This window comes from Echiichthys vipera (genome assembly GCF_963691815.1).
Source record: "Echiichthys vipera genome assembly, chromosome: 18".
Taxonomy (NCBI): Eukaryota; Metazoa; Chordata; class Actinopteri; order Perciformes; family Trachinidae; genus Echiichthys; species Echiichthys vipera.
Window position 1 is genome coordinate 24,547,756 of NC_139843.1, and position 68,301 is coordinate 24,616,056.

The 68,301-nt window shown below is 41.4% G+C and overlaps 3 protein-coding genes across 3 annotated transcripts in view; 2 read left to right on the forward strand and 1 right to left on the reverse strand.

Moving 5' to 3' along the window:
• LOC310960591 (signal transducer and activator of transcription 5B-like) overlaps window positions 1–5,882 on the forward strand; it is a 37,208-nt gene extending 31,326 nt beyond the window's left edge. The window contains exon 19 of the mRNA XM_083932319.1: window positions 1–5,882. This exon is cut by the window's left edge and continues 1,265 nt beyond it. The gene's annotated coding sequence lies outside the window, so the exon portion shown is untranslated.
• A 6,727-nt stretch (window positions 5,883–12,609) lies between these two features.
• Window positions 12,610–26,446, forward strand: naglu (N-acetylglucosaminidase, alpha; the record flags this gene model as incomplete). The annotated part of the gene is made up of 6 exons (XM_083933416.1): window positions 12,610–13,025; window positions 19,346–19,493; window positions 20,017–20,163; window positions 21,552–21,637; window positions 23,139–23,395; window positions 23,600–26,446. 6 exons carry the CDS (start codon window positions 12,610–12,612, stop codon window positions 24,802–24,804), a joined length of 2,259 nt encoding a protein of 752 aa, XP_083789542.1. The 3' UTR covers window positions 24,805–26,446.
• A 9,376-nt stretch (window positions 26,447–35,822) lies between these two features.
• Window positions 35,823–60,600, reverse strand: ipmkb (inositol polyphosphate multikinase b). The gene is made up of 6 exons (XM_083932242.1): window positions 59,522–60,600; window positions 53,435–53,520; window positions 49,397–49,493; window positions 46,890–47,062; window positions 38,832–38,913; window positions 35,823–38,174 (listed from the first exon to the last, which is right to left on the reverse strand). The coding sequence occupies exons 1-6, from the start codon at window positions 59,757–59,759 to the stop codon at window positions 37,357–37,359; spliced, it is 1,494 nt and encodes a 497-aa protein (XP_083788368.1). The 5' UTR covers window positions 59,760–60,600; the 3' UTR covers window positions 35,823–37,356.
• Between the last annotated feature and the right edge of the window lie 7,701 nt (window positions 60,601–68,301).

Genomic DNA, 68,301 nt, shown 5'->3' on the forward strand with positions numbered 1-68,301 from the left:
TCTAGTTTGGCTGCAGTGGAACAACCCGCTCTACGCTTCCCCATTGAAGTCAGTAGAAGCTGAGCGTCCAACTGTTTAAAGAGCTGTGGTGCTGTGGGGATGAATGAGAAGGAAGCTCCCCGGTTACCTGTGATAAGTAGCTGATTCTGAACAAAAGAACGAGGCTTTCTAGCGCGTATTTAGTCAATGAAATGTACACACAGCAGTACGTATTTCACCACTTTTTAGGGGAAGCTGAGCTTCCCTTGCAGTCTTAGAGCAATCGGCCCTGATAGAAACACACTAATGTACCGGCAATGGCATGAAAGAAGAAGACTGCTTGCATGCTAGCAAGTGAACATGCAACATGAAACATGTGAACGGTGCAAGTTTGGTTAAAAAGAAATGGGCTATGGGGCAGTCAGTGGCCCCATGTAAAGAGGCTGAAGATCCTAGAGGCAGTGGCCGCGGGTTTGACTCCGACCTACGGCTCTTTGCTGCATGCCCCCCACCCCCCACCCCACCCCCCACCCCATTTTCTGTCAGTCTTATGTAATAAAGGAAAAATTGCCAAAAAAATCAATCTTAAAAAAAAGAAAGAAATGGGCTTTGCAAATGTTTTAGAAAAATTTGTTTACATTCAAAAACAGAAAATGCACAGTAATATGTTATTTTGTGACAATCAGAACTGCAGCTAGACTGATAAAACAGAGTATCCTGTTTCAGTGGTGTTTCTGAATTCTCCACTCAGCAGTTAGGGCGCACTCACACTGTCCATTCGTACTGTGCCCCTGTGCTTTAGCATGATTGTCCCCCCTCCTTCTTCCCCCGTGGCTCTGGCCCGCTTGTACTCACATTACTTGAAATGATCTGGGCAGCGGCTCGAATGCGTATTGCTTATACGTCATCACCCCTCAGAGATTTAGTTTTGTCTGACTGTTTTTGAACGTTTCATCTGTCCAAATCTGCAGTAAACACTTCACCTCTGCATCAGGCCACCACGAACACTTCAGCGGCATCTTTTGAAATGTCCTTTGGGAAACAGTCTTATATAAATAGTCTCACGACCAACGTCAATGCTCGTGCTCCTACTTGTGCAATCATGCTTTACTGAATTCCATCTCTCCGCGGCCAGGAAGTGCGCTCCGCTTATGCACTGAACAGTTGCACTCACACTGAACAAACTAGACTTTAGCCGTGAATCGCGCTTGGGCCCGGTAAGAAAGGTAAGTGTGCGTAGACCCTTAGAGAACCAAACTGAGGCTCAACTGTAAGATCATTTTCTCAGAAAAATGATCGTCTTAATCATCATAATTTTGACACCACAATCAGGTTCAATTGAGCACACAGCTGTGTTTTAAACTTCCAACAAATTCTAGTCTGGCTGAACCTCTTCCAAACCACAGCTAAGCTAGCCAGATGCTAAGTGACAAAGCAGCAGCCTCGGGGTGTTTACTTTTACGATAAAACCACCAGCATGTTTTCTGTAACATGCTGAGACATAGTGTAACATTAGAGTTTGTACAGTAGAGTTTGTTACCATTGGTCACCATAAGCCACAGGTCACACTAGAATAAGACTTTAACAGCAAACCCATGGAGTGTGTTGAACCGAGTTTTATGACTTCTGATTTCAACTTCTTATAAAATGATTTGTTTTATTCTTTGGAATGTTACGTTGTCTGATTTCAAGTGCTGAAAAGGGAATTTTAAATCTGTCACCGCTTTTGTATAATATTTTATATTACAGCCATTCTCTGATGTGTTTGTCCTTCTGTACACTGCCTTAAAGCAAAATGTTCTAATGGTCATAGAAGCCATAATTTGCCTCATGAAGTCAATAACTGCTTATTGATTTTAACACTTTCACAAGTCAGATATTCTTTTGTTTTCTATTTTTCACCAGATTAAGTTTTAAATACAAATCTTGGTATGATTATGATTTTAAGTGATACTTTATCACTATTTTTACCTTACATAATATAATAATAATATCCATTTGTTCATCAAAGTACATAGACATTCATTTGGTTTCTGTTTCTGTTTCTTTCATAACCCCTTTGTATAGATCAAGATCCCAAAACAGTGATAATGTCTTTTAAACACCACACCTCCAGTCAATTCTAAATGAGGCCTCAAAGAGTTTACTGAAGTCCCTTCTGAGGTTTGCCTCCTCCAGAGCCACAGAAGACTTAATAAGATGTTCTCAGGCTGTACACACGAGAAATATACTCGTGGTAATGCATGGACACAGATTCCCTAACCAAACGGGGGGAGCTTTTTTTACCTGCTGGGAAGAATATTTGGGAGATTGCTCAGTCAAGGTTCAACAATAAAACTACTGCCCTTCAGAATAAAAGGGGGGTGGGCGTACTGTAGTGTTTAGGCAGTGTAATGTGTGATTTATACCCACCACACAATAATGGAACAGTTTAATTATCTCTGTCTGAAAAGTAGAATATTGTAACACCTGGCCTCCTTTGTGCCGCACATTATCCGGCTGTTAAGTCGTGAAGTAACACCCTTTCAAAATATGATTTCCGGGTCCAAGGCGCTCAGAGCCTCATATTTCTACAACACCGCAGAGCCGGGTTCCCCGTTGTTTGAACAGATCTGACTTTTTACAAAACAGCGTAATTCCCATTTTACCTCTTTCTTATTGAAGAAAAAGATGTCAAACTGACGAAATAAGTGATTGTAATAGGTCACATGTTCGGTCGTTGTTGTCTGTTTTGTTTCAACAGAGTGTTTGGACCCGGAAATATATATATTTTGAAAGGGTGTGACATCAGACTGAACAGCCGGATAGTGTGACCATCAACCAGAGTCACTGTGCAAATCCTGTTAGATTTTTATTTGCCTGTGATGGAGTTCATGTTGGGGATCTAACAACAATCAAAGAGGAATTGTACAAAGTGCTGGGTCTCACCTGTTTTAATTGAATTCAGTTTTATTTATTGTGTCAAATCATAACAAAAGTTATCTCAGGATACTTTGTTCACACAGACCAAATTCTCTGATTCCCAGAGACCCAACAATTCCCCCATGAGCAAAGTCATAGCCAGGAGGTGACAGGAGACTGGAGGCTAATCACAGGTCATTTCAGAGAGAGGGAGCATTCCTATTGGCTCAGCACAGATGGGAGAATTCAATTTCTGGCATCTGTCGTTTTTGTTTGTTTATATGTTACACACTGCTGCTTAGGGATTATTTCCCTATTTTTATTCCGATTATCAAAACTAACCTCTAAACATAAACAAACAGTAACTAAGCATATTAGGGTTTACAAATCTGGGTGGACAGTTGATTAAGACGCTCACTCACTCACTCACTCACTCACTCGCTCCCCCTGTGATTCTATTCTGATTCTGAATCCATCAAGCGGAGTTGACTGCACTGGGACCAGTGGAGAGCCATGGTGTTTTGGAACCCAGTGGCAGTGTTTACACGACTACACTCTCACTGTACGTCATTGGTTAGTTATCATGATGTACCCGAGTTGAAGTGACCATTGTGTAGTTTCACTACTCCAGTCCAATGTATTAGCTGCCTGACACATTTCTGTCCAAACCCAGAGTAAGCTTGTCATTTAACCTTTGGGATTCTAAACTTGACTACAACCTAAAACAGTTTCATATTTTCAATAGACTAATGAGTGCAGTCACACAGACCCAGAAAGGTTTTTCTAAGAGTCAACTCCAACATCCGAGATTGCTTTGTGGAAGTCAGACTGTGACGGTCACAGGGATATGACTATGACATGTTCATAGAGAATCGTATTCCATGTGTGAATAAATGCCAAAATGGAACATTAAGTCATTTATGTGTGCGGTCTTACAAGCTAAGCTGAGTTATCTGTCAGCGGATTCCCTGCTTCAACCTCAGACTTTGTAATACTTCTTTCAGTCACAAGTGTTTGTTGACCATGTATTCACCGCTTCTGAAAGTGCTTGAGTACAATCATTGTGTCAGATCTGCACCTTCATCATGAATCCGCCTCTTCATATGAGGCCCTGTTTAGACGAAGACGATCTAGAAAGGAAATGTAAAAGTGGCGTTGCATTCTCACTTTTTATTCCGCGTTTAGACGAGCGTCTTTGGGGAAACTCTGCGTGCACACGGTGACACAAAAGTATGATATTGGATGTAGTGTCCACATCAGGTGTGTAGGTGGACAACAGCACCCAGAGCTGGTGCATGCGTAGAAACGTCCTTCTTCTTCCCTCCCTAGCATCGGAGAAGCAGGACGCCGTACAGTGTGACAGGGATCTGCAGCACGGTCTGCAGCCTCCCACTGCCTCGGCTCCAGCCAGGACACTTGAATGTCCCACTGATGGAATTAAGATGATTTGAATTAAGTGCAGAAGCGTTACACCCCCAAATATTCCATTAGTACTGGTTATAAAAGCCCCCCGATTCAAAGCATCAAAGTATTATGTATAATAACTATAGACTAGAGAGGTCTTCAACAGGTGGTCATCAGGTTTACTGCAGGGGTGGCTACAAGTTATTGTTTGATTATTGCTTTTTTTCTCCAAAAACTTTTAATATGTCTGAAAATATACCTTCATGAAAATCCAACATAGCCTATTGGATGAGAGACTTACTGGGCTATAGGACCACAGATCCAGGATTCCCTGGGACTTACATATGTTTTTTTTTTATGAACAACAGCCATTGCACAACAACACAACCTGCCAAAACGATGGTAGGTGAAGTACAATAATAACATAATAAATAGAGGTGGGGCACATCACTCTGGTTGCATCTTTCGTCACTGTCCATTAGGTCTGCTGAGTATTTGACTCGTCTTTTCTCATGCACACAATCCATTTACGCCACCGTTGGTCCAAGATCCCTGCTTTCATCCTGAAACAGTAAGTCAGTCTTTCTATGGAGTACATTTCCTCCACTATGGGACGACCAGTAGCACAGTGGTTAGAGCAGTGGTCCCATGTCTGCAGCATCCCACCGCCTCGGCTCCACCCAGGAACCTTTGAATGCTCCACTGATGGAGACAGTCCCACATGTTTGTTGTTGTTTACCTGAACTCTGCACACGTACGCCACGTGAGCCAGCGTGAGCAGATCAGAGCACACTTTAGTGTTTTTTACCCCTTTAGACTGAAACAAAAGGTGGAGCATTTTTAAGATTTACACTCTGGAGGGGGGTTTCACTTTTTTGGCGTTTTTAAGCACCAAAGCATCACCGTCTAAATGAAGGGCACCTCTGATCCACCATTTTTTTATCGTTTTCACCCACGAGCGTTGTCGTGTAAACAGGGCCTAAAACTTGATTCTAGATGCTCAGTAATAACCTCTAGGACATGTTTCTTTTCTGTGAAGCTTTTGTGTGGATGAAGGCTCAGTAGATCGATCTGTGCCTTGTGGCTCGTTGAGGGACACCCCTGTCCGTACAGGACATTTTAAAGCCAGTAATGCTGCACTGCTATCAGCCTCAACTGAGGAATGTCTAATCCATTTAAGAAAACACAACCCGACCAGAATGAAAGTTAACCCAGTAAACCTCAAGAAAACTCACTATGAAATACATGTCCAATCACATAAACCAAATAATACCTGCTTTTCTTACTGGCGTGCTTCTTTTGCCTCTTGTGCTTTATGTTAGATTGTTAAATAAAAGCAGAAACACAAACCTTGAACCTGTACTTACTCAGCATAAGCGAACAGGCACCAGCAGTTATTTGATGTTAATGCTAATGCAGTACTCATGTTCTCCTGCTCGTCTTTGGATGGACTTCATGTGCGTCCGTCTTCAGTGTAATTCCTTTTTCAAACTCTGCTGCTGTGTGTTCGCTGGCTTCTGTGCAGCCTGTGGCTTGTTTGAGAACGTTGTATTTACTTCCACATTGTGCCACATTGTGCTGGAAGTTTGATGATGGGATTAGGGATTTGAAAATAAAGGTTTTTGTAATGACTCATATCCAACTGTGGTTTATTGTTGTCTGATCAGGCGCTTATTTCATTTTTTGGCTACATTACACAGATAGCCACCACTCTGCATGTACTGTATATTTTGAACCTGTGTGGGAGGAAGTCCTCTACAGCGGTGGAACTCATTCAATACATTTATTTAACATTCATTTTTCTAATGATTACTCCAAGCTAATCCAATTCTAAATAACTTAATTTTCAGACTATTTCAGAACATAAACCTGCATTCACCTGACCCCAGGTCTGTTTACTTAAAAGAGTTGAATGAATGTAGAGCTTAGCGTTGACTCAAGTTTCTAAACCCACATGATCAGCAGACTTGAATGCATTGTTGGCGAGACACGTATGAAGGAAACTTGCTGTGTAAACATGCAAAGCTTTTTTCATAATGAACACAACCTGCTTCAAACTGGGCCATCACCAAGGAAAGACTTAATCCCAGTACTTGTAAAAAGTGGAATATTTGAAACATCCTTTAAGAGATAAGATATTCCTTTAGTGGTCCCACGAAGGGGGACATTTCCTTATTACAGCAGCAAAGTGGATAGCAAACATAGAAGAAGCATTATAAAGAAATAACAAATTGTAGAAAAATATGAACAATATAAACACAGGTAAATATAAAATATAAGACCAACAGGAACAATATTTACAATATTTTTTAAATGTTTCAAATTGACACCACTAAGGCACAGAGGAAAATATCAGTATTGCACATTGAGATTGAAATTCACCTGAGCAAAGTATTTCACACTGAAGTGAACATCCATCCATCTTCAACCTCTTTCCCTATCGGGGTCGTGGTGGGTTGGAGCCAGACATCGGGCGTGAGGCGGGGTCCACCCTGTACAGGACGCCAGTCTATCACAGGGCACATAGAGACAAACAGAGACAGACAACCATTCACACCTACGGGCAATTTAGAGTCATCAATGAACCTAATACCTGCACGTCTTTGGACTGTGGGAGGAAGCTGGAGAACCCGGAGAAAACCCACGGGGAGAACATGCAAACTCCACACAGAAGGGCCCCAGCCGGGATTTAAACCTTGAACCCTCTTGCTGTGAGGCGACAGTGCTAGCCACCACTCCACCGTGCCAACCAGTTGGTGAACATTATATACAAATTAAATGTCAACGCTGAATCAGTTAGGAGTGTTGATGAGTATTCAGATCTTCAGACTTAGATATATATATTTATAGTAGATATAACAGGATGTAAAGATACTCCATTAGCCGTACAGGTCCCGCATTCATATTCTGAATTAAGTGCAGAAGCGTTACACCCCCAAATATTCCAGAAGTACTGGTTATAAAAGCCCCCCTTCAGAGCATCAAAGTAGTATGTATAATAACTATAGACTAGAGAGGTTTTCAACAGGGGGTCATCAGGGTTACTTTGGGGGTGGCCAAGTTATTGTTTGATCATTTTTTTAAAGGCTTTTTTTCTCTCCAAAAACTTTTAATATGTCTGAAAATATACCTTCATGAAAATCCAAAATTAGCCTTTTGGATGAGAGACTTACTGGGCTAGAGGACCACAGGTCCAGGATTCCCTGGGACTTACATATGTTTTGTTTTTTTTACTTTTTATTTATTTTCCTTTTTTGTTTTACATGAACAACAGCCATTGCACAACAATGCAAACTGGCAAAACGATGGTAGGTAAGTACAATAATAACATAATCAATAGAGGTGGGGCACATCACTCTGGTTGCATCTTTCGTCACTGTCCATTAGGTCTGCTGAGTATTTGACTCGTCTTTTCTCATGCACACAATCCCTTTACGCCACCGTTGGTCCAAGAGCCCTGCTTTCATCCTGAGACAGTAAGTCAGTCTTTCCATGAAGTACATTTCCTCCACTATGGGGTGGCCGGTGGCACAGTGGTTGGAGCGTTCGCCCCATGTAAAGAGGCTGAAGGTCCTCGAGGCACAAATGCTACGGCAAGGGGGAACAAGGATGTGAGGTCAGAGGAGGGGATGAAACACAGAACAGAGATTGGGTACAGTCCCAATGGAACCAATAATGCTGAGCGAGGCAGCGACTGACCTGAAAAACAGCATCATGGCGAGAATGAGCACAAGGCAACTCCGACACCAATTACAACGGCTGAGTGAAGTACCACCTGAAAGTGTGAATGCAGCGGTGAACCACAACGATCACAGAGACCAATGAGCTGGTTTACGCTTCAGCAGCAGTGATCCTAGAGATGCTGGGCTATAAGAGCAACCATGGGAGCCATGAGAAACAATACCTGCCATGGAAAAGACGATTGGAGGCTAAGATCAAGGCAACTCGGACAGAAGTGAGCCAATTGACAGCGGCCCTGAAAGGTGGAATGAACAAACCAGTACCAAACAGGTACAGCCAGATGCCCATACCTGAAGCACTCGAAACTGCCAAACAAAGGCTGCAAGCCCTGGCCAGCCGCCTACAGAGGTACACGAAGGAGAATGAAGCCAGACGAATAAACAGGGAGAAATATGGGAGAAGGAGACAGCACATAACAACAGTGCACAATGGCTGGTCTCTCTGAGAGAGGAGCGCAGCAACCTCCCTGAACAGAACCCAGAGACCATCACAGAGGCAGACATCCAAGAACGAGTCTCAGGTATGAAAAACTGGACAGCACCCGGCCCAGACATGATCCATGCCTACTGGCTAGGGAGACTTACAGCACTCCATGAGCCCCTTGCAGCACAAATGAACCAGCTGCTGAGAGACAGGACTCACCCAGAATGGCTAACCGAAGGGCGAACAGTCCTGATCATGAAGGACCCCCTGCAGTCCCCTCAAACTATTGGCCAATAACCTGTCTCTCCACAAAATGGAAGCTCATGTCCGGCATCATTTCGGCTAAGATAGGTGGGCACATGGACCAATACATGAGCCAAACACAGAAGGGCATTGGTAGAGACACCAGAGGAGCCAAACACCAGCTCCTGGTTGACAGGACAGTCGCCCATGACTGCAAGTCCAGACACACCAATCTGTGCACAGTCTGGATTGATTACCAGAAAGCCTACGATTCAATGCCACACACATGGATCACGGAATGCTTGAAGTTGTACAACATCAACAGGACTCTAAGGGCCTCCGTTGCACACTCAATGGGGATGTGGAAAACCACATTCGAGGCCAATGGTAAGCCAACTGCACAAGTATCCATCAAATGTGGAATCTACCAAGGAGATGCTCTGTCCCCACTGCTGTTCTGCATATCCTGAACCCCCTAAGCCAAATAATCAACAAGACTGGCTATGGATACCGCCTCAAGAATGGAGCTACGATCAGTCACCTCCTCTGCATGGATGACATCAAGCTGTACGCTAAGACCAAACGGGACATCGATTCCCTTATCCACACCACCAGGATCTACAGCAATGACATTGGGATATCATTCAGGCTCGAGAAATGTAGTAGGATGGTGACACGGAGAGGCAAGGTAGTCCACACCGAAGAGGTCCCACTCCCAGGAGGAACAATAGCAGACGTGGAGGACAGTTACAAGTATCTTGGAATACCACAGGCACATGGCAACCTCGAACAGCAACCGCGACCAGGCAACGAGGAAAGCAGCAACTGCCAAATACCTCCACTGAATAAGACAAGTCCTAAGAAGCCAGCTCAATGGCAAGAACAAGTCTCAGGCTATAAACAGCTACGCCCTGCCAGTGATCAGATACCCTGCGGGAATAATCAGGTGGCCAAAGGACAAGATACAGACCACAGATGTTAAGACCCGGAAGCTCCTCACCATGCATGGCGAGTTCCATCCCAAATCCAGCACCCTGAGACTGTACGCAAGCCGTAAGGAAGGAGGCCGTGGACTAGTGAGCGTGAAACCCCAAGATCCAAACGGGAAACTCCTCCAAAGGTGGTGGAGAATGAGCAAGCAAAGTTCCTGTCCAGATACAGACTGACAGGATGGTAATGGCAAACCAACCAGATATCGTGGTGGTGGATAAAGGACAAAGAAAAGCCGTGGTGGTGGATGTGGCGATACCAAGCGATGGGAACATCCGCAAAAAGGAACACAAGCAACTTGAAAAATACCTAGGCCTCAGAGAGGAGCTGGGGAGAGCCTGGAAGGTAAAGGTGACAGTAGTGCCCGTGGCGATCGGAGCACTAGGGGCAGTGATCCCCAAACTGGAGGAGTGGTTACAACAGATTCCCGGAACAACCTCGTACATCTCGGTCCAGAAAAGAACAGCAAAGATACTGCACAGAACCCTTAACCCTTAATATATATACACACATATATATATATATATATATGGTTGTGTATATATATATATATATATATATATATACAAGGTTGTATATATATATATATATATATATATATATATACAAGGTTGTATATATATATATATATATATATATATATGTGTGTGTGTGTGTGTGTGTGTGTGTGTGTGTGTGTGTGAATAAATAAGATTTCTAAAAGCTTTGTGTTGTAGTCACCATGAGAAGATATCTATAGTCTCTACACCGCCCTACATGTTTTCGTAGGGCCGGTTTCATGTGCGACTCAGATTGAAACCACATCTGTAGTAGAGGATCCCTGCTCCGTTTCTCTTTCAGCTAACAGCTCCTTGGCCCAAAAAACATTTAACACCCTCGATCTAATGTAATGTGTATTTTAAAACAATGCTGTTATACTGTATCGTTTTGTGTAGAATCTTAAAGTAACTATTAATATTAGTTGCTGAATAAAGGGTAGAAGTCCTACCAGTCTTGCAAATGTACATTGTTACATTCCACCACAGGTTAACCATTAACACTGGCTCTGTAGATACATAGTGTCTTCCAAGTCTGTGACCTCGGTAAAGTCCTTTAAAGTGGCTGTTGAGTCAGTTTTGCACCCTGCTGTTTCATTTTGTGTTATCAGCTGTTTTGTCAGCCCTGTCACTTGATGCAGTGTTTTGTGCTTATTGAACAAAAAGTTTATACGTGCACTTTTGAGCCACAATTTTGGACCACAAGTTGGGACATTAGGCAACAAGTCCATAAACCACACAGTGTCAACAGCTATGGTCAACAGTAGCTAATTAGTCCAATCATTTTAAGACAAAACAGGGGTCGACGCTGAACAAATTGCAACAAAAGCAAACTCAACTGATTTTGTTTCCTCAGTATGTCCTGAGTAAGAAAAAAAGCCTGAAGAATTCAAGTAGGGGAAAGTTTCTAAAAAGACCCAAATATACATTATGCATTTAACTATTCGTTATTTTTATCACATGGATAGGGGAAAAAACTTCAGATATCACCATGAAAATTACAGAGTGAGTGCATTACTTACATCAAGACAAACAGAAATGTGTCAGTCCAGTTTTTGATGAATAAACTAATGTTTCATATGTGCTTGTCAGCCTGGTAAAGTAACTAGTTACTGAAGTAGTCAGATAAATGCAGTGGAGTAAAAAGTAGAATATTTCACTGATTTGTAGAGGAGTAGAAGTATAAAGTAGCATGTAAATAAAATACTCAAGTAAAGGAGAAGAACCTCAAACTTTACTTTAGTCCAATAATTGAGTGAAAACCTCTGGTTCACAGGTTTGTTCATTTAACAAGGATTGTTTTTGACAAGCTTGTTGCACTTTGAGGCCTATTGCTACTATTTACATTGATAAAATAAAGACATTATATGTGCTCCTATGTCGCTGCATTGTTTTACAATAACCATTAATGTGATGCTCAGATTTTTACAGCCCCTCATTTTGGATCATTTTCATCAACCGGCCCCTATTCCAAATGAATTGAAGAGTCCTGGTATAGACCTTTTTAATGGAATTCATTGCTAGGCAACAGCCTTGGTCCTTGTTAACTTCCTGTCAGCTGATGTCGTTCATATTCACTGCAACAGGAAATAAACTAGGAGACATTTAGAATGTTTACACCTTTGAAAAGGTCTATATTTGGGTCTTTTTCTAAACTTTCCCCTATTGTGATTCTTCAGGCTTTTTTCTTACTCACGACGTACTGAGGAAACAAAATCAGTTGAGTTTGCTTCTGTTCATATTTGTTCAGCGTCGACCCCTGTTTTGTCTTAAAATGACTGGACAAGTTAGCTACTGTTGACCATAGCTGTTGACACTGTGAGGTTTATGGACTTGGTGCCTAATGTCCCAACTTCTAATGTGGTCCAAAATTCCATTGCGGCTCAAAAGTGTAGGTATAAACTTTTTGTTCAATAAGCACAAAACACTGCATCTTTCATAAAATGACTGGACTATTTCAGAAGAGCCTGTTTCTAATGTTGTACAGTGGGCCCAGCCACCTGTGGGCCTGCAGGCTTTATGTGTCATTAGTAACCGTAGCATTCGATGATCCACCCAGTGCAAAGGATTCCACACCTTGTGCTTTTACAGCTTTTTATGACATGATCATATGACAGCAGGCTAGTGTCTGAAATCAGACCACTTCTGTAATATTACCATCATAAGACAGAATGATCACATGACAAACAGTGGCTTCTCATAGGAACTGGGTTTATGGGAACTGCGTCCTCTGATTGGCTGCGAGTTATAACCGAGGCAGCAGCTCTCTCTCTGATTGGCCGGCAGCACCTGAGTAAACCAATGCTTCCTGGTTATCTGCAAATGGAGAAATACAGTTGTTTTTAAACCCGTGCTGCGGTGGGAAACTGGCTTCCTTGGACAGGGGATCAAAATGTCGCCCCCCCGGAGCGGCTGGAGCCTGCTTCTGATCGTCGTGTTCGGTCTTTTTGTAAACGCCTGCTGTAAGTTTCCTACCCTAGACCACATTAAACCGAAATCCAGCGACAAGGCGCAGGGGCGAGCAGTGATCGAGCTGCTGAAGCGCCTGCTCGGACCCCGATCCACGGAGTTCATAGTGTCAGTCAACGGGAGCCTTTCCAACGACAGCCTGGATGTGTGTGAGCTCAGGTCCACTAAGAACAATAAGATAGTGGCCACGGGCAGCACCGGGGTGGCCGTGGCTTCCGGCATTTACAACTACATGAAGTATTTCTGTAACTGCCATGTTTCTTGGTCCGGGGACCAGCTGGGTCTGCCTCGTCCCCTGCCAAAGCTCACCGGCGTCCTGCGCATCAACACCCCGCACAGGTCAGTGAGCCCTGCTGCTATTACTGTTAATACTACTGTTACTACTACTGTTACTGTTGCTACTGTAAATATTACTATTACTGCTGCTACTGTTAATACTACTACTACTACTACCGTTAATACTACTGTTAATATTACTACTGCTACTACCGTTACTACTACTGCTACTGCTGCTACTGTAAATATTACTATTACTGCTGCTACTGTTAATACTACTACTACTACTACTACTACTACCGTTAATACTACTGTTAATATTACTACTACTACTACTACCGTAACTACTACTGCTACTGCTGCTACTGTTAATATTACTATTACTGCTGCTACTGTTAATAGTACTACTACTACTACTACTACTACTACTGTTAATACTACTGTTAATACTACTACTACTACTGTTAATACTACTGTTACTACTACTGTTACTACTACTGCTACGGCTGCTACTGTTAATACTACTGTTAATACTACTGTTACTACTACTGTTACTACAACTGCTACTGCTGCTACTGTTAAAATTACTATTACTGCTGCTACTGTTAATAGTACTACTACTACTACTACTACTGTTAATACTACTGTTAATAATAATACTACTACTGTTAATACTACTGTTAATACTACTACTACTACTACTTTTAATACTACTGTTAATAATAATACTACTACTGTTAATACTACTGTTAATACTACTACTACTACTACTGTTAATACTACTACTACTACTATTACTTTTAATACTACTGTTACTACTACTGCTGCTACTGTTAATACTACTACTACTACTACTACTGTTAATACTACTGATAATATTACTATTACTGCTGCTACTGTTAATATTACTACTACAACTACTGTTAATACTACTACACTACTACTACTACTACTACTGTTAATACTACTGTTAATACTACTACTACTACTACTGTTAATACTACTGTTAATACTACTACTGCTGTTAATACTTCTGTTGATACTACTACTACTGTTAATACTACTACTACTACTGTTAATACTACTGTTAATACTACTATTACTACTTCTGTTAATACTACTACTACTACTACTGTTAATACTACTACTACTACTGTTAATACTACTACTACTACTACTGTTAATACTACTACTACTACTGTTAATACTACTACTACTACTACTGTTAATACTACTGTTAATACTACTACTACTACTGTTAATACTACTGTTAATACTACTACTACTGCTGTTAATACTACTACTACTGCCGCTGTTACTACTACTACTGCTGCTGCTGCTGTTAATACTACTACTACTACTACTTCTGCTGTTATTACTACTAATACTACTGCTGCTGTTACTACTACTACTACTACTACTGCTACTACTACTACCCCTATTACCCCTACTACTACTACTGCTGTTAATACTACTGCTACTACTACTACGACCTGTCCCATGTTTAGTCCTGACTCTGGGGACACAGAGCAGACCTGTCCCATGTTTAGTCCTGACTCTGGGGACACAGAGCAGACCTGTCCCATGTTTAGTCCTGACTCTGGGGACACAGAGCAGACCTGTCCCATGTTCAGTCCTGACTCTGGGGACACAGAGCAGACCTCTCTCAGAGGATCTAAGAGGTCTGGATGGTTCGTAGCTGAGCAGAAGATCAGAAATGTAATTGGGTCCTAAACCATTCAGTGCTTTGTAAACTAACAGAAGGATTTTGAAATCAATTCACTGACCGGAAAACCAGTGTAAAGATCTGAGGACTGGAGTGATATGAATGACTTTTTTGGTCTTAGTGAGGACTCGAGCAGCAGCGTTCTGGATTAACTGCAGCTGTCTGATGGACTTTTTAGGGAGACCTGTAAAGACACTGTTACAGTAGTCGAGCCTGCTGAAGATCAATGCATGGGCAAGTTTTTCTTGTTTTTCAAGTCCTGCTGACACTTAAGTCCTTTAATCCTTGATATATTCTTTAGGTGATAGTAGGCTGACTTTGTAATTGTTTTAATGTGGCTGTTGAAGTTCAGGTCTGAATCCATGGCTACACCTAAGTTTCTGGCTTGGTTTGCGGTTTTTAGCATTACTGTTTGAAGATGGGTGCTGACTTTTGATCGTTCTTCCTTGGCTCCAAAAATAATAATTTCAGTTTTTTTCTTTGTTTAATTGGAGAAAATTCTGCTCTATCCAATCATTGATGTGCCCGATGCATCTGCCCAGTGCTTGTATTGGACTACAGTCGCCTGGTGATATAGTTTTGTTAATCTGTATGTCGTCTGCGTAGCTGTGGTAACATATGTTGTTGTTTTTCATGATCTGAGCCAGTGGCAGCATGTAGATATTAAACAGAAAAGGCCCGAGATTGGTGAACTACACATGTAATTCTTGCCCACTCAGATGTGTAATTACCTATAGATGCATCACCGAGTTCCAATAATACTAAGACTGAGATTTTACCATTGTCCGTGTCTAAATGGATGTCACTGAAGACCTTAACACAAGCCGTCTCGGTGCTGTGGTGTGGTCTGAATCCTGAAAACATCAAAACTGCTGTTCATTTACATGAAGTTGTTCAGCTCCTGAAAAACTGCTCTCCAATTCATTTACTGTCAAATGGGAGGTTTGATATTGTTCTATAATTGTTCATTAGTGAAGTGTCTAAATTGTTCTTTTTTAAATCATTTCCCCCTGGGATTATTTAAGTATTTCTGATTCTGATTCTGATTTTTAGAGGCTTGATAAGAGCAGTTTTCAGGGCCTGTGGGAGAAAAAGAGACGTGTTAACAATTTGTAGAAGATCAGAGGCCATGCAGTTTGATATGTCTTTGAAAAGGCCTGTGGGAGAATGTCGAGGCAGCAGGAGGAGGATAGTAAATGTTGTATGTTGATGTCCTCCAAGATCCTATGGTTAATCACATGAAACTGTGCCATGGTATTTGAGTTAGTGTTAGGTGGACACATGGACAGCACATGCTGACCTGAAATAATCCCCCCCTGGGATTATTAAAGTATTTCTGATTCTGATTCTGCATCTGATGGAGGCACTGACTGTCGCCTAATGTTTTAGAATTTTGTTAGTGAAGAAGCAGACAAAATAATTGCAGGCCCTGGTGGAAAGCAGTCCAGGGGCTACTGACACAGCGTGTTAGCCTGTCACCAGTAGAAAACAAGGCACGTGCATTGTATTGTTTTTGGCAAGGATGTCTGAGAAGAAGGATTGTCCTTGAAGTCTTTTTTGTAGATGACATAGTGGACCTGGAGACTACTACTGCTACTACTACTACAACTACTACTACTACAGTTGGCACTACAAATACTGCTACTGCTGCTGCTACTACTACTGCTACTTCTACTGTTGCTGCTACTACAAATACTGCTACTGCTGCTGCTACTACTACTGCTACAGCTACTACTACTGTTGCTGCTACTACAAATACTGCTACTGCTACTACAAATACTGCTACTGCTGCTGCTGCTACTACTACTGCTACTACTACTGTTGCTGCTACTACAAATACTGCTACTGCTGCTGCTGCTACTACTACTGCTACTACTACTGTTGCTGCTACTACAAATACTGCTACTGCTGCTGCTGCTACCACTACTGCTACTACTACTGTTGCTGCTACTACAAATACTGCTACTGCTGCTGCTACTACTACTGTTGCTGCTACTACAAATACTGCTACTGCTGCTGCTACTACTACTGTTGCTGCTACTACAAATACTGCTACTGCTGCTGCTACTACTACTGTTGCTGCTACTACAAATACTTCTACTGCTGCTGCTGCTGCTACCAATACTGCTACTTCTACTACTACTACTACTACTATTACTACTACTACTGTTGCTGCTACTACAAATACTGCTGCTGCTGCTACTACTACAGCTACTACTACTGTTGCTGCTGCTGCTACTACTACTACTACTACTACTACTGCTACTTCTACTACTGCTACTACTACTACTACTGCTACTGTTGTTGCTACTACTACTACTGCTACTTCTACTACTGCTACTACTTCTACTACCAATACTGCTACTACTACTGCTACTTCTACTACAGCTACTACTACTGCTGTTGTTGCTACTACTACTGCTACTACCGTTTCTACTACTACAGCTACCACTACTGTTGCTGCTACTTCAAATACTGCTACTACTACCACTACTACTACTACTACTACTACTACTGATACTTTTGTTGTTTATACTTACTGTTGCTTCTACTTGTACTACTAATGCTACTAGTGCTACTACAACAACTACTCCTACTACTACTTCATTAACTACTAGCGACTAGCTAAAATACTAAATTCTTCTTGATTCTTCAAACTTACCAGAATGCCTTACCGATTCACTTACAGTTTGTTTTAATATCATATTCTAAAAATATTAGGGCTTGAAGCTACACTGTTAGAAGCCAACATGATATTTGAATATTTCTATTAATACATTTGTTATAGCTTTAACTATCCAACAGTATGTAAAGTGGTTCAAAAGGAGCTTCACTTCTGGGGGGGCCGGTTGAACAGTGGTTAGAGCAGTCGCCCCATGTAAAGAGGCTGAAGGTCAACAAGGCACCGGCAAGGGGTCGACTCAGACCTGATGTCTCCCCCTCTCTCTCTCTCCCCATTTCCTGTCTGTCCTAAATAATAAAAGGCTTTAAAACTGCCAAAAAATGTATCTCAAACACTACTTATAGAGCAATGCGTCTATAGTAATTTAATAACTTAATTACACGCCAATAATTTAGAAGGGTATTTTTACATTGAATGAGTTGTTGTTATAGATAGGTAGGTAGATAGATAGATGAGCTCTAAAAACATGAGAACATGCCAGGCTCTGTGTTCCTCTTATTTCAGACTTCACATAAAACAAATGAAGAAAAAAAGCATTTTATGTGGCATTATTAAAAAAGCTCCCCATTTGACTATCTTCTTTATGTAGTCAAAGGCAGATGAAGACAGGTGTGGCTGCTGTATTTGTAAATCCTGGCCTGTTCTGAATGCACATTTCCTGACATCAGCAAAAGGTCTTTGGAAAATGTGGTTTTCCCACAAAATCAGCTCCACATTGCTGTACATCCCGTGTGTGCCAGCTCCTCAGTGGCAGCCACAAGGCTTCACCAGACAGAGGAGCCATTCCTGCTCAGATCAGGTACTGAAAGACCAGAGCCGTGAGAGAAATAAGACCATTTCTGATATCAAACTTTAGAGACTAGGATGCCATGATATGTCTATGTGTTTAAATGGTAGGATGGCAGTATTTGGGTGGAGTATAACCCCAACCCCCTCCACGGCACATCAAAACCCATGGATGCATGACCAATGGAGCGTTGTCACACATTATCTTTCATTGTTTACTGTGAGCAATAAGGACAATCCTACCGCGGTCGGGCCCTTTAAAGGACCCTCCCCTAATTATCTGTTGTGCATTAGACCCGCATCAGCTCACGCCAGTTATGTCATGTGCACAGTAGTTGGATTGAAAAAGCCATGGCAAGCATGGCACACTTTAGTTTTCCCATGACTAGAACTTGGTTGCAGAGAGCAACTCTTACCCTTTTAAATAGTTAACTATCTGCAGAACACTAAGGATTAGATATATATGACAACTTCAGTAAAAATTGAGAGTTAAAATATCTTGCATTTAAGCACTTTTTTTCAAATATCAAACAATATTCACGTTTGTAAAAAATGTGTAAGAAGGAATAGCATGTGTGTAGTGAGTAAGATTAGCAGGTTAGGGACTTTTTCACATTCCGTATGGGAAATGACCACAGTCCAACTGGATCTGTTTGGTTTCAACATGCAGTGCAGTTTGTAAGTATCTGGACAGTGACGCATTTTCTTACTTTTTTTTCTTACTCTATTCATTTGGATTGTCTCAGTGGAAGGTGAATGAGGTTTCAGCCCTAAACATGTTTAAAGTCAGCACTTACTGTAACCCTTGTAGTTATTTTTTTCATTTGACTCCAATGGGGGGCGTTTCACTGTCCAACCACTTACTCAGCATTGTTTCATAAAGTACTTTCATTAAGTTGGAGGACTTGTCTTGTGAGTGACACATCAAAGGTCAAAGTTCAAGCAGCACAGACCAAGAAACCCTGATTTTTATGTTATGTTTCAACTGTATGGTACGGCCCTGCTGCACTCCACTCTATTCTTTGGTACATGATGCTTTTCTGTTTTGCTCATACCCCCTCAGTGTAGGTGTGATTCTCAGCTGATTGACACAGCGTGAAATTGCCGTGACATAATCTTCAGTTTTTGTTTATTATGTTATCTAATATATAGGACTGATTAACTATGTATTTGTGTGTTTGTATGTAGATTCCGGTATTACCAGAACGTCTGCACTTTTAGCTATTCCTCTGTGTGGTGGGACTGGCCAAGATGGGAGAGAGAGATCGACTGGATGGCTCTCAATGGAATCAACCTGCCACTGGCTTTCACAGGCCAAGAAGCCCTGTGGCAAGAGGTAGGAGCAAACCTGCAGAGCTGGAAGGGATGCTAGTCCTTACAAAATCTCCATAAAACCACAGGCTGTTCAGATCAGCTCATGGTATGTTCCATTATCAGCTCCTGTTGAGGTCCATTTAAATATATCTATTCACATTATAATAATATAATAATAATAATAATAATTTCCCAGTCTGGGATCATTAAAGTAATTCTATTCTATTCTATTCTATTCTATTATCCTCCGGAACAGATAAGAAAAATCTTAAATATTGAATTAGGAGTTAAGTGGATAAGCTTCACACTTCATTTTTGTCACAACTTCATAAATGCATTATGCTCAGAGCAATAAGGGAAATAAAATGGGGAAAACATGAAATAATATATAAATGATAATCTATATGTAATTCTATATAAATTAGAAAGGAAAGAGATCCGACGTAGAGCAGCAAGAGAAACTGAACACTAATGGCAGATTCATGACACAGACTTATGTGCAGCAGCGTGTGAATCAGCTGAATAACTTGTTGTGTATCTTTTAGGTTTACCGAGCTCTTGGCTTAAACCAGTCGGAGATCGAAGAGTTCTTCTCGGGCCCGGCATTTCTTGCGTGGAACCGCATGGGAAACGTTTACAAGTTTGGTGGACCGCTGCCACAGTCCTGGCACGTGAACCAGCTCTACCTCCAAGTACTGAAACCTCCACGCTTATCAACACAGTTGGAAGTGACTCCATCATGTGTAGAACCAGGACATTTGTGATAGTGTTTTTCGACTGACAGCGAACGGGTTCTTGAACCCGTGCCGTTCAGAAGTCTTTGAACCCAGCGAACGAGCCCGCTTTTCCAACAGTTTTGTGGGAACCACCGTAATCAAGGATTAGGGCGTATACAATGCACAATGTCAGTAAATGTATTGTGTGCCTGATGTGTTGTGTGTTACTGAGGTGCATAAATGACCTGAATGTGCCATAATGTGGAGTGCTCCTTATTATTGAGTTTCATGTGAAAGCTCAGCTTACCTTTCAAAATAAAAGCTCTAGACACACACTACGTAGTTAACTGTTTACCAGAGGGAACTTAAATCCGTTCAGAGCATTCCATTAAGATGAAACTCAATAAAATGTCTGACAGTAGCTCAGTGTTAGCTGTTCCTGGTCAGGAATCACAGGAGGAGACACTGTTATTTTGTCTCCTGGTCAGAGTCTCTGGAGCTAACCTCCGTCACTTCACTCAGCAGCAAAAACAACACACGGACTGTTCTCAAACTGAAAACTGCTTCAGTACTGTACTCCACACATATGTTGGTTAACTTTATTTCTCCTCTGCTCCGATGGCTCTCTCTCATCCACAGAGAACACATCTCCTTTCACATGTTCATGTCCTATATTGGTCACGCCAGCGGAGTAGAAGGTTGCGTTGCTCTATCTTTTGATTGGCACACCCGATGTTGTCACAATTGAACTTGGTCAGAATGAAGAAAACCAAGCTATTTTCAGGTTCCAGTTCAGAACGAACTTTCCAGGTTCTGAACACAGTTGTTTATGATCGAAATGCTCCAGCCGGTTCAAACCAGAACGGAGCCCGTTCCCTGTCAGTCAAAAAAGGCTATGAGTGGTAACTTTTTTCAACAGAAACATTCAAAGATACTATAATAACATCACTTTAAACTGTTTTAGAATTTCAAGGTCAAGGTCATTCCTGCTGTTTGTGATAACATTGTACTTGCAAAATGAATATGTGAGGTCTGGAACCCCTGGGATGGCCAGATCTCTAAACCTTTATTTGGAGGTCAGATTGAAAGCGAACACATCTCACAAGCTGCTAACAGTCCCTCATTGTGTTCACAGAGGTATACATGTAGAGTAGCTGAAGCTGAAGCAGGAAGTGGGTGTGTAGACTGTGATGGATGTACAGCAGTTTGTTTCCAGTCTGTCTGCTCATCTTTGTCACTGCCATAAACCAGAATTAGCATTTTTAAAGGCCACCCACTTCTGTGCATGAATTCAAAATGTTCACTGATGAATCCAGCTGCCTTGGAACGAAGCCTCTCACATGACATTTTCTTTCTTTTTGCAGTTTAAGATCTTAGAGCGAATGAGATCCTTTGGCATGATCCCTGTGCTGCCGGCCTTCTCTGGGAACATTCCCAAGGGAATCCTCAGGTGACGCATGCTTATTGATGTTTCAACATTTCACAATCCTTCTGCTCCATACACAAGCTGTTAGAACCCGACCCAAACTGGGTCTTGAAGCAGACACCAAAAGTGATATTTGGCCCTTACCCAAATGCTTTAATATTGAGTATCTGCTCCAATCATGTCATTATGTATTTAGTGAAATGTTAATTACATATGTATCTGACAGATTGAAATAATAGCTGTAGACGACTAATCTAACACACCGTATTCTTTACAAGATAAAAGTACAGATGGTCCAGGTTCAAAACTGGTCCAATTAAAGGCTGAGTGAATGGATCTGATATGAATGTTTAGAAGTGGAACAAGAGACACAACTCCGGAAGTTGACATGACATGATGAGCTCGTTTATCTAGAGAAGATTTCTCACTCTTGAAGCCGTTGGAAATGTTTTATAGGCTGCAAAATCATCCTGTGGTCTTTCTTGGCACTTGCACACAATAAAAGAGCCATTGAGACAGTTTTTTTGTGTATGAACTTTAAACGGAGAAATCTAGTAAAGTCGCTAACAGATATATGTGGCTAACAGTGATTAGCTCGGGGCAGTAAAGTGAAGGCATTCAAATGTCTTTTTTAACCACTAATACTGCTCAAAATAACTGCAAACCTCTGCAGCAGCATGATAAGAGTCCCTACACAGAAAACAAAGCTCCAATGGGCTCCTTCCTTTTGGATTGACTTTGGTAATCCACTTGACTGGACTTTACTATGAGAGGAGCTGGTACAGGGGCCAGTAGTTAAGTCTTTAAAACACCCTTTTAATAAACTCTGGGTTCACTAACTACACTGTTGGTGCTTTGTTTTCTGTGTAGGGACTCTTCTCATGCTGCTGCAGAGGTTTGCGGTTATTTTCAGCAGTGTTAGTGGTTAAAAACTGTACTGCCCCAAGCTAATCAGTGTTAGACACATCCTGCTGTTAGTGACTCTTCCGTCTTTCTCTGTTAATAGTTGTTACACGAAAAATGGTTTATTTGATGTGTGTAAGTGCTGAAAAAGACCAACGGATGATTTTGCACCAGAATTACCCTTTAACTAGTAGTGAAATAAATACATATTAAAGTACTGCAATATAACAATAGTTCATCATAAGTAAAAGTTTTCTAAGCATAAAGTACTTAAAGTATCCAATTAAGGATACTGTTAATAATACCTTAACTTCCATTGTTATTACTACATATCATTCTAGTAAATTTTGCCATAACTTGTTGTCATATTGATGTTATTACTATAGATACTATTACACTACTCTATTCTTGAATAAATATGTAAGAAGATGAAGTTGGGACAGACATTTCTCTCCACCTCAGATTGCTCCAGGGTCAGCAGGTCCAGGTGTTTACGGCACTGCTGTGACACGTTCCTTGACACGTTCCTTGATTCCTCCTGTGTGTGAAGTTTGACTGGGGACAGTAAAGTGAATGTTTCAGTCAAAATCTTGGAATGACTGAAGTGCTTCTTGTATTTCAGGTTGTATCCAGAAGCTAATGTAACCAGACTTGGGCCTTGGGCTCACTTCAACTGCAGCTTCTCATGCTCCTACATCTTAGACCCTCGTGACCCACTTTTCCTCCAGATCGGTTCCCTCTATCTGTCCCAGGTGGTGAAGCAGTTTGGTACAGATCACATCTACAACACTGACACCTTCAATGAGATGACTCCACCCTCGTCTGACCCCACCTACCTGTCTGCAGTCAGTCGCTCTGTCTTTGCCTCAATGACTGCAGGTATCATCCTGTTCACACTACAAGTTTTGAATCTGATATTTTGAGTAACAAGTACAATACTTGCCCCAGTCGATGACCCATGTATGACCTGTTGTCCCGTCCTCTTGTACAGACAGCCCCCCATCGAGCTCCCTGCCGATTTTCAGCCATGTTTCAGAACTGTCTCCTTCTTGTCCCTCATCCAAATCTCATTTTTCTCCCCAGTTGATCCTCAGGCAATTTGGCTGATGCAAGGCTGGCTGTTCTTCAGTGACGCAGCGTTCTGGAAGCCAGCCCAGATTCAGGCCCTACTACACGGAGTGCCTCTCGGAAGAATGATCGTGCTGGACCTGTTTGCAGAGACCGAGCCAATTTTCTCCTACACAGAGTCTTTCTATGGACAGCCCTTCATCTGGTGCATGCTGCACAACTTTGGGGGCAACAGTGGATTGTTTGGCACAGTAGAGAGCATCAATTCAGGACCCTTCAAAGCCCTACATTTCCCAAACTCCACTCTGGTGGGCATAGGCATGACACCTGAGGGCATAGAGCAGAATCCCGTCATGTACGAGTTGATGAGCGAGCTGGCTTGGCGCAAGGAGCCGGTCAACCTGTCCAAGTGGGCTTCTCTGTATGCGGTGCGCCGCTACGGCAGCACACAAGAGAACCTGACCGCTGCATGGAGGCTCCTGTTCGCCAGCGTCTACAACTGCACAGTGCCACATTATCGAAATCACAACCACAGCCCGCTGGTGCGCCGGCCTTCCTTTCATATGAATTCTGAGCGTTGGTATGACGCGGCTGATTTGTACAAAGCCTGGAAACTGATTCTTGAGGCAGCTCCATCTCTCATGTCCCAGGAGACTTTCCGGTACGATCTTGTGGATGTGACTCGGCAGGTCCTCCAAGTCCTGACAACTTTCTTTTACCAGGATATCACTCACGCCTTCCAGACCCAAAAGCTGCCGGAGCTGTTGACTGCAGGTGGGGTGCTGGTCTATGACCTCTTACCTGAACTTGATCGCTTGCTGAGTAGCGACCGTAACTTCCTGTTGGGAACATGGCTGGAGCAGGCCCGATCATTAGCCCTAGATGAGAAGGAGGCACAGCTCTATGACATGAACGCCAGAAACCAGCTCACTCTGTGGGGTCCCAGTGGTGAGATCCTGGACTATGCCAGCAAAGAGTGGGGAGGCCTTATGGAGGACTACTACGCCCAGCGGTGGGGCCTTTTCGTTCACACCTTGGTAGAGTGTCTGGACACCGGACGACCGTTTAAGCAGGACGCCTTCAACCAGGCAGTTTTCCAGGTAGAAAAGGGATTCATTTACAACAGCCGAAAGTACCCCACCAAGCCTCAGGGAGACACGTACGAGATCGCCCGCAGGATCTTCCTCAAGTACTACCCACAGGCCTTGAAGAGACTATAGTGAGCAGAGACTACATTTTGGGTAAACTTGTCTCAAGTCGCAGCAAGAAGAATGTCTCCCTAGCCTCCCGTTTTCCATGGCTATCCCAAAACATTGTGATGTAGAAAATCTGTCAGCATGAACTGACAGCAACAATGTGTTTTGCACATGTAGTAAATCAGTAATGGACAGCTGTGCATGCTGTAGGGGGAAATTGATTTTCACTTTAACATTAACTAAGATCAAATATCCAGTCCAATGGAATTTCATGTGTGTATCTCTTGGTACTGTTTTTGCTCTTAAAGTTGTACTCTGTAAGATTTTTTATCTATTTAACTGCCTTTTAAGTTCCTCTCTATCCCAGAGTGAGTTAAACCAATGGTGATTGATCATGTGACCCACTAATGAAAGCACTTGTTGCCTCTTTGCTGAGTATTCACATCTGTGTCCATGGAGACATTCCCTCCATGTTAGTGACGCTGCTGACAGCTGTTGGTCTGCAGGTTATGCTGCGTTCACTTGTAATCTGAAATCGGAAATTCCAACTTCTGAGTCAGGCTTGTAGTAAGGGCAGAAGTGTAATAGGAATATTTGTGTGTATGGATTTAAGAGGGGAACATATAGGAGACGGACCGGAAGTAGAGAGGTGAAGAACAGGTTCACCTGCAGTTACACCTTACCGCCAAAGAGGCCGCTAGAAACAAGGGATCTCAAATCTTATGGAGTACAAGTTTAAAGACACAGTATAATATTTTTGGAAATCCCAGAGTAACACACCAGGGATGGTTTTTTTTGTGTGTGTGAAATTAATTTGCACGTCAATATCTTTTTAAAAATTTTTTTTTACTTTAAAACGGAACGCAAATTTGATGCGAAATCATTTTGAACGCTGAATGAAGGCATCAACCAATTATTTTATAAGGATCATAAAACAAAAACACAAAGGCTCCGTAGACTGAACCAAGACGAAAAAACTTTAGCAATCATATATCAGATCCTTTCCTTCCATTCTTACCTTTCCAAATAAAAGTTCTTCACATTAACATATCATAACAGTTTACCAGAGGGAACTCAAATTCACTCATCATTCACTCCAAAAAAAATTCTCTCAAAGGAAATCCCCAAAAAATGGCTTACAGTAACTTAGGCCATACAACTACTTAGTTGGTCTTCTGCATCCTGGGGCAGTGGACCTCTCCTTCTCCCTCCGTCTGGTACAATAGGATGTATCCCAAATCTCCTCTTCTTTTGTCGAGTGACGAGGAAGAGGACGACCCTGGATGATGAGCTGGTGCAAATCTATTCAAAAACCTTCTATTGGACAAGTGTTGGAACTGTCTCAAGCATAAGCTTAAGGACTGTGAGCCCCCGCCCCTCTCTCCATTCCCCACAGTATTACTGGTGAAACCACAGCTTCAACCTGAATTCCAAGAGAAATATAGTTTTAGGGAGTGAAAGTAATGGAACTATTTCTTGACAAGCCACTAGAGATGCACAGATCCATTTTTTCCCGATCCACTCAGATACTGATACCTGGTCTGAGCGTATCGGCCAATACCTGATACTGATCCGATCCTACTGTTGAATGAATGAAGCGTAAACCTGTCCATGTGAGTGAAGGCATCAGGCTTGATATAAACATTTAGCCTTGTTAAAAAAGAGTAACAAATTACCACAGATATAAATGTACATTAGCAGCAAAATAAATAAATAACACTTCCATGTATCGGATCAGTGCATCTCTACTAACAACAGTGTATCCATCCACTGTGCACGTCTGTGCTGCGTGTCTTGGTTTAGCCCGGGTTATCTGCAGCAGTCAGGGAGCACTGGTTTTGGTTTTGGTCACTGTGCTTGACTGTTGTTCACAAAAGCATTAATCAGCCTTAAAAGAACCACCCCCACAAAATCTTTTATATGTCAGTTCATGTACAGGTTACGTGTGTTGGTGAGCTTTGGACAGTCAGACTACCTGTTTCCCCTGCATCAAGTCTTTTTGCTAAGCTAGGCTAACCCCCTCCTGACTCCAGTCTGTACTCAGCACGCAGACTTGACAGTGATATCCATGTGATCACCTCACACTCAGATGGGCAGTGACATGTTTGACCTCCAGGGAACCTTTAGCCATTAATGAGACAGCATTTCCACACACTGACACTGACACGCCCATCACTTTGAAGTCAACCGGAATAGTGTTCAGGGCCAACTGACTGATAGGAATGTGTGCTTCATAGACACTGCACTAAGATGCACCAGAACAATCAGAACAAGTGGGCTAGTACCATAGTTACCGAACAGTGTAGTTGTCTTTGATCTTGCATAACCATTTTCTACTTCAGTGAACTTCATTTACAGTGTTCATGCTTCCAGGGAACCTGGGGGCAGTGAGGCTGAACCATTACACAAGGAGTTTCATGAACAGAGGGGTTTGTTTGATGCTGAGTGATTGCTGACATTTGGCTCATGGTGCACCTTAGCAGATATAATTCTTTCTTTAAAAATATATATATTTTTATATGAAAATGCATAGGCCTTAAACTGAGACATTTCACATGTTCAGCAATCACTTTCTGAAGAGTATTGTCTACTTTTATGACACAACTTTTATGAGATCTTTCATTTTGATAAATGTAGTTAATAGGAATATTTTGGGATTCGAATGATTGTTTTAGTATTTTAGCACCACTACATGAGCACAGCTTACGTTCAGACACTTCACATTGTACCGTAGTTTCTTTATTGTACAAATGCTATTTTTGTATTTTGATGAATTAAACTGTTTATGATCCTTTAACTCAGGCATGTCATACAAGTCTTAAGGCTACGTGACTAATAATACAATGATTTCATTCTCCACCTGTTTTGTATGTGTGCTCAGTGATAATATGATGTATACGTCCATGTGGGCAGGGCAGGGCACCTCTTGGTGTGAGGTGGAAACCAGGGCCCGTCTTCAAAACATCTTCAGACACATATGTAGCACTTTATAGATCGGCCTTTTTGAAGCTAACGCTCTGACTTAAAAACTTGCTCTTCTGGTTTGTACCCTGTTTGTTAAATGCACTTATTGGAAGTCGCTTTGGACAAAAGCGTCAGCTAAATGTAATGTAACCGAGCATACACGTTTATGATGCCATTATTCATAACTTTCTATTATATCCACTGCTATAAATATTATGAGTCATATTTCTAATATTACAGTTGATGCTCTATGTGAAAAGCGTCCTGAGCTCACTTCTGCTCTGATTTGACAAAATGAAACTGAACTGGTCAAAATTATGATCAACAGTAGTGGAAGAAGCACTCAGATCATTTACTTTATTTATCAAAATGTAAATATATATTTTCACATGAATCTTTCCTGTTTTATCAAACTAAAATGCATCCCCCTAACTTATTAAAATGGAACCAATAATAAAGGTTAGGTTAAATGATCTGGCACCCATTAGTGTGTGAAGCCAGAGGAGCAGTTAGTCACTTTGGACTGCAGCAAAGACATCAGGGACTCTCCACAGACTGTAGGGATGGTTGTTTTTTTTCATCAGTCTTAGCCGATGACCGATACGGACTGCCGATTTTCTTGAACCGATATTACTTTTACTCCCTCAATTTACATAATCAAAATTACACAACGATGATAACAAATGTTACGAGTCTCAAATAAAAAAAAAAACATTTATTGAACTTAAAAGGGCGTCTGCATTAACACTGAGCTGCCTGTGGACACCTGTCTGTAAATAATGACGCAGCAGCCTGCATCGGCCGATACGATACACCTAAAAAATGCAAATATCAGCCGATGTATCGCTCCATCACTGCTGCTGTGTCACAATCACTTGACATCTGACACTTAAATACGACAAAATACGAACCAAAAAGAACCAATAGACAGAAGGAAACATAGGCAGCTCATCAAATAGCTTGATTAATATTTTTATTGTTGAAAAAATAATGAGTATCAGGTTTGTAGTTGTAGAAGGACTCCTCTCCTTATGTACACCGATTCTATCCCGTTCTGCTTCAGGCTCATCTGTGAGGCATGTTCAGTCCAGTACAGCCTGTCAAAACATCAAACCCCCCAAAATCCAGGAGTTTAAGAGCTCACGCTCCGTTTCAGTGCCCAGCAGGTCCAGTTCCTCACTCTGTGCTGGACGTCTTTCTGTCAGCAGACGATTCACAGAAGTCCAACACTGGTCGAGACGCTCAGGTTTAGTTTAAACGATGGCAGCCCATCGTCACCATGTACCAGGCATTCACACCCCACAGTCAGCCACACTACCTGTGCATTTGCATCAGGCTTCAGTGGATCAAAAGTTTCCACCCAGAAGAAAGGTGCTGGAGGATATCACAGGCAATCAGAACCACTTGGATAATGCTGTTTAGTCAAATGTGTGCATGGAACCTTTTTCTTTCCTTAATGCTGCCTTTGTGTCAAACAGAATAAACATATGAATATTAAAATGCAGTTCATCCCAGCATGAAGTGTTGACGCAGCTTAGGTGAGTTATCATCTCAGCTTATCTGAACCTGCTTTTTTCCCAGGTGACATAAATGCAGCGTCACAAACTGACGTCCCTGAAACAGAGCCAAAGCAAAATGAAATGGTTGATTGGCCCAGAAGACACTCGTCTCCCGTTCCTCCTCTTCACTTTCTCCCCCCTGGACCCAATTAAGGAAGCTTACTGCTGTTTTTACTCAATTCACTCAGACCTGTCAGTGCTGCTGTCCACTTAGAAAAGGATCCTATCAGGATTTGATTTTCTTTACGTTATTTCAGTGTTCTCCAAATTCACTGGCAGTCACTTTAAATTTGCTGCACCTCGATGTTACTAGTGATGGACCGAAACATGGGCCGGCCGATACTATCAGCTGATATCTGTGTTTTTTAGGTGTATTGATATCGGCCGATGCGGGCTGCTGCATTACCAATCATTTTTTCAAGCATTATTTAAAGACAGGCGTCAGCAGACAGCTCCGTGTTGCTGGAGACGCCTTTTTAAGTTCAATGAATGTTCCTTTTTAAAAAATTGAGACTTGTAACATTTGTTATCATCGTTGTGTAATTTTGATGATGTAAATTGAGGGAGCAAAAGTAGAATCGGCTCCAAATATCAGCTCAAGAAAATCGGCTTATCGGCCATCCTCTACTTATCGGCTAAGGCTGATGGAAAAAAATAATGGTATCGACATCGGCCATAAAAAAATCCATATCTGTCGATCGCTAGATGTTACTGATGAAAAGTAAGGGGTTCTCAGGGGTTCTCTTTGACTTTGTTTCTCTGCCTCCATATTAGTGCAATTCATAGTTTATGTTAATACAATTTACTGTCACATCTTTGAATCTTCACTTTGGTTCATTTCCTCTAACTTTCTTGGACTGACTTGATTTCCAGTGGTTGAGTAAGTGTGTTTGTGTCTGATCTGTTGTGATATATGTACACGGAGACGCAACACATACAACACAGGAAGTGTACACGAGTAAGCTAGCAATGTTTCTGAACGACCATCGATGTGAAGAACAAGTGAATGAAAACTTAGTAATGCAAGTTCGACTGATGTGATAAAGACAACGACTGATGATGTATTACTATAGACACTGTCATTACAGGAACCATGATAAGAAGAGTAGATTTAATAGTATGCAGTAATGTTCAGTACATATGAATGTGAGTCCAATGGTCTAAAACACATCAAACCACCTTTGCGGTCCTTTAATGGAGAGAAACTGCTTATTTCGTTCACAGGAGAAAGAAATGTGTAAAACAGATCCATTAGTCTGCCAATAAAAAGCAAAGAAAGAAGATGAAAGAATGGAGATGATGTTCTGGCCTCTAACTGAGCCTCCCGTGTCACGGGGACAGCAGTAGAACGTAAACACATGAGTAGGGCACAGGCAGCAGCGTGCAGTCACACCTCACACACCTCACTCTCACTCAGTCATCCTGCGTCCTGATCATCAGCGGTGGAAAAAAGTGAGAAAAGCCGCTGATGCACCAGAAGCCCAGTTTAATGTCTGCAGAGCACAGCTGGACTGATGTTCACGCTCATGTTGTCATCAGTCAGCGTGCTCCGCCCTGAGCTGACACATCTGATCCTTGCTCATATTAGTCCTCCAGACGAAATGTGACTGCACAGAAAATTCAGCTCTACTTCCAAACGGGCAGCATCCACGTTTTTGCACAATTCTTGTTTCATTTTGGCTTCAAATTTAAAATGTACAATTACAAAGTGAGCTCTGCTGCAGTTTCAGCAGGCTCCAGGCAGATAAATGACCACATAAGCATTTATCATTACAGTCTATGGTGTGTGTGTGTGCATGTTTGAGGCAATTGACAACAAACTGTACACACTTCTTATAACGATTGTCCTCCTCTGCACTCTGCTGTGGCCACACATCCTTTAGATAGGACAGTGAGCCTGGACCAGTCTTTCACTAGAATCAACTCATTCATGCATCCTTTACAAAAACAATACACTCATTTGCATTTCAATCATTGATTATGAAAATAAAATAAGACAAATCCAAATGGAAAATAATGCCAGTTTAGAACTCTATTTCCTTACAATGAATAAAGGACTGGGTTTTTATACTGTAATTACAAAATAGGTTTGAAAAACTCTTTAGTATTTTTTTTAAATCTTTTTTTTTCTGTTTGTGTCTGCTAACCATATTCCACAACCCATCCTGATCCTGCTGGAACACTACAGATGTACGAGCAGTGTGCCACCAAAACAGAAGATGAGCCCCCGACAGAAGCAGGAGCTCTGATTGGTCAGATTCCTGCCAACACAGAACAACGGACCAATCAAAGCTCTGCGTGCTGCTCAGTGAGGCTCATTTTAAATGGAAACAAATGAATGTGATAGGCAGACAATACATGAAAGAAGGAACATGTCAACGTAAAAGCACTTTATCATTAATATTAATATATTTGCAATACTATTTTTAAATCCAACGATGAAGGCAGAAGGAGGAATGCAGAATCGTTTCAATGCTGAACTCATTCATTTTCTTTTAACTGATCATTTTACCAACTGATACCATTAGAATTAGTACATACACTGCCAAATAGAGCTGCAACTAATGATCATTGTCAATTCGTCACTTTTTATTTTCTCGATTAGTTTGGTTTATAAAATGTTGAAAAACGTGGATCAGTGTTTCTTAAAGCCCACGGTGACGCCCGCAGGTCTTCTTTTGTCCACAACTCAAATACATTCACTTTACTGTCACAGAGCAGGAAAGAAACCAGATAATGCTGGAAACATTAAGGTTGATCATGTAGAATGAGCAGAACACCGCCATCTAGTGCCTAATTCCAGCAGTCGGGTTGCCAGGTTGGTCAGACCCGGCCCAGGAGCCAACAGGAGACCGGAGTCTGTTTGAGCCTGTTTGAACCCATCCCCTCCAGCAAATCACACTATAAAAACGTATTGTAGAAGAGTTTGATTGACAGTTACTGTTAGCCATTAGCATTAGCCGTTCCAGCTAAGTAAAGATGAAAGTGATGTTAGCATCAAGGAGAACCGTAGCCATGTGGGCGTGCGTTTGAATGGTGTTTCTCTGGAGTGAATGCTCGCACTTTATTGACTCTGGTTTTTGCCCGTCTCCGCTTACTCTGTCAGAATGTGACAGGAAGTCATTGTCAAACCCGTCTTAAAATATTAATTCAGGGGGCGGCCGATGGGACAGTGGTTAGAGCAGCCGCCCCGTGTAAAGAGGCTGGAGGTCCTCGAGGCAACGGCTCCGACCTGCAGCCCTTCGCTGCACGTCTCCCCCCCCCTCTCATATCTGGCCTCTGTAATAAAGGCTTGAAAACTGCCAAAAAATAATCTTTAGCAACAAAATTATAATAATCCTAACTAAATATATATTTGAATGTAAAAATCATTAATTCTGTGCCCCTCTAAACGCCCCGTGGGTGTACCTTTTAAAAAAATATATAGCTTTTAATAAAGATTTTACATATTCAACCTTTAAGAATCTGGAATTTGGACTTCTTCTTAAAAAATAAATCAAATTGTTAATTTATTTTCAAAATAGTTGGCAATTTTTCAAATATAATTTATTAGTTGACAACTAATGAAATCATTGTTGCAGCTCTACTGTTAAAGCCCCACACTCCAGTAGGTCTTCATTTGACCCTGTGGTCCTTTAAGGGGAAAACCAAACAGACTGCATTGAGTGTGCTGTTGGTAAATCTTCACTGAAATAAAATGTGATGGTGTGATTTTTTTTTTTTTTCAAAGGTTTCATCAGTCATTCCACCAGTTAACAATTAACAATGCCCTGTATACAAATGCATGATATGCTTTCTGTTAGTTAGCCATGAAACAAAAGGCTAGAAACACAGAGGAGATTCACAAAGCTGCCAGAATGATCAGTAATCATTATTGAAAACACAGAGACGATATGGAGACATGGACAGAAAATAAGGCAGTGATAAAAAAAACGAACTCCTGTAAACATCCTTTAAAAGACTCCTTGTGTAACTTCCACATTGATTACTAAAAACAAATGCTCCATTTAAACTACGTTAGAGAAAATATTATATTCTTATAGTTAGCTGTCTCTCTTGGTTCAGATTAAAATCAGAATTGAATCAAGTTCATTTACAAAAGATCAGGATTTTCATACTGTTCATTATATTCATATATGAAGCTACATACAGTAAAGCGCAGAGACCTGTGCATATTAGTGGTTAAATCAAAATGGGGGTGTGGCGTACTGGAGCAGCACCTGAAATGCCACCCTAAAATCATCCCAGGCTCTTCTTTGTTAAATTCATTCATCGAATCAGCTACACAGACAATTCTTTTCTTGTAACAACTATTAACAGAGAAATCCCTTTGTTTTGTGTGTAGGGACTCTTCTCATGCTACTGCAGAGGTTTGGTGTTATTTTGAACAGTATTAGTGTTTAAAAAAGACGTTTGAATGCCTTCACCGTACTGCCCCGAGCTAATCACTGTTAGCCGTATTCTGCTGTTAGCTTCTCTCCGGGATTTCTCCGTTAACAGTTCTTACGCGTAAAAAATGGTCTCGATGGCTTATGATGAGTGCCGAAAAAGACCCTGGGATGATTTTACGCCGGAATTTCCCTCTAAAGTCAAGGTTGACTCTGGCATCACTCAGCATTCCATCACAGCTGAATGAAGGGATTGGTTTAATGGAAAGCTTTGGTTGCATTTAAACTGTGTCAAAATTAGTGTCAAAGATGCTCACTTCTGTTTAACTGGCAACATTTCTGCCAATCTGCGCCAGGCTGAACTGAACTGAACATGACATGGACCATTCATTCGCTGTCTCTCTCTAAAGCATTCTGTCTCTGCTGAGTCTGTCACCCTGACTCGCATTAAAGCAGCATCAAACTACAATCTTAAAATCCTTAGGGAAGTTCCATCCCCTTAATCAATCACAGCGCATCATGTCTTATATAGTACATCACGTTGCTTCTGTCAAACCCCACAAACACTCATCACTCCAGAATGTTGGAGAATGTTGTTGCCCAGTTATAGCTCGATTAATTACCGCATACTAACGTATGATCAACTAAATTGTAGATGAGCTCATGGTTAATGCTAGAACAACGGTACTGTGGTCCAGCCCATGAGCAATGTTACCTTTTGATATACATAAAGTTTTCTAAGAAATAAAAATACAGATTAGATCGAGTACACGGTATGATATCAGCAATATAATGACGTTCCTAAAACTAGGGCAGAAGGGGAAGAAAGACAGCAAAGAGCCAAAGAGCACATGCCCTCAGAAGGGGAGATGACTTGGCAGCTCAACATGTACAACAATAAGGAGAGCAGTAGTAAAAGATGACACAGCCTGGAAGGTCATAGGAGAGTCAGAAACGTGACACAAAGGTAAACGTTGATGAGATAAGGACAATCATGAGATAAAACAAACATGGAGTAAGACTATAAAACAATCTTTTACGAGTGAACAGCATGAGGATCATCTTGCCGAGAGGATAATAGTAGTAATATTAAGCTTTTTTTTTCTTACAGTAAATTTACCTGAGTTAGATACCTGTAGACAGTGGTTTCAACGAAAACACTAAAGGCGACCCGACTTAAACCTCAACATCCTCACACTTGTTGTTTTACCTAATGCTCACAAACTGCACAAGGCCATTCTGAAATGTTCAGTTGATGGTTTCTGTGGAGACCAATGAAAAGGCTTCTGCTTCCCAGCCCTGGTTTGTCATTTGGCAGTGTACTGTCAACCTAAATGATCCAAATCCAGTTCACCAGTGTGGATGTCCAGGATGTGAATCAAAGACAAATGGAGTGTAATTGTTACCGCAGTATCGGTCGTGTTCTAGGCTGCATCATCCAACAGTACACCTCATCTTAACTAAAGCACACACAAAACTCTCTCACTGATTCTTTGAACTCAGTGAAAATGAAAAGTCCAAATTCGGCACATAAAACTTTTAAAACCATTGGATTGGCCCAGATCCTGACCCTGTGGCAAGGATCAACCATCCATTAAAACAATCCTGCAGGATCCTGTGGATCCAGGCCCAATCCACAGAGCTGTTAAAAGGGCCATTACTAAAATCCAAACAGCTACTGACAATTTATGTCAATATCGCCATGACAACTGAGCAAACTCTGTTGACTGATGAATCCCTTTTTGTGCAAGAGAATGTTAACCAATGCAAAGGACTCAGGCCTGATCCAGGAAGTTTGAAAAGATTAGGCCTCCCCCTCTTAATCGACCTTAGTGGTCTTAGTCGACCAAAGGATCGCTGCGGTCTTAGTCGACCAAAGGATCGCTGCGGTCTATGTCGACCAAAGGATCGCTGCGGTCTATGTCGACCAAAGGATCGCTGCGGTCTTAGTCGACCAAAGGATCGCTGCGGTCTTAGTCGACCAAAGGATCGCTGCGGTCTTAGTCGACCAAAGGATCGCTGCGGTCTTAGTCGACCAAAGGATCGCTGCGGTCTTAGTCGACCAAAGGATCGCTGTGTTTTTAGTCGACCAAAGGATCTCTGTGGTCTACGTCGACTAAAGGATCGCTGTGGTCTAAGTCGACTAAAGGATCGCTGCGGTCTTAGTCGACCAAAGGATCGCTGCGGTCTTAGTCGACCAAAGGATCGCTGCGGTCTTAGTCGACCAAAGGATCGCTGCGGTCTTAGTCGACCAAAGGATCGCTGTGGTTTAAGTCGACCAAAGGATCGCTGCGGTCTTAGTCGACTAAAGGATCGCTGTGGTCTAAGTCGACTAAAGGATCGCTGCGGTCTTAGTCGACCAAAGGATCGCTGTGGTCTTAGTCGACCAAAGGATCGCTGTGGTCGAAGTCGACTAAAGGACTGCTGTGGTCTCAGTCGACCAAAGGATCGCTGTGGTTTTAGTCGACTAAAGGATCGCTGTGGTCTTTAGTCGTAGGGGAATCAGACAGGGTGCGTTTATGCTGCCGGGGCCCTCTTTTTGTAACTGTTGACATGAAAGTAAAGCTTTTTTCTCGCTGATTTTGCCTTGCTGGGTGCCTCACATTTTTACAGGAGCGTCTAGAGTTGCAAAAAGCACAGCAGAATAGCGGCTGAGGACGAATGATTGTGGAGAAACTCAGTTTTTGAGATGTGTCCAATAAATCATCCATTAAATCACAAAAAACAGGTGTTAGTCAACTATCAATTCCTTTAATGGAGGACAGCCCTAGAATGGAAGTATCAGCTAAATAGCTTGCACTTAATGTCAGTTGTCCCAATGGAGGTGTCGGAAGACATTTGGTGAAATCATAACAGCTACTAAGCTTACATGTCAACAGCCTACTCACGATGTCAACAGAGTAAAAAACTACATTAGCCGATGTTAAAAGTGTGTTATAGTTGAAATGTCTGGAAAATCTGGACTTTGAGTTGGGACTGTTTTGTCAAAATACATTTGCAGTGATACAGTTTCATAGAAATTGAGAAACTGCTGGGAAGACAAGTACTTTAACATATTAATGTGAAAAACCTGCAAAACAGTGCTGCTCGCTGATTCACAGTATTTCCTGAAACTACTACAGTATATGTGAGGTTGAAAAACCTCCCATCATCTCCTGACATACTGTATGTTCATACTGTCTAGCCCAGACTTCATTTGAGGTGTACTGATGTGCAGGGTTTAACAGAAACCTACAAGCTGGCCGTATATTTAAAAATATGTTGTTTTTTCTATGAATGCATTTCAGACGGACTAAAGGTGAAATCACTTGTGTGAGCGTTAGTAAATCGTGCGGCTGAAGATGTTGTGTTTAAGTATTGGGTCACAATGCCTTCATGGATTGATTAGTGCATGTAGTGTACTGCTGATCACAGGGAAAACACTACTGTCAGCCTCTACTATCTCTACCTCGCTCACAGACGAACAGACACACAAACACAGACACACGCGTGACCAACGAACCGTCACAAACAGGTGAGATGACGATGATGGTTCTATTTTAATGTTCAGTTCTTTGATTTTGAAGGTTTCTGTCTTTTGAGAAGAAAGGAGGGTTGACAGAAGGGAGGCAGCGGTTCACTGAGCAGGTTGGGAGGTAAAGGGAAGGTAGGAAGGAGTGAGCGCTCTAGGCGTCGTCACAGAGGATCTGCTGCAGCACCATCAGCAGGTGTTTGAGGCCGTAGATGTAGCCCTGATCGTGGCTTTCGCTCGGGAAAACGTGGGCAAAGTCAATCATCCTGACTTCCACCTCTGTGTCTCCTCCACTCCCCTCTGTAGCGTCGCCTCCTTGTCCTTTCAGCTTCTCCTCCTCTTTCCTCCGCCTGTCTCTGCCCTCCGTCTCTCCATCCTCATCCTTCCCTTCCAGTTGTGATTTGTTTCCGTTCCCGTTTGGTGCTTGTTGCGACTCGTCTGTTCGTTTCCACGCAGAGTTGTCTTCTTCACACAGTGCTGAGATGTTACCTCCGGAAACTGAGCTCACCGACGTCTCCACAGCACCACTGTCTTCACTGTTGCCATAGAGATGACCCTTGGCACAGTGGTGGCGAGCGCCTTTCCTGTGGTTGGTGTAAATGGTTGCCAGGCTGTAGTCCCAGGGCACTGGCACCTGAATGTTGTTGTTGTTGTATTCGGCCACTTCCTCTTCCTGCCTCGCCCCTTCCTGTCTCGCTTTCCCCTCCCCGCCTCGCCCGCTGTCGCCCGCTGGTGACAACGTGGTAGTCTTCCCTGCGGTCGGGCTGATCGACGGGGTGCTAAGAAGGGACGAAAGGGAGGATGAGGAGGAAGAAGAGGGGAGGCCCTCGTAGACGAAGAGAAGGGAGCTGGCATAGAAGGCCAGCTGGTGCTGCGACTCAAACCAGCGCAGGATACACTGCACTCTGCGGATGCTGGCTGACACGGCATCCTTCCTCAGACTGACGCCATTATGGAAGAATTTAGCCAAGCCTGGAACAGAGGAGACAGTTACACATACTTGGGACTGACTGGCTGTTCAGAGAACCTGTTGGTCAAGTCTCTGCTGCAGAAATCTTTTAGAATTTGCACTTTAAACTGAGTTAGTTGAGAAAAGTTTCTATCATATTTATATATTTTTTTAGCTGTGTGCCAACTTCAGCAGAATTTTATGCATGCTAGCTTTGCAGATGGCTTGTACTGTGTCACACTTCTCACAGATCCTCAACTCAGGTGTGTCTCACTCATTGACAACATACGCCTATTTTGTTTCACAGCCTGAAATGATAATACATTAAAAAATACATATCCCACCTCATTTACACATTTTGCCTTACAACATTCAAGAGAATTTGTTTTTTCTCCAAAATTTAGGAAAATTAATACAAATTAACAAGCTAGAATAGCAGGGTTGGAAAAGTTATAAGTCCATTAAGAATAACCATTATAATAGGTATAATCAATCAAATTCCAAATTACACACCAAGTTAATTGGCCAATTGGAGTCAGTTGCCCTGACATCAACTGTGGTGGCTTTGAATACGTCAGAATAAAATCAGCTGTTCCCCGAGAAGCAAAAAAAATTCACTGGAATGTTTTAAGGCAAAATGTGTAAATCAAGCTGAAAAAAACACGCATTCATGCACGCACCATCTTTAATGGTGTCCTTAACTAGGCCCCTCCCGTAATGCTGGTCATAGGAGTCAAACGTGTCACTGCACATCTTATACACCTGAAATAGAAGAAAATACATTATGTTAAGAGTATGTTTTTGTACACATACATGTCGTAATTTTCTCATGAGTGAGCAAAGATTTATTTAGTTGGGAACTGAAAGTAAATAACAGCTTCTGTTGCTGAGATCCTTCCTTGTGCGTCGTCATAATAAATGGCATACATACAACGTATAAACAAGAGTTGTTTGTGCTAAAGAAAAGCCAATACACAAAACCCGTTGCTGTGCAGTTGCCAGCTCCCTCTGTTATTGTGTTCGTCTGTCAAAAGCAACACATGTGTTAAGATGCATGCTGACCAGGAGTGACCACGACTGTACTGCTGCTTCTCTCTCCAACTGATCCAACATGGACGCCCTCTGGTGTTCCACGGCTGCACTCACACCTGCCTCCATATGACCACTCATCAAACCATAAAAACTATTGGTAGCCTGCTGCATGCTGAGCCACATCATGGTGCCATGATTCTAGATTTGTTAGTTCTTCCAAGCTTCAACAGAGAAAAGTGCAGCTTACTGACAGTGAGCTGGGTCATGACCCAGATGTTGAAGAATAATTAAACAATTATGATTTTAGACAGGAATGTGCAGTTTATTTTAATTGGAGACGCCGATCCAGATATTAATAAGAAATAAATGACTAGATCGGAATGCTGGATCCCCCTCATTCATCCGATATCTGATCCAGCTAATTAGTCAATATCAGAGCCGATATCCAATCTGGGTATCGGATTGGTGCATCTCTAATCTGAAGTGTACCAATTACACACCGCTCTGTAATTAGTACACGATTACACAATTCATGTTTGAAAAGCAAAGTACTGTAGATATTCAAATGAGTCCGGTCGAGTCCTTTGATTGATGCTTTGTCCTGGAAGGCCTGGAAGTGTTTGTGTACCCTGATCCTCAGTGTAAAGGACATCAGCTCTATGGCTGCTTGTCCCCACCCTTTGTAAACTGGTTATAAATGTACTGTCCACTTAGTGCTCTGCTGTTTGCTCATGTGATCTTTATGGAGACCGCTGGAGATGAATGTAAAGGGGGGACAGTAGACTGAGGAGTGGTGCATGTTACTGTAGAACATATACATCTTTCACAACCTGACTTAGAGTTACTTATCCTTATCCATGATCCAATATACTAAAAAATTACACTGAAATAACCAATCCACATGTGGTTTAGGGAGAACCTGACCAGATCCATGAATCTATTGCCTGCATGTTCTGAGGGTTCCTAGCACACGTACGTTCCTCATGTATGAATGCTGATCGTGCTTTTAATTCTCTTCTCAGTTTGTCTTTATTTTAAAATAAGAGCACACTAGTAATCGCTATAACTTCATCTAGATTTACCAAATCAATTACCGAACTATGTTTAAAGAATAAGCTGATTGAGAGTGAACAAGATCTTTTCAGCCTGATAACAGCACATTGGGATGAAGAAAAGCCACATCGGAAGAGCAGAGGCCAACTCTGCAGAATGAGGACCTTCCACTTCTTTTTTTAAATCTTTTCCTGTCAATCTGCTCCCACACTATCAGGCCTCCATCAGGAAGATCATTACCACTAATTAGTCTCTTCTCTATCTAAACAAACAGAGCAGAGTTTAGTGTGGGAATGTTCCCTCCCAGCTCAGTGCCAGGCACGTTCTCATCTAAACTCCCTGTTCTGTACAGTACAGACCAACTTCACTGATTTCTCTGCTTTTCAGCTATCTGATCCAACTGCAGCTAATACTATTACTCTTTAACTCCATTCAGGCCACCTGCAGGCCCATTTCTATAAAATCAGACTGTTCTGGCAACACAATCCATTAAAAGCATCAAATCTAGACCAAACTTACACCTGACACCTAATGCTGTACGTGTACTGGGTTCAAGTCCTGTACTGAAGTATCATTCTGAAATACTTGTACCTAACTGGAGTATAGCTGTCACAAAATAAATAAATGTAGTGTCTAGTGTGTACTCGTGGTCGGATTATGAAGCAATGGACCCCTGGGCACAGACATGTAAGAGGCCCCCCACTCTGTCTTCAAAGAGTCTACTTTTTGTTGTTTTGTAGTCATTTTGGGTCATTTTACATCCATTTTTGGTTGTTTTGTATGTCTTTGTAATTGTTTTGCATCTCTGTGATTGTTTTGCATGCAGTAGTTTTTTTTCTCTCTGTGGTTATTTTACATCCATTTTTAATAATTGTGCTTGTCTTTGTCATCTTTTTTGTTTTCCAGTCATTTAAACTTTGTGGTTTTGTGATTTTTTTTTTCAGCAACATTTTATGAGTTAGGGCCCCAGATCCTTATGGGCCCCTGGGCCTGTGCCCGGTGGACACTGAACATGAGCTTTGTAAGAGGAAACAGGTGAACTGGTGGAATTGCATTTCTACTTTGGGTTCAGCATGTTGTTCCTCTAAAGCACATTAGAAGATGCAGGTACATTCAGCAGCCTTCTCACTTTATGTTGCTACAAGAAAATGTTGGCACTGTGCAGGGTTTAAGTCAGGTTGTGAAAGATGTATATGTTATACAGTAACATGCACCACTCCTCAGTCTACTGTCCCCCCTTTACATTCATCTCCAGCGGTCTCCATAAAGATCACATGAGCAAACAGCAGAGCACAAAGTGGACTGTACATTTAGAACCAGTTTTCACAGGGTGGGGACAAGCAGCCATAGAGCTGATGTCCTTTACACTGAGGATCAGGGTACACAAACACTTTAGGGTTTTAGATTACATTATAAAATATCTGTTTGCAGTGCACTTTACATGGAAGTGTTATTTATTTCTTTTGCTGCTAATGTACTCTTTGTTATTTGTTAATAAATAATATAATGTACATTTATATCTGTGGTAATTTGTTACCTTTTTTTAACAAGGCTAAATGTTTATGTCAAGCCTGATGCCTTCACTCACATGGACAAGTTTACGCTTCATTCATTCAGCAGTAGGATCAGATCGGTATCAGGTATCGACCGATACGCTCAGCCCAGGTATCAGTATCTGAGTGGATCGGGAAAAAATGGATCGGTGCATCTCTACTTCAGATTAGTTCATTCTACTTAGAAGCTAGCTTAAACTAGTGTTTTAGTTGGAACACATCAGGTCAGGTGAACATAAATGTCAAATTTGTTCAAGCCTCTGAACACCCACACAGGTGTTTTCAGTTCATCTGGGTGATTCAACCTTTTCCCAGGACTGTGTATGTGTGTATACTGTGATGGATGTACATCTTTCTGAGTCTCCTGTTAGTTTCACCTGATAAGGCTGGACAAATTACACTTTTATGGCTCTTATGACCTCATTAATTCCCATCAAAGCTCCACCCACCTTCAACCCGAGCAGAGGTCTAACCAGCCAGAATAAATGAGAATAACTGCTTACACCTGTGTGAGTGTTCAAAGGCTTTAAAGATGAGTAAACAATCCAACATGTGTTTATGAAGGAAACGGTTTGGTTTAATAATAAATAAGTATTTTGAGTATTTCCTTAATTTAATGGGATTTTTCCTTCTTCTGTAAATAAACAACTGCTTTAAATTCAACAACCAACTAAACACAACTGACAAAACGATATATATATATATATATATATAAATAAATTTGTTCACAAGTAATTTCCTGCCAAACTTTAAATGTATATTTAGACAGGGTTTTACAATCTGTATTTTTATGTAAACCTTTGTGAAACAAAAAATGAAGAAATGAAAATGAAGAAATGACAAAACATGCATGTTGCCTCTGAGAAATCTGACTTATATGTTTGATTATATTTTATTAAATTAACAAAATAAAAATGTGTAACACAGCAGAGTAAGGTGATAAAAAGTATTGTGCCATCAGTATTTAAAGTGTTATAAATGTAGCTCACTGGCTGTTTGTTGTTTGTTTCTTGCTGCAGTCTGATAATGATGATGCTGAGAGAAAGTTGCAATGGAAACTGATCAAAGTGATAAAGGTTTCGTTATTTGTATATCCTTCTTTCCAACAGATAAGAAGTTCTGCCTTTCTTTCCTGTCTTCTATCTGTTTCACCCATGCAGCCAAATTACTGATCCACAGCCTGATTCTACAGAGATTTGTTTGTGTGTGTGTGTGTGTGTGTGTGTGTGTGTGTGTGTGTGTGTGTGTGTGTGTGTGTGTGTGTGTGTGTGTGTGTGTGTGTGTGTGTGTGTGTGTGTGTGTGTGTGTGTGTGTGTGTGTGTGTGTGTGTGTGTGTGTGTGTGTGTGCACTCATGAGAGGGTCAGTTATGTGGTATTCACCTCAGTCAACAAGGTAAACATATTCCAAAAATGACAGTTAAATATTGACTCATTTGAGGAAGTTCAACAGTATGATGCTGTTCATCACTGTATGTTATCAGTTACTTCTACTATTGTATTACTAGGGGTGGAGTATCGAGGTGCCTCCCCACATTTAGGATTGGAGAAATTAACATTTGTGCAACAAGCTCCCACTCAAGACACATTTTAAAGTATGTACACTACTCTGATATGATTTATACTTGGTTTAACATGGGTTTCCCACATAGAAAGCAAATAAAAACTTGAGGTAGAGCTGGAAGCACATCTACTGTTTCTCCCTCACTGAGAAACTCTGCATCTGGCATCTGCTATCCTCACCCCGCCCACCGCTGCTCGGTTCGTTCTAGGTTGAGACTCATCAGTGACCTCTTTTAAGCTTTTACAGAAGGTTGACGAGCAGGAGGTGTAGGTAAAGCGCACAATCTGCTCATCAAGATGACCAAACAAATCAGAGATAATCAGCCTGAGGCCTACATGTTTGAGCTTCAGACAGGAGGTGGACGGTCATGGTGGTGGGTTTGACTTGCGGAGCCCCACAGATGGACAGACGGAAACAGAGCCAGAGCTGCCTGCCAATGGAGCTAACGTGAGCGAGCTGCAACTTAACCCCTATTCGGACGGACTTAGTTTAATGTGGGGACGTGGGGCGAAATAGTCTTAACTCAGGACGTCTGCAATATAAAAGGCCAATTCTCATTGGATTAAGCAATCTCTGTATTCTACCAGAGGTAGGAGGGCTTACTCGATTTACCACTGCTGTCACCTCCCTGTCTCCATGTGCGTGCTACGTAACTTCCTGATGTCACAAAACTAACTAAACATGAAACTAAATGACAGAATCAATTATCTAAAAAACAGTGATAAAAGTACTTCTTCAGGAGCCTCCATGCTCAAAAATATGTAAACACTACGTATTGACGGGATATAACGGTATATCAACATGTTTTTTACAGAGGGTTGTATTCAGAGGGGGATTAGTTTTACCTGAGGGATTGTTTCCAGACCATTTTACAGGAGGTAAAAATCATCTTCTTCTCAGAATAATTACTGACATGGTGCATTTGGACAGGACTAAAACCTCAGGTAAAAATGACTGTACCCCACGTCCCCACATTAAACTAATCCCATCCAAATAGGGCTTAAGTTATAGTTTGTGTCCTGAACCTGGTGTCAGTCTCAGATGAGGAGTCTGCTGTTGATAAAATGGTCAACAAGCAGATGTATCAGAATGCTAAATGCATTGCATTACATTACATTTCGCTGACACTTTTATCCAAAGCGGCTTCCAAGTCCATTTAACCATTAGGGTTCAAACCAGAAGAGCTTGGATTAAGTATGTGCGTCAGCTTCAAATAAACCAAACTACAAAGAGCTAAATATAAGTGTAAATTTAAAAAAAAAAAAAAAATTGTTTTGTTCAAATAAATCATCTTCGTGCAGCAAGCCGTTTAGCAGATGCAGAGGTCAGTGGGCGAGTTGGGGTGTAAGGTTTAATCATGTCCTGGATGTAAGCTGGGCCTGATCCGTTAGTAGCACGATATGCAAATATTAGGTTCTTGAAGGGAGCAGAGGAGAGGTTCAGTGTGAGAGAACTTATGTAGGTTGAAGACCAGTCGAGCGGCTGTATTCTGGATGAGCTGCAGAGGTTGGATGGCACATGCCGGCAGACCAGGCTGAATGGAGTTACAGTAGTCAAGGAGCCAGGACCAGAACCTGGGCTGCCTTCTGGCTGTTGTGCCATGTTGTGCAACATGTATCTGCATGATCGGGTTGTTGAAGCAATGTTGGCGGTAAGGGAGAGGGAGGTTCCTTGCAGTCTGGGTGGGAGCTAGCACAGAATTATCAAGGGTAGTAGTAATGTGATCGGTGGGAGAGCCTTTTCCAGGAAGGAAAAGCAACTCTGTCTCGTCTAGGAGTTTCAGGTGTAGTTAGCATCTTTTATTAGTTTCTGTTGGTTGTTAGCTTGTTAGTTTGTAACTAGGTAGGGCTTTCATAGAGCTCAATTTGAATAGGAGGCCTGTTGGAGTTCTTATATCTGGTCAGATATTTAGCTTGTGAGCTAACTGTTGCATTCCTGCACCATTAACACCATCATGTCTAATCTTCTCTGCAGTGGGGAATCTCTGTTCTCAGAAGAGAGCAAGTCTCACAGGAGACCATGTTGAGATGCTGACTTTCCTCAGTTTGATGAAACTGGAATTGACATGTCACGTCATCGTGTAGTTGGAAATATACGGTCTATGGTTGGCTCAGACACTGTAGAGTACAGAATGCTGTGCACAGAATTCATGGCAAATGCACTTTAATTTTCTTTTATTAAGGAATACCTTTTTAGAACATTTTTTTCTTGTTCATGATTGGTTTACAGAAAAATTGAGTCTTGTTCAGCACTTTGCCACTCCCTGGGTTTAAATGGACAGAAATGTTATTTATCTTTTGTAGTAGTATTCTAAACAACAGCAATGTTTATTAAAATAAATACTTTGAATTGTCTATATTATTTATTGTCTTTATTGTTAGTTAGCACAAGCCCAAAAAAACCTTGTGGTAAATTGAAAAGCTGGTAGCGAAAGAGCAATTTATCCAATAAGTCAACTGATCGTTTCAATAATCGATGACTAGTCGACAAATATCAAAATAGTCGTTAGTTGCCGCCCTAGTGTCTGACAGCTATGATGACAGGGCGTTTTCTCTCTGTACTGACAGTTCGCTCTTAGCTCAAGGTTTCAGGTTTCTTTTCTGCTGTTGAGATTTGTTCCCCGTCCAATAGTGTTTCACATATCAGACAGCGGATTTGTTTATGGATTAGAGACATAAGAACTAAAGTTTACCTTAATACGTTTGAATCTCATATTTCAGAGAAGTGCACAGACATCTTCTCCTTCAGGAGAGGAACGTGAAAACACCGCTCTAGCGACAAACTTTGACCAGATACAAGCCACTATAGTCAGTGTCAGACATTTTAGAGGACAGACACCGAAGACAGTGATTGAAAAAGACAAAGTAGAAGCGGCTACCTTCAGACGACATTTGGATTCTTCTAGCTCAGTTACTAAATATCCAAATCTAAACTTTAACACGTCCTTTCAAAAGCCTACATGATGCACGTGGATGCAGTGTGAGTGATGTCCCTGATTTCTGGTTCTAAGGTTGTGGCTCAGGTTTTGATTGATACTCTCCAACCGGCTGTTCTTCTCCGACTGGCTCAGAATGCTCAGAAACTGTAATAGATTTGGTAGAGAACGTAAGGTTCTGTTTTTAATCATACAGAGATGCCAAATCACCACTGATTGCTTGGCAGCATTATATTTTTTAAGGTTTTTATTTATTACAGATGAAAAGTCACCTTGAGACTTGTGACCCTCCATGTTACATTTACTCAGGCTGCAGTTCAACTTCACCTGAGAAAACTGCAAAATAGAGCCCTAAAATGCAGAACTATTTACATGATTAATGCAAAAGGAGCAATTATTCAAACTTCAATCACGATGAAAAGCTGGTACGTTTCCTAGCTGTGATATGACTGAGTCGGATGGAGTGCCATTAGAAGCCATGTCTCAGTCTGAAGTACACCAGTTTCAAACTAAAAGAAAGAAAAATAGGACATAGCCCCCCCCTCTGAGTTTTGAAATCATTCCATTGATAGATTAAAGATCGTCCACAGCAGGTCAAACTCACCCTCATGCCCAGGACCAGGAAGCCTATCTCCTCCATCAGTGGGTATTTCCTGATCTGCTGCTCTCGTTTCTCCTGTGAGGCGAACGGATCGTAGCTCCGCTGGCCCAGCTTCACGTCCATGATGCACGGCTTCACGAAGCGCCGAGTCACATCCTCCAGCTTCAGGTACAGGTCTGAGGCAGCGGAACGGATACAAGAGTGATGATGCGTGGAATGGAGATATCACCAGCTGGTTCATATGAGACTAATGTTGGCTTTCATTTTAGATTTTTTAAATCATACTCACTAGTCAATATTGCTCAGAAAATGTTTCTGATATGATAGTATGACAGAGACTCTTCCTCCCTAATTTCTGACTGCATGTTAATATGTCTCATTTCTATGAACATAAGATGTCTGAGAGAAGTGTTAACAGTGTGATGTGGGACAAAATAAGCCAACTTCAAAGAACTTGCGGCGACTGTTGCGTCGCCTCACGTCGCCTGTTGCGCCGCCTCACGTCGCTTGTTGCGCCTCACGTCGCCTGTGTCTAATCCAAAAAGTGTCACTTGAACACACTGCAAAGACTACAGCTAACGGCCAACCAGTACGTACGTTCTGCGTCTGCATGACAGGAAATAAGACTCCATACCAGCAGGTGATGGTAGTCTGAATTTATCTTTCAAACAGGGAACTGAAGTACGATAGGACAGATTCAAGACGCTAACTAGCCAACAATCAACCCAATGTTGAAAACACAAGCAAATAAATCACACAAATTAATAGGGAGCGTTTCTGCTAAAGAGCACAATGGCTGAAAAAAATAATCTGACTTGATATAACGAGTTGGTTTTCCATCTCACAGTCTCTTGACGACTTCTATTTCTCTTTACTGACTCAACTGCCAATCACAGTGATTGCAGGACTCACTGCAAAATCTAGGACAATGGATTCTCACTGTCGGCTTGGTGTGTCCCTGCCTTTAAACCTGCTGTAAAAACCTTTCTTATTATACAAACATATCACACACTGTTTAGAAGAATAAGAATTTAGAAGAAGTAACGGTAGCTTGTGGTATTTGGCTTTCATAGCTGAAACTGAAACAATACAATCGTTCCTTAAAGTGTAATTCCGGCATAAAATCACCACATGGTATTTACATTTGCACAAATCAAATAAGCCATCGAGACAGTTTTTTTTCATCTATACTATTACTATATACTATACTATTAACTCGTTATTACTAGTGTTGCATGGTAAACAGATACTAGAAAGGTACCTTACCCCAAGTGAAGGAGTTCAAGTACCTCGGGATCCTCACTAGTGAGGGGACGATGGCGCGTGAGTTTGGCGGTACTGCAGCCACCGCACCGTTGTGACGAAAAGAGAGCGGAGGAAGGCAAAGCTCTGGATCTACCGGTCAATCTTGGTTCCTACCCTCACCTATGGTCATGAAAGCTGGGTCACGACCGAAAGAACGAAGTCGCGGGTATAAGCGTCTGAAATGGGTTTTATCAGGAGGGTGGCTGGAGTCTCCCTTAGAGATAGGGTGAGAAGTTCAGCCATCTGTGAGGAACTCAGAGTAGAGCCGCTGCTCCTTTGCGTTGAAAGGAGCCAGTTGAGGTGGTTCGGCATCTAGTAAGGATGCCCCCTGGGCGCCTCCCTAGGGAGGTGTTCCAGGCACGTCCAGCTGGGAGGAGGCCTCACGGAAGACCCAGGACCAGGTGGAGAGCTATCTCCACACTGGCCTGGGAACGCCTCAGGATCCCCCAGTTAGAACTGGTTAATGTGGCCTTAACTCAACATAACCAAACCTCTGCAGAAGCAAGAGTCCCTTCACAGAAAACAAAGCACCAACAACGTAGTTAGTGAACCCAGAGTTTATTAAAAGACTTACCTATTGGCCCCTGTACCAGCTCTCTCATAGTAAAGACCATTCAAATCGATTACTAAATGTGATCCAAAAGGAAGGAGCACATTGGTGCTACCTGAAGGGAACTCTAAACATGCTACTGCAGAGGTTTGCTGTTATTTTGAGAAGTATTAGTGGTTAAAAAAGACGTTTTAATGCCTTCACCGTACTGCCCCGAGCTAATCAGTGTTAGCCACGTCCGACTGTTAGTGACTCTGATTTCTCTGTTAATAGTTTATACAAAAAATAAACTTATTTGATGTGTGCAACTGTCGAAAAAGACCATGGGATGGTTTTTCGCCGAGATTACACTTGGGAAAGTGATGTGGCTTTAACTCTGTCGTCCCATTGACAGTTGCAGGGCCTGGACCTACAGCTAAATGTCCTGCTCATATGTATCTTCATCAAAATTGAAAAATCAAGATAGTTTGTTTAGGTTGTGCCAAATATGTACCAAAATAAGGATCGTTTTAAACTCAAAAATATCAATATCAGTTTTGGATTCAAAGATCAAGTATCGAATGGACTAAGCTATTGGTTATTCAAAGTATTCTGGACTCAGGTAAGAGAGAGGGGGATACACGCTCAGAGCTCAGTCTCAGTCTCAGTCTCTTACCGTTGGGGCTGTCAGGAGACGACCAGGTGCCGTAGTACTTTGGTAGATGGTCCTGCAGCTCCAGAAGGCATGGATCACAGCAGTCCTCTGCATACACCTAGGACGGACGGACACACACACACACACACACACACACACACACACACACACACACACACACACACACACACACACACACACACACACACACACACACACACACACACACACACACACACACACACACACACACACACACACACACACACACACACACACACACACACACACACACACACACACACACACACACACACACACACACACACACACACACACACACACACACACACACACACACACACACACACACACACACACACATATTACCACCATCATACTATACAGAACATACAGGTGGATACTGTAAATTTAGTGTAGGGCTCCAACTAATTATTTCTTTCATTATGGTTTAATCTGGTGGTTTCTTTTTGGATTACTCAATGAATTGTTCCCAGAGTCAACGGGAATCGTTATCACATTTATGATAACAACATATTTGAGTCAGTGAACAAAAAGAGAGAGGGGGAGGGTGGTGTGCTTCATTAATGACTTAATCAATGAAGCATCAAAGCTGTGGCTGGTTAGTTTGCTGTTGATCAACTCATCAATTAATCAACTAGTTATTACATCACTAATACAGGGCATATATGATAAGGCTTTCCCACCCTGACAAGGAAACTATTCTGATGTAAAAAAAAAATCTGAATTCATTATCATGAAAATGGTAAAGGTGCAACACAACATAGAGTATTACAGCAGCCCCATATTGTTAATTATGTCCGGTTATAGAGACTAGACTTCCAGCCCTGTGCAGGATGTCGGGACCGTGCGAGACGTGTGTGTTGGGATAAGGTTTGACTGGTTTGGTCAAGAGACAGGCGGACATGGTAGCATGACTCACTGATGTTTGTATGAGAGTTGCTGAGGCTGACAATGCTGCTAAGCTCTAAAGCAAACACTGAAGCTCCGAAGCAGCATACATGTGCCACTGTGTGATTACATAGACCCATATGGAATGCTTGATATACACTGGAGATCGAAATTAGAGAACAAATTATTAATTCTTGATTTATTCTGTAAATAGTGTTATTTTTCTATTATTCAGAATTTGATAGAATATCCACTGTGTCTATACCATTGCTTTACTAGCATGATTTTAAATAACCAAGGAACTTCAACAAAAAACTTTATTTTGTTAAAAAAAAAAAAAAAAACAGCGATCAAAATTAGAGAACCCTTTCAGATCCCTCCCAGTTATTGGTGTTAATCTGCACCTGGTGACAGTTGACTGAATTGTTGGACACACCCTATTTATCTGCAGCTCTCCTGGTTACTTTACAAGATGGAAGCTGCTCTAAGGAGACTGAAACCCAACAGCAGGTTGTCCAGATGAAGGCCAAAGGCATGACCCTCTCAGCAAAACCTCTCATCAGCAGAAAGAATAAAAGGCTAGACTTGCCTTCGCTGAGGAGCATGTTGTGTGGACAGAGGAGAACTGGTCCAGAGTGACTTCAGTGATAAGAGGACATACAGTTTATTTGTGTCTGATGGAAACATTATGTTGGGCGTAGGACTGGGGAAAGACTGAATCCAAAGTGTGTAACGAAGTCAGTTCAATCTGGAGGAGGAAGTTTCATGGTTTGGGCATGTTTTCTACAGCAGGAGTTGGGCCTCTTGTACAGCTCCATGGCAGAGTGAATGTAAATGTTTATGTGAACCTCCTTCAGCAACATGCAACACCTTCACTGCAACTGTCTCCCAATCAGCTGCAATCTTCATGAAGACAATGTCCCCTGTCACACTGAACACAGGTGAAGCAGTTCCTTGAAGCTCAGAATATTGAAACAATGAAATGACCAGAGTCCAGATCTAAACCCCATAGAGAATCTCTGGAAAATCCTCAGCAACAAAGTAATGTGTAATAAACCCACTCCAGTTAGAGAACTGTGGAAGAGACTGAGTCAGAATGGACCCAGATCAAACCAGAGCAGTGTGAGAAACTAGTGATGTCCTGTGGGCGCAGATGTGCTGAAGTCATTCAAAGCTGTAGCCTCTACACTTCCTGTTCATTTTTGACAAAATGGTTAATGTTCACAAAATAAAGGATTTTGTTGAAGTGCCTTGGTTCATTTAAAAAACATGCTAGTACAACAGTGGTATAGACACAGTGGATATTCTATTAAATGTGTGGTTCACTTGGTATTCAAAGTGCTGTTGAATAAGCCAGTATGTGAGCCACAACAGAGGCACATGCTCATTCAAACATAGTCACAGCTCTAAATACAGAGAGACCTTACCCAACTCTGGCTCATTACTGCATTGTGACTAGATCACATGTTATGCAATACAAAAATATGACAATATGCACTATGATGCTAAACAAGGAATTGCAATATCAAGTCAGTTAGTTAGCTGACAAACAATATTAACAACTAATTTGAAAATCACTGAACTAATTCACCATAGAAAAATGCTTCAGAATGTCTGTTTTTGTTTTTTCATTGGGAAAGATGGGCGGTTCAATCCCTGTCTCCTCCAGTCTGCATGTGAGCAAGACACTGAACACAAACCCTTGCTCCCAAAGGCTGTGCCTTCAGTGTGTAAATGGTTAGAGTAGATCCTGATGAGCAGGTGGCACCTTGCATGGCAGTCTCTTCCACCAGTGTACGAACGTGTGATATTATATATGATGTGTATACTGTATGTAGAATATTTCACAGACATGAACAAAATGAGGATATTTGTACTCAACTCAACACTTTCTCTTTTGTTTCTGTGGACAGGATGTAAACCTTCTCTGTTTAAGAGAAATATGAATGACAGTTGTAATAAAATGAAACATTCTGTAATTCATGGACATCATCATAGGCAAAACTCAATGCAGAAAGGCGGACTCTTGAGATGTCTCGACATCTGCTGCATGTGTGGACAGTTTCAGCTGAGTAGACACTGAGCACTGTTCATGCAGGTAGCCTGGCCCGCCCACCGCCCCAGAGGATTGTGATTGATTATAGAAACCCAAACAAACCAGAGCCGTTTTCCCCCCATCCCAGAATGATAAGCCGGTACGCAAGACTATGCCTTTGTAAATTCTGTGAGTTGGTCATTAAACTCACTCTTCACTACATTATGCCATTTTACAGAAACAAATCAACTGATTGGTCCTTAATGACCAAATGACTAATGACTAAATCTTATTAATTGGATATGTAGACAGCAGTGGTAGCAAATGCAAAGTGCAGTATTGTATACACAGACTCTATAAAAAAAAAGCTTGATTCTTCCCATGACACTGCTTTTCACATGGCTTTTGTTTACGCAGACAGCTTAACCACTGAAGAAATGGTGATACTACAGAATGTTTACTCTACAAATTGTATTATTACATTCTGATTTTCACCTAGATTTTTATGATAACCTTTATACAAACTGAAAAAACAAAACAAATACATAATATATAATAGGGCGGCCCCCAAATAGTCGACCAAGCACTGGTCGACCAAAAAATCACTAGCAGACGAAAATTTCATTAGTCGCAAATAAAATAAATATTTGGAGCCCTGTCTTGTCAAAATTAAGTGAAAATCTATGTGACTGAAGGCTGGAGGGCTTTTAATTTGAAGGGCCAGATACAGGAAGTCGTGAAACTCACTCACTGTCAGTGTTTTTTTATAACCGCATGATGGCTGTACATCATGGTTAGACAGTTCATAATTAATAGCCAATCATGTCGGGAAAAATGTCTTAAATATGGGACCCTAAGAAGGTCACATGCAAACTTGCAAACTTTGCCTATCACTCGTCACAACGAACATGACCTCTCGCCTTAACATATATACTGTATATATGCGTTGATCAGTCGACTAATCACTCTAAATGACGACCACTGGTCGACCAAGAAAATCCTTGGTCGGGGGCAGCCCTAATATATAAACACATGTCTCATCCGTATGTGATTGTGTGAGAGTATAGATGTTATGAATACAGGGCTATTACCATGCTGTAAAACTGCATCTCTCTGGGACCTCTGGGTGGAGGCTGAAGCTGCTTCAGAACTGTTCCATCTGGATGCTGTAAAATACCTGCAATAAATACAGAAATGGCGGTGAAAATCAAAGCAATGTTTATCAGAGTACAGCACAGGAAAAGGAAGGAACAGCTGACGAGAGGACCCAGTCATCTAGCGTCAATCCTGGTTTTAGTGTATCAGCGGGACAGTGCAGTAAAATGATGACTCCCCAGTTTAAGGTTGGTCAGCAGTTCAGTCATCATTGTAAATGCAAAATATATTGCCCATTTAACCATTCAGTGCACTGTGTTCTCTGCCTTCAAAATTGAGGTTAAGTTAAATATTGAATGATAAACTCTGACATTTATCAAACGCACACAACCTAGACAGCAGTGTTGAAAGATAAGTGAAGATAGATGAAGACAGAAGGAGCCTCATATAAGAACATGATAACATAAAAAGTACAATCCGTCAATATGGCTGTGCTGAAATGTGTTAAGAAATGTGCTACAGAGAGGAAACTAAAGAGAGAAAGAGAGGGAGCAACACGAAGGACTTTGCTCTTAATATATATACACACCAATGAAATATTGTAGGTATTCCTGAGATCTCAATGAAAAACTCGGAAACAGTCCAACCTGGCAACACCAGCAGTAATAGGCTTGATCTTGCAGTGAATGTGTGGCCTCTCAAAAAGGCGTGTTTTGATTGTTTTTTGCAAAATGAGGGTTAAAACAACAATTAAGATACTATCGCAAACGATATATATCGCACCCCCCTTAGCTCAGACACAACACAACCACTGAGGTATGTGCAGTGACCCACATATAGCACGGGCACATTTTTTGCGCTGTTACACCACCTACAGAGACGGTTGCATTGAATAAAATAGCAGCGTATTGCAATAGTGTCATGCTGCGGAGCTCCATTCTCAGGCCCCCTCTGGCACTGGGACTCCAGTGCCAGGACCCATGGTGGAAAATCACCCCTAGGGGTCTCTAAATTTAAAACATCACGCCGCCGTGAAGTAGCGCGCATGGGAGTTGCAGTGTTTATTGCATACTTGCCAGCCCTCCCAAAGTTTTTTTTCCCGGCATTATTTACAGACAGGCGTCCACAGGCAGCTGCGTGTTGCTGCAGAAGCCTTTTTAAGTTCAATAAACATTCCTTTGTTAAAATTGAGACTAGTAACATTTGTTATCATCGTTGTGTTATTTTGAAGATGTAAATTGAGGGAGCAAAAGGAGTATCGGCTCCAAATATCGTCTCAAGAAAATAAGCAGTCCGTATCGGTCATCGGCTAAGGCAAAAAAAATTAAAAATCAGTAGCAGCCCTTAAAAATTCATATCGGTTGATCCATACTTTAGACTAAGGTCATAATAGCACTCACATGGCAGAAGTGTTACAGAAGGCTACAGAGTGGTTGGTGTGTGTTAAAGGGGCACATGCAATGTATTGTACATTGTCTTATGTGTGATTGGCCAGTTTGTAATGCACACTAACAAATCTAATAAGCTAATAATTTTCATCTTCAGCTACGCAGATATCGTGATGTATCATAGATGAAATTTTTTGCAATATACTGATTATTGCAGATATCGGGTATCACCATATCGTTATCACAGGCCAGATATCGTGACAGTATTGAGCGTGAGTTACTCTACTACTACTGTGCGCATTAGCTTAGTGGCTGTAATTAGGCTTGTCACGTCAAGTTTTATTCATGTTACGTTTATTCAGGTTATGTGATTACTTTCAAATGAAATAACTGCAAATAATGTTAGCTAACGTAACGTTTGCGTGCTGACTTGTCAAAGGGTAAGGTTACTGAGTCAACTACCCAAACAGCCATCATACTGTGGTTAATTCAATCATGGTGTAGCCCTGCATTGTTATCCATGGTCAAAACAATAATACTAAAAATAACTTTGAGCGTGTTGAGCATTGTTGTAAGGATATGGTTACATTACAGTTTAGCCCGGTGGCTGGCATTCCCCTACCATTTATATTAGGGGTGCACCCCTTGAAGGTCAAGTTCATTTTACTCTAGTTTCTATTAGGGCTGCCCTTCAAATAGTCAACCAAGCACCGGACGACCAAAAAAATTCGGCCAAAATTCCATAAGTCCATTGATCGCAGGGAAAAAAAATACATTTGGAGCCTTGACTTGTCAAAATTAAGACAATATCTATGTGACTGGCGGCTGGCATAAAGGGCTGGAGGGCTTTTAATTTGAAGGGCCAGATACAGGAAATAATGACACTTACTCACTGTCAGTGTTTCTTTCTAAGACAGCTGGTCCCTTCAGACAGTTGAATATTAAAGGCCAATCATGTCTAGAAAGACGTCTAAAATACGGCCTTAACATGTTCGTAACATTAGCCTAGCTACCTGCCCGTGGCGGCCGATCTGACAGTCATCTTCCTGATTTTTTCTGACAAATTCAGAATCTGAAATAATTTGCTGGGGTTATTAACAGGCTGCGGACTTAAAGCGTTCGGCTGTGCGCACTTAAATAATAATGGTTATTAATTATGTTGGCTTATGTTATTCAGTCGCTGAGGCTATACTATATACTGCTGTAAGTCGACTAACCGCTCTAAATGATGACCACAGCCCTATTTTCTATATAGCGCCTGTTGTTAATATTTCATGTTCAGAGACGAGACGAACAATCGTGGTGCAGTAATCACGATGATGCAAGTTATAATCTTACTGTTACAAGATTCATGAAGCACAGTAACATGATTATTATTTGACGTTATGTTGTTTCACTAAATGTAGTAGGCTACTCATGCCCATTCCTGTTCTCTACCCCCTATCACTCAAACCCCAGTGACCAACCATCCTTTGGAGATTAATTTATAACCTAATACAGAACTGACTGTCAATCATTTAGAAATTTGTAGCTATTAGTTTTAAAGGTTATAAAGTCCTACCCTGCTCTCAACATGAAAAATCATAATGGAACAGCTGACAGATGAGTACCACTGAGTAACGCAGCCGGACTTTCACCTTTGCGTTTCTGTCTTGCATCAGACCCTGTAACTACATAATGATCTCACTATGAAAGCACACAAACCGTGGTCTAATGGGGGAAAAAACTCAGATTTGCATGTAAAGTTTCCTGACAGTGCTGACTTTAACTGTGGGCCCTTTTCCACCTTTGTGTTGCCTCAAAATGATTGGGAATTAAGGAAACCACCCGCTTCGGTCAGTGATTAAACCTCAGCACTCTCAGCCCTTCGTGGCACATAACTGGCCATCGCCAATGCACATTTAAGCCCAGATCATAGACTGGAGACCTTGGGAAACAGAGCAGTTGAAGGAGGAGTTAGCAGGATCATTTTCAGTCAGCAGCAGTACACGCTGAACAGGATTCCAGTACTTGTTCTACAACTGTTGTTGTGGAGAAAGAGATTGCTGGCTCAGTCTCAATACTGTGTCAATACTAGTTTCCCCTGCCTGTTACTTTGAGTTTATATGTGGCCAGTGTTAATGATTGTCCACTACCAAGCGCAAGAAGGGACTAAGATAGAACCATTCCACATCACTGTCAAATATACTATATATATAGATAAACAGTATATACTGTATATCACTTAACTCTAAATGCCTCTTTCTACCTGATGATCACTTCTGACAGAAATGAGACAGTCTAAAGCAATCAACAAATATTCTGAATATATAAAAGAGACACGGACACCTTAGTTTGCATTATTCTGATAACATTATTGACACGGTTTCTAATTTAAGATATAACAGGTTTCATGACACTAACTTAGGTGTATTGTTTCATTTCTCTTCAGCAAAACTAATCTGCTACAGTTAATAGACATTTAAAGCTGTCAGCTTTAATTTTCTATCAAAAAAATGTGGTAAAACACACATTTAAAAAGGTACAAGTAATTGGAAATGCAACTAACGCTGCCCAAGATGCTGGTATCCGCACATACATGAGTCTATGAACCAATCCCATACCATGTAATGTGACCCCCCAAAGAGTCGTTATTTAAATATATGTATTTGTTCTCTTTTTGTTGACTGATGACCGACTGTCAAACTAGAAAAAAGGTGTCTGTTTGTTCATGTTATACAAACCTGAGCCCGGCCGTACAACAATCATTTCCCATCCATAGGTGACAGTATATAAACGGCTGCTCAGATGATAAAAATATAATAAAAAGAATAATTATATTTATATATAGATTATTATTTATTTTTTTTATTTATTTATTCACTACTCAGTATCAGTCAATATGCAAGTTCAGATATCGGAGTCAGTATTGGAAAGGAAAAACTGATATTTCAACATCTTGACAACTAATGATTGTTTTCATGATTGATTAGTTAATCAATCATTATATAAATTTAGCAATTAATCATTTTGTTTACAGGATGTCAGAATAAAATGAAAAATCCCCATCTATGAGGCCAGGGTGATTTCTTCAAATGTCTTGTTTTGCCTGATAGGAAAACCCAAATAGATTCCATTTACAGTGACATAAAAACAGCAAATCTACACTGGAGTAGCCCGGAGCTGAGAATGCAGAGTCATTTTGACTCCATCGGGGTTGCCACTCTTTTTTGTAGAGATCATTTTCCAGGACGATTTTCAGCGATGGTAAAACAGATGTTTTCCAAAAAGTGAAGTATTCTTCGCCACTCTGAAACGGCAGCTTACACAGCAAGTTTCCACAACATGACAGCCTATTCGAGACCTAATGTCCTCCATTACGTTACCATTTGAACATTAATCTGACACACACAATTTAGCCCTTTCAGATGATAGTGTTATCCGTTTTGAGGGGTTCTAAAGGATAGACTAGCAGTTCATTCTCAGCTAAAGGAAAAGCGAAGAATATTGAAATATTTTTATAATCAAACTAAATAATAATCAGGACAACACATTCTACTTTTCCCCTCATTTTCCATGACTCTTTTCTAGGATGCGTGGGATCTCACACTCACACACTGGACTATATGAATTTTCTGTCAATCTAATATATTTGTGTCAGACCACAGACAAAGAACTGAAAGTTGTGGAGCTTAACCATCCTGAGGTCAAGTGAGCAAAAAAGGCTGAATCTGTGCAACCCTACTTCACTCATTGTACCTCTTAGATTGAATATATATTTTCAAAGCATATTGTTTTTATTTTCTGTAAATCATGTAATGTATGAATTAACTCAACTCATTTTTAGCTCTAGAAACAGTGAAGCTGGAGCTCATATATCATAAAATGACAAACAGGTAGAAACAGGAAACTTGTTTACAGCCCTGGTAAACCTGTAATTTAACACAGTGAACACAGATTAACCAATTGGAAAGAAAACAAACGCTGGTTCACACCAAACGTTTGGTAAAACCGGAACACTTCAGCCAAAAGAAACAAACATGTGGATAGACAGGTTTGTCCTCCTGACAGAAAGAGGAGTCTTCCATAGGCTGCAATTCATCAAGGTAACTGACTGACCTGCAGTGACTCATCCATCTGAGAGGTACTTTAACTAACACCAGCTGACTGTATCATGCACAATCAATTCAGCTCAACACCTAGCCTGATAACACACAAAGGAAGCTTTAATAATGTCAGGTGTCCTGTGTGCACGGGTGTGTGCCAGTGAAGAATAGAGGGGGGACCATGGAGCAGGGATGTCATGGGAATACATACACAAATGATCCGTTTGTCAGTGTAGGGACCCACGTATGACCATGTAGTTGGTGTAGATTAGAGAGAGAGGAGAAGAATGGAATTGATTTGTACAGGTACTTGAATCTTACCGTAACTTAAGCATGCTGGAACAAATCACCATTCTAAGTTTCTACAAAACCTCCTGATTCATTGTTCTTGCTGGCATCAAACATAGCATACCAAGAGCTAAGACAGAATTAATTGTTACTACGTCTTCCACAAATATAACTTTTCACTAACTTAATGTTCCCACATACTTTTTCCAAGGCGCAAATGCTGTGAAGAAAGTTATGTGTGTGTGTGTGTGTGTGTGTGTGTGTGTGTGTAGATAGATATAGATGGATAGATAAGTAAGAAAGCATTGTCTCGTTTACTCACCCACTGTATCCACTCCATACTTGTGACCCGCCACCTGATGAGACAGCGGGACGCAGCCGTTGAGATGAGCCTGGCCTTGAGGCCCCAGTGGCCGCTGCCCGCACTTGTCTTTCGCGGGGTGTCCGCCGGAGAGCCGCGAGGTCAGGCTGACCCCAACAGCGCCCGAACTGGGGCTCAGTTCCAGCCTTCCGAGAGCCAGAGAGGGCTCCATCATCACTTGACGCTGAGTTGTTGACATTTGCGAAATTATATATAAAATTGGGGAAAGCACAAAGTATTTGTCCAAGAAAAAAATAAAAATAAAAAAAGTCAACAATGTGAATATCGAATCACATACTGTTATTACATAAGCACTAAATACAGCCCCGCACACAAATTGTTAGGGCGTGAGGTTGAGAAGCCCTCATGGAATTGGTCCAGTCCAGACGAAAGCAGCACAGCAGCCTCGGTCGTTTTCGCTGTTTTCGACCGCCGACAACAACCACATTGACGGGCAACACTGTCGTAAGCTCCGCTGTGTCCGGTGGTGAACCAGGGCTCCCGAAGCAGCGCTAATTCAATGATTTTCATATCTTACACAGAAGCATAAATACACCCTGGCCACATCCCACTTCCTACCAGTGTCAAACGCAGCATGAGCAAGCACGACTTCCTTTCGTAGCTTCCACAATAAAACGGACGTGAACTTGTGGATACTGCGGTCAGTGTACCTCGGTAAAGAAGAGCCGGAGTTTCTTGATGCTGATAAAAAGTCGGATGTCGTCCCGTCCAGGTGTTACGACAATGTCCAATCTCGAACGTTATTCAAGGAAAAAATATATGTACGTCGTACCTTTATTGTGAAGGCACAGCCATCCAGCTTCCGGTCTTATGTCTATCAAGCTTAGCTAGCCTGACGCAGATCCACTTCCTAGCTTCAGAGAAGTAAATACTGTTATGTCTTAGTAAGGGTGATGTTACGACACACTCTGGAGTGATATCCAGTTCCAGTAGAAAGAAGCTGGCGGCGCGAATGGGGACAATACGTCTCGGAATTGCATAAAGAGGCTGTTCAGTCCTGGTTTTGATTGCTAAGTCATCGATACTGTCCATTAGGCTGTGAAGCAAGCCCTTCCTCGCGTCACAATTGAGCAGGCGAAAGGGACGCCACACTTGCCGTACAGCCGCCCTCGAGACGAAGGCTTATCCTTTGATGTTGAGCACAAAAACGATCCAATGGTCGACCCAAATCCATGGTAGTGAAGAGGTCGACAGAGCACTCCTCATCTATAGATACCCAGGTCAGTGTAGGCGGCTACCTTCTACGTCACAAACAGCGCCCCAAGCCTCCCACACGTTTGCGACACTTGCCATTACTGTCGCAAAACATACACTCGCGGCAGCAGTCGCTCGTGCCTCGATTTGCATTTGCGGTGCTGTGCGTGCATCATGGTGAATGGGAGAAACCGAGCCCCCACCACAGCGACTTTCTGGTTGATCCAATACGGAAGTGCCAAAAACTGCAGTTCTCAGAGAGTCCACTAGGAGCAGTTTGCACAATAGAGCAGTTTCTCATTGAGCCCCATGTTAAACACGCCGTTTTTACAGCATCATCAAACCTGTTTAGGCTTGTTTACAAACAACACTCACGTCTGTATGTTTAACTCATATCTCCATGACAACACTTAGGAGGGTGAATTGTTTTGTAACAGGCTAGTTTTTATTTTATTGGAGGTTAAAGTTTATTAATAATTAGGGGCGTGGTCTATTGACTGACAGTTAGCCTCACTTCTCCTCAGAGGCTAGTTGTCAGGATTAGCATGCTAACTTCGTCATCTCGACCTGGACTTCGGTCATTCATGTGGTGGTGTTTCCATAAGTCCCAAGATTGTTTGCTCTTCGTTCAACTGAACCAACAGATGGTTTAGGAACACAACATTTGTTATGCTAATTAAATAGCAGCACTTGCAACATGACTTGCAGTATAGCCTACTATCTATGACAGATACACTAGATGCTTATCTGGAGCACTGGGAGGATTCGGACCGTGAGGGTTGGTGTTTTACAGTCTATGAGCATGGTACTGTGTTGAATATCACTTTAAAACATAGATCGTAAATGCTGCCTGCACTTTACTCCCGGAGCTGGTGTAATCTCCACTAGGGACAAGGGACTCCCACTCCCGTTTATCTAGTAACGTGCTATGTTAGCCTAGCTCCCGGTAGGTGGAGCGAATATTAGCTAATGTGGCTAATTCTGTAAATGTAATCCAGACGGCCGTAACTTCCTCCCCCCAACGTCATATCAATGTCCTTTTTTGGTAAGAGGAAATGAGGAGGAGTCAAAGTCTGACAAAATGGAGACTCCAAGAGGCGGATATGATTGGATCAAGTTGAGAAAACGGGCCCCAGGGGAGACGCTACGTCCATTTTTATACAGTCTATGGGTAAATAATAGCTATTTCTATTGGTTTATTTGTTCTTGTTAGAGATGCACGATCCGATACCCGGATCAGATATCAGCTCTGATATTGACCAATTCACTGGATCAGGTATCAGATATATTGACTAATTAGCTGGATCAGATATCAGCTCTGATATGGACTAATTACCTGGATCAGATATCAGATATATTGACCAATTAGATGGATCAGATATCAGATATATTTCTGTATCTATTTCTATAATATGAGCTCTGATATTGACTAATTAGCTCGATCAGATATTGGATATATTTCTGTATCTATTTCTATAATATCAGCTCTGGTATTGACTAATTAGCTGGATCAGATATCGGATATATTGACTAATTAGCTGGATCAGATATTGGATATATTTCTGTATCTATTTCTATAATATCAGCTCTGGTATTGACTAATTAGCTGGATCAGATATCGGATATATTGACTAATTAGCTGGATCAGATATCGGATATATTGACTAATTAGCTGGATCAGATATCGGATATATTGACTAATTAGCCGGATCAGATATCGGATATACATCTGTTTGCACTTTACATGGAAGTGTTATTTATTTCTTGCTGCTAAATATATTCCCCATGGGATTATTAAAGTATTTCTGACTCTGTTTATGTCAAGCCTGATGCCTTCACTCACATGGACAGGTTTACGCTTCATTCATTCAACAGTAGGATCGGATCAGTATCAGGTATCGGCCGATACGCTCAGACCAGGTATCTGAGTGGATCGGAAAATACTGGATCAGTGCATCTCTAGTTGTTGTTGTTGTTGTCGTTGTTGATGATAGTCTAGTTATCTTTACAACGTCAGTGTGACCTCTTCAACTAGTAGGCCCTATAGGCTACATTTTAATAGATGCACAACTCAGTGGTGCAGTCGAGGCTGTTCACAGGTATATGGGGTGTTCCTGACTCTATTTCTAGTGGCATACAGTATACCTATCACCCACTTCCTCCTGTGTATGTATTATTATATTAATATTATTGTATTATATTAATATTTATTATAGTACTACTCTTCACCTTATATTCTGTCTTATATCCTTCACGATGTATCATATTATATAATGTTAGTATGTTCCACGGACTCTTGCATTATATTCTATTGGTTATATTAATACAAACAGACAAAGAGCCATCACTTAATCATGCAATATATTAGTCTGGATTAATCTGAAGCATGAGCAGTGCATGGGGGCTGCCTCGCTTGAACTGATCAGGCGGGCACACATTGTTAATCATGGTTTATCAGACCCCCCCCCCCCTCCGAAGAGTCCGCAACCTTAAAAAATACTGTCAATTTAGGAATTTTCGCTGTTCTTTCAGTTGTTGTGCTTTTCTTTTTTGTGCTCTATCACATTTCCTTTCTGACATTTTTCTGCTGTACTGTCTAGTAACAGTGAGTGACGTATCATTGACAACGAAACTGACCTTATGAACCCGGCCACATGATCGAGTAAATGTGTCAACTATCTATCCAATATTAGACTTCTCCTAATAGGAGGTATTTTTTCCCCCAGTGTAGTAAATAAAAAAAATAGTCTGGCCAATCCGGGGCCCCTGCACACCTGGCACACACCAGCCTGTGCATTAATCCACCTCTGGCTGCTCCAACCTGTTACATGGGCGCCGAAATAAAAAGCAACAAGTTCCACAATGCACACATGCTGCTGACATATGCGGTCTGGCTTGGTTTTTAAGGGGGCAGGGTTGACCCTGTTGCTCTGGATGATGTCATGTTTCATCCTAATGTGATTGGCTGTCAGTGAATTCATCATAGAAATAGTGTTTCCATATCCAAATAAACATAATAAAAACAAATGATTGAACATGAAAGAGAGTAATCTGGACTAATGACTGTATGTGCAGGTAATTATCAGCCTCCTCCAGGTCTGACAGCTCGTTACCAATGATCAGGTAAATAACCCTGTAATAACCCTGATGGTAGTGAGAGGTGCAAGCAACAACAGACATTACTTCTTTACTCTCGTGCATGAATGGACGGACGTTATTAAAGAAAATTTACAGTCAGAAAACTACAAAGGATAAAAAAGAGGCATGGGAAAATATATACCTGGAAATAAATGCAGCTCTCCCACTTCACAACCTTGATCTCCAGTGGTATTGGGTTGGTTCTGTTGGTGAAGTAACTGAATCCTTGACTAGATTTACTATGATCATAATACCCTCGCAATTAAGTCCATACCTTTTTAATAGCTCACTGTCATTAAAGTGTAATTTCAGCGCAAATGCATGGTCTTTTTCGGCATAAATATACATCGAATAAGCCATCAAGACAGTTTTTTTGTGTAACACTGATTAACTCGGGGCAGTACAGTGAAGGCATTAGCATGAGAAGAGTCCCTACACAGAAAACAAAGCACCGACAACGTAGTTAGTGAACCCAGAGTTTATTAAAAGAGTTTTTTAAAGACTTACCTACTGGCCCCTGTACCAGTTCCTCTCATAGTAAAGTCCATTCAAGTCGATTACAAATGCAATTAAGACAGAGCCGTGATGGATTTTTTTGTAAAAAGAAAGTTGTTTTTCTTTCCAACTGATTTATTATTGAAGGACCATGAAGCACACCACACTTCAAATGAATTGTCAAAGTCAAACCAGAGGCAGCCAGCTAGTAGATTTAAACCTGCTCCTTCTACAAATTATGTTTTTTCTGCAGCTAATTTGTAGTAAAGATGTACAACCCCTTGCAACATTCATTTTCAATTGAGGAAGAAGTGTAGCTAAATTCAATTCAATTCAATTGTATTTACAGTGCAAAATCATAACAAAAGTTATCTCAGGACACTTTATAGAGTAGGTAAAGACCACACTCTATGACTTCTTTATGATTTACATAGACCCAACAATTCCTCCGTAGAGTACGGTGGCAACGGAAACCTTCCCTATTACAGGCAGGAACGTGGAACAGACCCAGCTCTGTGGAGGACGGACATCTGTCTGCACCGGTTGGGGAGGAAGAAAAGAAGAGAGAAAGAGAGAAAAGACGCAGAGATGGACAGACAGAGACAGACAGACACAAAGACGCACAGATGGACAGACAGACAAAGACGGACAGATGGACAGACAGACAAAGACAGATACAAAGACAGAGACAGACAGAGACACACTTCCAGAGATGCAAGCAACCACAAAAGTAACAGTTACTGTAATAATATCTATATTAATGTGAATATTATTTATATTTTATGGCAGTTAATACATCAGAATAGTAGAAACAAGTATAGCTAAGGTGATAGAATATGACAATGATAATAATCATGGTGATAAATATGATCAATGATGAGTAGTGGTAATAACAGCTGTGAGACAGTGAGACATACCACTGATGGTGTTTTTATGGCTACTAATTTTATAATTTATAAAACTAATGATAGTATTCAGAGTAACAGTGATAATAGCAGAAGGATGCGTCATGCAGGACCACGGCAGCAGGCACCACCATGATCAGCAGAGACCTGAGAGACGACAAAGCACAAACCACTCCGAGGAAGAAGAGAGGAGAGAAGCTCAGAGTATCAGGAACAGGATTATCCCCCAGCAGACTATGTCTCGCTGCAGGGGCACCTGGCTTTTAAAGGGAATGGGAGATGACACTGATAAGTGTAATTTATTCACGCCCAAAACACACCCATGTTTAGTTAAGAGACTCAATACAACCCTTTTGCCATGCAACGGGCACTTTACTGTATGTTATGATAATTAATGAATAAGAGAATATTGGATCATTTCTCAGGTTCTCACAGATAAGATTTGTGACAAAATGAATGTGAAATGCTTTTTTTTAATTGAAATTCAGCATGACAGTCCATTAAGTATTGGAAAACGTGGAATAAATTATCTGAGGGCCTGACATCAAATTATCTCCCCTCTGTCATATGGAATTAAAGCCTCCTTGGCCAAAATTCCAGACATGTCCCTAATTGCCCTGACAATTACACTTATCTGCTTGAAAGTTCATGCTATCACTCTTATTGGCCTAAAGTTCCATAAACACAACTACTGGGATCAGTAAACAGATCGCAGCTCTGTTTACAGGGAAATTAAGTTATTTCCAGTCACTTCTCTTGCTCATAACAATATAATGATAGTGTTTATGCTGTAGGCCTAGATCTGCCTTGCAGTGTACAAATGGCAGTAAACTCTGATTTGGCATTTTTTCTGTCTGTTATTTTTAAGTTGAATATAGAAGACTAGGCCTCAATGTGCATTATTCATATTAGACAGAAAATCAATAAATACAATTCAAGAAGCTACATTTCTTTACAGACTGGTGTTCACCAAAAGAAGATTGTTGTTACTGTTTGATCAATTGAACCAGAGGATACACTGATAAATTACACCCTGCTAGTTTCACTCAGACAGTGTATACAGTAGGTTCTTATTTCCATTATCAGGGTTTATGCAGGTAATACTAATGTTTTTTTTTTGTTAAATTGGGGATCTTCATTCATGTTTTTTCCATTTAAACTCACTTTAATCTACTGCAAGAATACATGGACAATTGAGGTGTGCCACTCATGTGAATCCATCATAGTGACTATTTCTGTATTTGGTGACTACTGAACTGATCCAGAGGGCGACTGGCTGCTGCTGCTCATGGAGAGACATGTTTGTCTATTGTTATTTTATGTTTTCTGTTGTTTCAAGTATAATGAACTACAGCTTACACTGCTGTCACTTGATGACAACTGATACATTCAGTATCATGCCTCTATTGGAGTGTCTAAGTAGGTTTTTGGAGCCTTAATGTAAAGTTTTATCTGATTCCATATTCTTATGGTGTTACCAATTACAAAACTGTTATTAAAGTGTGTTTCCTGCAGCAGTGGGACTGTTAAGAAGAGCGGATAATGACGTTTATTTGCAAAGCAATCTTTCTGTACACAACCACGCAGGGCAGGAGTCTGCGACAGAAGAAGGGCCCTTTTTCCACCATGAAAGAATGGTTAAGTGTGCAGCCAAATAATATAGCTTAAAATTTGGTAAAGCAAAACCTCCCATACCCTTTGGCTTTGATAGGTCAATGATGAGATTCTAACAGTTTTATAACTCCAAATGAAAGGTATAATAATCGCGTCTACGTGTTTGAAGTGTTTGAGAATGTTGTCCGCATATAGCTACATATAGTGTTTATAGCCAAACATTTTAATGGGGGATATTAAATGGCTCTGTCTGATATCAGCAGCGAGCGGTTCAATGATAATCGCGAACAAAAAAGGGGAGAGGGGTCAACCTTGATGGGTCCCACGGTGTACTGTAAATAAAGGAGGACCTTTTAAGCACACACATAGTGTAGGGCCACTCTACTTGATCGAACGTGCTCTGTGCATCTAGTGAAATAACAACCGCCTCTCCTGAATGCTTGGCATACAATATGTTGAAAAGTCAACGTAGATTAAAATACATACTGTATGTTGACCAGGCATAAAGCCAGTTTGATCTGGATGTATGATAGACCAAATGTATTTCTTAAGTCTATTGGCCAGAATTTTTCCAAGAATTTTGGTTTTGATGGGTAATAACGAAATAGGGCGATATGATGACACCATCTGAGGCCCACAGTCTGGCTTTGGAATATGTGAGATATTAGCCAGAGGTCAGCATTGTATGGTTGAAAATCCATAAGAGCAAAGGTGACAACTTAGAGCCAAATTCTTTTGAAAAATTCTACGTTAAAACCATCTGGACCTGATGCCTTGTTGTTGGGGAAGGAAGAGATAACCTGCACGATTTCATCCAAATTGATACCTTTATCTAGCATATCAACCGAATCAAATGATAATTTGGGTAGGTTTAAATTCTCAATAAATTTGGCTTGAAAATCTAAGATCTTCGCTGGGTCCGTATTCAAAATACCTCTCTTAGATTTAATACAATGTATGGCTCTGGAAGCCTGCATTTGCCAATAGCCTATGCGGTTTGTCGCCAAGCTCAAAATATCTCTGTCTGACTCGGTCTAGTTGTTTTAATATGTTTTTTGACAATATAGAATTATATTCAGCAGTTATTTTAGTAAGTGCTTCTATTTTACGTTCAGTTTTATATAAAGCTTCTAGCTTAGACAATTGATCATCAATTTCAGTTAATCTTTGCTTAGAGTTTTTCCTCTCTGCTATCTCATACGATATTATATGGCCCCTACGGACAGCCTTCATGGGAGGCCATGAAGGCTGTCCGTAGGGGCCATATAATATATAGATTGGAATCTACATCGCCTGTATTGTTGGGGCTTAAATATAGTTCTATTTTATCAGAAAGATAGCTACAAAATTCTTAACCTTCTAATAGTGCATTAT

What these genes read in the sequence shown, in the direction of transcription:
- ipmkb (XM_083932242.1), bottom strand. Translation starts at nt 59,759, where the DNA reads ATGTCAACAACTCAGCGTCAAGTGATGATGGAGCCCTCTCTGGCTCTC. An exon ending in GTATGGAGTGGATACAGTGG is followed by an intron (nt 53,521 to 59,521) that starts GTGAGTAAACGA and finishes TATTTATTGCAG; the next exon opens with GTATTTTACAGCATCCAGAT. An exon ending in TCCTGGTCCTGGGCATGAGG is followed by an intron (nt 38,914 to 46,889) that starts GTGAGTTTGACC and finishes CTTCTATTTCAG; the next exon opens with GTGTATAAGATGTGCAGTGA.